The sequence below is a fragment of the Rhinolophus sinicus genome, chromosome 2, assembly GCF_057876585.1.
Source record: "Rhinolophus sinicus isolate RSI-liver-muscle chromosome 2, RSI-T2T, whole genome shotgun sequence".
Lineage (NCBI taxonomy): Eukaryota > Metazoa > Chordata > Mammalia > Chiroptera > Rhinolophidae > Rhinolophus > Rhinolophus sinicus.
Genome location: NC_142502.1, coordinates 144,634,637 through 144,706,725, shown reverse-complemented (window position 1 = coordinate 144,706,725; position 72,089 = coordinate 144,634,637). Strand labels below are relative to the sequence as shown.

At 44.0% G+C, this 72,089-nt stretch overlaps 3 pseudogenes; 2 read left to right on the top strand and 1 right to left on the bottom strand.

The window, feature by feature from the left end:
* The first annotated feature begins 1,117 nt into the window (after positions 1-1,117).
* On the top strand, positions 1,118-3,683 carry LOC109437597 (large ribosomal subunit protein uL23 pseudogene; annotated as a pseudogene).
* Positions 3,684-48,787: 45,104 nt separating this feature from the next.
* On the top strand, positions 48,788-49,431 carry LOC148758931 (large ribosomal subunit protein uL6 pseudogene; annotated as a pseudogene).
* Positions 49,432-55,688: 6,257 nt separating this feature from the next.
* On the bottom strand, positions 55,689-56,264 carry LOC148758930 (large ribosomal subunit protein uL6 pseudogene; annotated as a pseudogene).
* Between the last annotated feature and the right edge of the window lie 15,825 nt (positions 56,265-72,089).

Sequence of the window (72,089 nt, the reverse complement as noted above, 5' to 3'; positions counted from 1 at the left end):
GGCAACTTAGCACAGTGCTGAAGCATACAAGGCCAGCAGTCAACATGCCTAGGTTCAAATCTTGACTCCACATTTATTAGACATGTAACCTAGGAAAGTTCTCTTGTCTCTCTGGGCCTTGGTTTCCTAATCTGTAAAAGTGGGAGTTGCAAATTTTTAAAAGTTAATCCATATTAAGTCCTTAGGCGGTGTCTGGCACATCATAAGTGCCCCAAAATATCAACTATTATGCCATGAGGTGACTGCTGGCTGCTCACCATGATCTCAGGAAAACCACCTGTCCCATCTTCCACAGCTGCCCAAAGCACCCTCCCACCACTGCTGACACTGTCAGCCCCCAGCTGCCAGTTCTGCTGGTGGCACCTGGTGTTTACAGAGCTCCACTGACATGCCAGTGAAATGGTCCTGTCGGTTTTTACCAGTTCCTTCACTGAAGCCCATCTCTCTAGAGCTGGGACAGGTTAGCGCTTACAAAAAGGACTCTCAAGTTAGATAAACTTGAGGTTTGCTCCCAGGGCTTCTTCCTGAGTGATTTAGACAAGCGAATTCATCTCTCTGCGTTTCAGTTTCCTTGTCTGTAAAATAGGAGTGATAGCAGTGCCTCCCACAGAGCATAGAAAGCATCACATGAAGAACTTAAGAGGCTGCGTTTAAAACACTGGCGCTCACTGAACTCAGAACCCATGTTGTCCCTGACATTGCCCCCTCCTATAAGTGCTGAGGAATTGCTATGGATGAATACTTTTCCCCCAAAATACCCTTCTCAGAGCCCTTCCTCCCTCAGTCCACCAAGATGGGCCAGGATCCTGGGGAACCAGCTGAGCTCTCCAGCAGGTGTTAGTTTAATCTCTGGTCCCTCTCCTCTCCTTCCTGAGGACTGTCGTTATGTATCATTTGCAAACTAATACCTCTAATACTTAACATAGGACTTAGCATGGTAGGTGCTCCATAAATGTTTGATGAAAGAATGAATGAATGAGGACGTAGGAGAGGAAGACCTGTCCTCTACCCTCCTAGGTTTGATAGCTGGGTCTATGAAATAGACTGACTACAGGCAGATTAACAGGAGAAAATGTACACAGATTTATTGATTTTTAATATTACATGGATAGGGACACCACAGGGGGGGAAAAGTGAGTACCTGAAATAGAGATGAGATTTGAGAGCTTATATACCATCTTAAGAGGGGAAGGGTAGGGGGGAAGATGTAGACAATTTAGGGGAGAGTAGATAATTTTAGGAAAGATGAATGGGCCCTTAGAGGAATAGATGGAGATATGCTAGAGTGTGACAAAGTTTGCCTGGGTGTGGTATAGACTTCTACTCTCCTCTCTGTAGTAAGAGTCAAACTTCCCCGGTTGATGAAACTCCTGGGAAGAAGGGAGGGGATTTATGACAATTGAGTTCCTTTGGGAGGATCTGTCTTTGGGCCGATAAGGGGAGTTCAGAGAAAGCCGCTCTCTGCATTTGCTGTTTTCCAAGTGCTTTCATCTCGAAATAACCGATGTACCAAAGCAACCTGTTTTGGGGTGGCATGTCCTGAACTCCTCCAAGGACTTCACTTCATTCTGATAGCTTTTCTTTTCCTTGGGTGAAACCAACTTCTTTTGGATGACTTCAGAACCCAGTCAAGTCACTGAGGCAGAAGGGAAAATGTTCCCAAGAACTGGGAATAAGTAGGTGGTATCTTCAACCTGGCTGCCAGTTGCAATCCCCAGGGAAGCCCGGGCTCAAGCCCAGGAGTTGGAGATGCTTCGCCTTGGAGCAGCCTTGGTGTCCAGAACTGGAAGGTAGCCCTGATCTGTGCACATGCATCATTTTCACCACATCTCTCCCAGAATTGAATCTTCCAGAGTTGAAAGTAAAGAAGCCCAGATTCCGTTGATGGTTCCCATAGAATTCAGACCACAGTGGAAAATGAGTGAGGCTGGGCAGGGATTAACAAGCCCACTTCCATAACTAAGTGTGTGTTGGTGTGTACTTAAACACACTTGGGGGGAAAAAAGCCACTTATCACAACTTGATGCTTTAAGGGCCTCATGAAATGAGTAAATATTCACAAACATGTGTGCCATGCAGAGTAAACGTGAAAGCCAGAGACAAAATCAGAGGATGAGGATGGCTGGTTGCACAACAGATTTCAGGGGCCCACGGACTAGCCCTAGGGAGCCACCGTCCAGGAGTCCTGTTGAAAAAATCTGTGAGCCAGTCAGACAGGTGGCCATTCAAACTAGTAGCCTGAGGAGGGGGTGGATGGAGAGGGAGGAGAAGCCCCTTCTGTGATGATGGGACTGAAATACCCCCTACAAAATTGGAGAAGGTGGCGGGGGGGACTCCTGGTAGGAAGAAAGCTGAGTTCATACATCTTTTTTTCTTTTTTGGTTTGCTTGTTTGTTTGTTTTGCCTGCTGCACCTTCAGCTTGGCTCTTTTGAGAGACGGATGTATAGCCATCCACAAACACATTGACCCATGCCCATATTAGAAAGATGGCAGAAACCCTTTCCACAAAGATGGCGCCGAAAGCGAAGAAGGAAGCCTCTGCCCCTCCCAAAGCCAAAGCCAAACCAAAGGCTTTGAGGGCAAAGAAAGCAGTGCTGAAAGGCGTCCACAGCCACACACATAAAAAGAAGGTCTGCAAGTCACTGACCTTCCGAAGGACCAAGACGCTGCTGCTCTGAAGGCAGCCTAGATGTCCGTGGAAGCGCGCCCCCAGGAGAAACAAGCTTGACCACTGTGCCATCAGCAACTTCCCCGGATGACCAAGTCGGCCATGAAGAAGAAAGAAGACAATAATACACATGTGTTCATTGTGGACGGCAAAGCCAACAAGCATCAGATCACACAGGCTGGGAAGAAGCTCTATGACATTGACGTGGCCAAGGTCAACACCCAGATCAGGCCTGATGGAGAGAAGAAGGCATATGTTCAACTGGCTCCTGCTTTGGATGTTGCCAACAACATTGGGATCATCTACATGGAATCCAGCTGGCTAATTCCAAATACAAACCTTTTTTTTTACTGTATTAAAAAAAAAAAAAAGAAAGAAAAATGGCAGGAAAGTGTGGAGCAGATGAGGAGGTGCTTGAGGGCATGTGTGTGTAAAGCAGTGCTCAGGCAGGAGCCAGGTTGTTGTTTAAGAAGATGGGGAGCTTCTTGGGGTGTATAATTCTGGGATTGGGGAGGAAGATTGTCACCTTCCTTGAGTGAGATTTGCAAACCCTGGAATTTAAATGTAGACCCCCAGGAAGGAGTCAGATTTTTCAAAGGATAAGGGAAGTAAGGTGAAGGTTGCACCAGATTCTGAGTTGGGCCCTAGAATCTCTCTGTGACACACAGGCTGCAATAACCCTTAAGTCAAAGGGTTTTTGTTGTAGAACTTGGTCTTGGTCTAGGGCCATCCCAGCTCTATCTAATCTCTTGGTACTATGCTGTAGGGATTGGGCCTGGGGAATTCAAAATGTCAGATATGTGCCCTCGAGTGATTCCAAGGTGCCGAAGGACCTTTGTAGAGCTGGTAGACAGGGAGGCCAGAAGCTCCCAAACCTGGGGATTTGAGAGTGGACCCAGAGCTTTGACAGCTGGCCTCCCTGGTGAATCGGAGGTGGGCCCAGAAATCAGTATTCTTATGCCATTCCTCAGATGATTATGATAGTCATGCAAGTTAGGTGTTCTTGGAGGGAATTAACTGGGGAGGAACTTTCCTGATCTGTTGCTAGGCTCTGGAAGTCTATATATAATGCCTCTTTATTCAGTCTGGGGCATTCTGCACAGACCCCCCCAGAGCAGGCCTCAGGACATGGAGATGCTGGGGCCATTGTGATGCCCCCCTCCCCCTGCCCCAGCTTCAATGAGATATAATTGACATGTCACATTGTGTACGTTTAAAGTGTACAATGTGCTGATTTGATACACTTATATATTGCAAAATGATTACCACCATAGCGTCTTCCATAGTGGCTGCACAGATCATCATCTCACTAACACTGAGGCTCCTTTTTCTCCACATCCTTGCCAACACTTGTTATCTCTTGTCTTTTTGATGATAGCTATTTAACAGGTGTGAGGTGAGTGAGGCCATTGTTTTGAAATATTTTTGAACTGATAAGAACCCACAAAATGGGTTCAAAGTCAGCTCAGTATCTGAATCAGAAAATAAGACCCTCCCCAAGGAGAATCAACTTTCTCATGGGCTTTTGGTGTCCAGAGAGTCTGGCTGCCATTCTGCCAGCTCCAATTCAGAACACCAGGCAGTGAAAAGCCAGCTGTGATAGAGTTCTAACACTCACAGGATGTGAATGCACACACAGTACGTGTGTCTACACCCACTGAGGCCCTGCTTTCTGGTTCCTCTGGCCACAGAGACCACATCTTTGCCAGTGGGTGAACGTCAAGGCAACCTGGCCCTTAGTCTTCACCAAAGGCGAGCTTCCAAAAAGTCTTCAATTCGTATCCAAAAGTAACACTGTACACAATTTATACTCTATTGAAGATGAAAATGGGCAGGGGGTCCACAAGGTCAAAAGTATTCATAATAAGGTGTTATTTGACTTTTTTAACTCTCATTTTCTCATGAATGTACAAAAAAGCTACCTGCTTTGGGAAAACTCAGCAAAGTAAGTCCAGAAGTAGATATGAGACTCCTAAAAAAATTTGCAGGAATGTAAAATGGTGCCACATTTCTCACTAACATTTTTTGCTTTGGAAAATATAGTTTTTAAAAAATTATGTTAACTTTTCTTATTATAATTTTATGTGAGTAAATTATTTTATTTTTAAATTTCAGTTTTAATTTCTAGTATGGTAAGTGTTGGGAGGTAGAACCTATGTAAATAAAAAGCTCCTTGGGTTCCTCAATAATGTTCAAGAGTATAAAGGAGTCCTGAGATCAAGAAGTTTGAAAACTGCTGCCTTATTTCTTCCCCAAATCCTAGATTGTCCCTTAGGCTCCACCCCAAAGTTTTCAAGTGTACAAGCTCCCCCTCCCCACAAAGGTTGGGTTCCACCTTGGTGACGATCTCACATCTCTCCTTTCCAGAACAGCTGCCTTAAAGTTCCCCACAGCCCTACACATCCCCCATCCGGGCCCTCCCTGCCTGCCTTCCAGAGCGAGAATGCATTCCTTTGACTAGGCTCAGCAAACCTAGGATGGGGGCAAGGGACTCACGTGCAGTCCGGGAAGCAAGAGATGAAAACACAGTCACTGCCCTCAAGGAACTTCTGATTTTGGAGGAGATACGGATAGGTAAGCAGCTGCCCCTGAGATACCTGTCGTTGTTTACCAGCAAATACCCTGGGTGGAGAGCTGGTGTTGAGCCAGTTTTCCTGCCACCCTAGATCCCAGATCCCAGGCCCCGCGCGCCCCCTTGTGGCTGTGACTCGTCAGCTCAGCCTTTTTCCTCGAGTTGCAGGACGCGCACTAGGGTTAAGATCTCAAGTCTGGGGACCCCCGCTCTGAGGCCCCACCGCTGTGAAGATCTATTTCGGTCCTCGGCGACCTTCTACCTGTCCCTCTGCGTACGTTTACCCCTCGATGACTAATTCCAGCCCGCTTCTGCCTCTGCGCCTGCCCTTTACGGGTGCTAGCACCAACCTCATTAGTAGGTGACAGAGAAGAGTGTGTAGGGGTAGAAATAATATGTGGTGCGGATTGCACCCCAGTCCAAGGAGCTGGATGCCAAAGTTTTGCTTCTTATTGATATGCCCAATAGCAAATAATCTGACATCGAAAGCAGCCCTGGACCCTGGTGGTTGATGGATATTCTATGCTGGGGGTCAAGTTTCCTCAGGAGGGGGAGTGTGAGTCTGGACCATCTGCATCTCATTAGCTTAGGCTGTATTCCTTGCTCTTCCCGAGTGCGTGGTTGTACTTTCTGCATCTAACATGGGGATCAATACTCCCAAGATCTTCAACAGTCCTTCTAGGGCTTTCTTCCAGGGACGTAGGTCTGCCTATTGCAAACAGGACCGGAGTAGTCTGCTATAAAATCCCAAGACTCCTCAAATTGAGCATGCAGGGGAGCACTTGGACTCTGGTCTGCTCAACACAAAACAAAGTAAGCCCCAAATCGAAGAATGAAACACCAGTGTCTGTCTTTTAATCAAACCTTAGAAAATCAGAAGGAGAATATCCTCCAACTGAGAGCGGTATTGGGGTTGGGAGTTTAGAGACAGCAAGACATCCTGGGGGTCCTGCCTAAGGGTTTCTCCTGCAGTTCTGACCCAGAGTCCAGTGACAGGAACCTCACTGCTCCGTAAGCAAACTCAGCCATCTTAACCAGTGATTTCCATGGCAACTATCAAAGAGTGGCCCCCTTTTCCTTCCTACAGGTGTTCCTCCCCCCCTCCCCCCACCAGTCACTTTCAGACGTGACCTAGAACTGGATTCCATACAAATACATTTGCATAGGTATCATTTCCCCCTTTCAATCCATGTTTTAAGAAAGTACACACTGTTTAATTTACACAAATACCCTTTAAAAATAAACCAGTAATGTCAGCTACGTGGGGCTTTATTTTATTATTCTTTTTACTTTTGTGTATGCTCAAATTCTTCCATGTAAAATATTTTTGATTAAGAAGTTTTTAAACTTTTTCAAAATAAAATTAAACAAAAAAGAAACATTAAAAACATTCCTTCTTTCAACATTTCTGAAGAAAATCTGGTCTCTGCGAAGAATGATAAGAGGTTATGACATAACTACCATTTTCTACAAAAGGAAATCATAGATTCTAAGCCTTAATCCTCATTTGGGTTATGGTGAAGATGAAATAGCCCAAGACTTTAATTTTGAAGCACAAGAAGAATACAAACAAATCTTTAGCATATAATGTGGTAAAATGTAGATTGGGAGGGGGGGAATGTAACACTGAATTATCTTGTCTTTCTTGCACAACCCCCTTCCCATCTTTTCTCCATGCAGTCCCCTCACCCTTCACAACCTTTCAAACTTCCACAATGAGAAACCCAGCATGTGTGAACACCTGTTGCTCTGGTACTGAGGCAGGGGTAGGGTAAACTCTAGTGCTTGGGCCAATTCTGGCTCGGACCAGTTTTTATACAACCAGTCAGCTAAGAATGGTTTTTACATTGTTAAAGGGCTGTAAAACAAGAACACACAAAGAAGACTGTGGCACAGAGACTAGATGTCCACCCTCTGGCCATGTCTGATCTATGAACCATCTCAGCCATAGGCTGTCTGGAGCCCTGGTGAGTGGTGGCTTTTCTTCCATCCAGGCAGCAGTGACAAGAGGTGCAGCCTGGAAGTTGCCATGCCGACGGGGAATTCAGTTCTTAAAATAGTTGGCTGTGCTCAGGCATTTTTGGGGTGGGTGGATTTTGAGAGAGGGGGTTAGGGAAAGGGGTGGGGAGAGATGATAAACTAATGAGTCAGACCCAACTGGTGACAGCTGTTTCGTCATCTCTCTGGCAGCGTAAGGTGGGAAGGGGACAAATCTCTAAACCAACGTCTGAAAGAAGCGTTTTCCATTCTCAGGGTAGGGATATTATCCTGGTCACCAGCATCTGCCTTATCGTCATCATGGGACCAAAATGAAAGAGAATCACTAAAAATGCGTCTTGTATCCACAGAGACCAATCAATCAACATTCATTTTTTTGAGAATCTCCTGTCACCCCTTTGTGGTGCCTTCAATGCTTGGAAAGATGAACTAACTCCATTTTGGTTTTTTATTGTGGTAAAATATGTATAGCGTAAAATTTACCATTCTCACCATTTCTTAACTGCACAGTTCAGTGGCATTAAGTACATTCACATTGTGCAACTATCACTCCTATCCATCTTCAGAGCTTCTTTATCATCTCATATTCTGAAATTCTCCATTCCATGCTCCTCCCCCCAAATCCTGGCAACTTCTATTCTGCTTTCTGTGTCTATGATTTTGGCTATTCTAGGAATCTTATATAAGTGGAATCCTACAGTATTTGTTCTTTTGTGTCTGGTTTATTTCACTTAGCATATCTTCAGGTTCATCCATATTGAAGCATGTGTCGGAATTTCATTCCTTCTTAAGATCGACTAATATTCCTGTGTGTGTATTTGTGTGTGTGTGTGTGTTGTATGTGTGTTGTCGTTGTTGCCGTTGTTGTTATTGCTGTTGTTTATCCATTCATCCACTGGTGGACATTTGGATTGTTTCCACATTTTGGCTACTTTGAATAATGTTGCTACGAACTTTGGTGTAGAAAAAGCTGTTTTGAGTCCCTGCTTTTAATTCTTTTGGTGGCTAAGCCCATTTTCAGAAAGGAAACAATATGCAGATTGAGATCCCACCCAGAGTGCAGAAGATGCTACAGTAGCATATTATTATAATTTCTATCCCATCATTCAGACTCCATGTCCTATGAGGCCAGCAAGCCCCTTGTCTCCTGTTCTGCTCCCTCCTCCATGCTCCAGCCCTCTGCTTTTACTGCCCATTGCCATGAGGTCAAGGCCTAGGAACCTCTGGTCCCAGATCCTTCATCAAGGGCAGTTGGGAGCTTTAAGGTTAATGCTTAGCACTTTCATATTTTTCAGAGTTGAGCATCATTCAAGCACAACCTTCTGGGTTTAATACCAATTGTATCTTTTAGCATGATTTCAATGTTTTTGTACTAAAGGACCGATTTCCCATCAGGGACAGGGAAGGGAAGGACTCCATGGATGGCATATCACTAGGAATTTTTTGGTTGGGGATGGGCACGTGGCCTCAGCTGGTTCACTCAGGATGAGAGGAAGGAATTTTATTTCATGGCCAGGCAAGATTTTTTTTCCTTTGAAAGTGTTCCACTTGATGCTGACCAAAAGGAAGCTGGGCTGTGGATAAAGCTGACAGCTAGGGAGGAAGTCAGAGCAAGAGAATAGCAGAATATGATGGAGCCCTGATCATGCACTACCTGAAGCTTACCCTACTCCAGTTACCGTTAGGGAGCTAATAAATTGCCTTGTATTTTAAGCCTATTTTGGTGGGCCTTTCTGACCCCAGGGCCAAAAATACCTAACAGACTCAGTCTGCATGGTGTTAGATTTTTTTTTAACCCCAAGAACAGTGGAAAGGCATTGCGAGGTATAAGCAGAAAGAATCCAGGGAGAGAGTGACACAATCAGATCTGCATTCAAAGTATCACTTTGGTTGCAGGGTGACAATAAGTTAGTGGAGCTCTGGGGTGGTTGCAATTAGGGGCTACTTGCCTAGTTCTGGTGGGAGATTATGGAGAAGGAGAGAAGGGAACAGATCTGGGAGATTTTAAGGAAGTTAGCTAAGTTTGACAGAAGTTAGTAGGGTTGACAAGCATTGGTGGTTTGGAAAGGGGAGGTAGGTGTCAAGGCTGACCTCTAGGCTTGTGGCTTGCTCAGGAATGGGGGGCAACCCACCAGGACAGGGCTGTTGTTGAGGGAAAAAGATTGAACACTAACAGTGGCCGGTTCTTGGAGGGACTAGACTTTAGTGGAAGAAACAACAGTCAATATTAGCTCAATGCTATCTGTGAACCAAGTGTGGGTCAAAGTGCTTGACCTGAATAAACCCATTAACATAATGACCTCAGTCTCTAGAACAGATGAGTTCTAGGCCTATGATGCTGCCAGCAGGGAGAAAGAGAGCCACACAGAAAGGAAGGCATGGGTGAACCTGCTCAGAGGGAAGGGCCCGCCTATACTGGTCACTTGGGAAGAAGACAGAAGAGAAAGCCACCTCTGTGTGCTCCAACTCCTCGGAAAGCACCACTGCCAAAGTCTGCAGCCTGGAGTCAGATCGCATCAGTACAGACAGGGATATGTTAATAATTCTTCATCATGGCTTCTCTTGGTCAACACACAGTGCTAACACGTCCTCAGCAAAGTGCTGCCAGTAATACAGAGAGGAGCTTCCTAGCACACTGTCCTTGCATATCCATCAGTAGAGGGTACTCCATGGGGTTAATTCAGCACTAAGCCTATGGAGAAAGAGGATGGGGAGGACAGCTCTGTGTGTGTGTGTGTGTGTGTGTGTGTGTGTGTGTGTCTTCATCATCACCACCACCATCACCATCTTCCTCATCAATATCATCACAGCAGTTTCAATTCACTAAGAGAATGGACGGAGTGAGACACTTCATACTTACCCTACTGTTTTATGTTGTAACCCAAATGTCAAATGGGGGCTGCTTTTCCCTTGAGATCTATATGAAATCACATTGATACCTACCCCAAACACAGACGCATAGGTTCCAAAGTCAATGGGTATGCACAGTCCTGCCCCATTTCTACTAATTTTGGGGAGCAGGGAAGAGGTTTCATTTCTCATGGATGTTTCTGCTTCATGGGTTCCTACTTCTAAGAATGGTTTCATTTTTTTCTGCCAAGTCGTGGCTGGTAGAAAACTCAGTCCTTGATTGGTTTCTGCAAACACACCCCCTCACATAGCTAGCCCTGGCGAGGTGGACTCTGCTCGGACATGAGGGTGACAGCAGGCTCACACTGCCATGTTCTGCCACGTTGTCTGATTGCATCGCTTTTCCTCCTCCCAACTCTGTGCTCGATCACCTCCCTTAGGGGTTACTTGGGGAGCTCCAATTTTTCTCCTTTTATGGTGGAGAAAATTTCGGCTTCCCAGCTCTTTCCCCCAAACTCTCACATCTGACTCAGAAAAACAAGTTGCTCTGTTGGGCAATCTGCCCTCCTGACAAGCCAGGTGGGTTATAAACAGCCCATATTACACCCTTGCCATCCTAAGAATACAGGTACTTATCTTGTCTCCCACTCCTGGATTACAAATTCCTTGAAGGCAGGAACCATGTTGTTCTCTGAAAGGTCCACTGCCCTTAGCACAATGCCTGGCACATGTGAGCATTTGTGAAACTGGTCAAAATTCCTGCTTGTTCCGAAGCAGCCCAGCCACAAGCCATAAGCCAGATAAATCCAAAGTATCTTCAGGAGAACGAGAGACTTAAGAGACACTCATTCACTGATGACTCCTTTGCATAGGAAAGACTTGCCATGATTTAATTTAGCAAATATTTGTTGAGCGTTTTCTGGGTGCAGCACTGGGGCATACAAAGATGAGATCGTCACTCTGTCCCTGGAGGTCCCACCTCTGAGAGGACAACACACACACATACTGGTGATTGCCAAGCCCTGGACCAAAGCGGGTATGACTGAGTATGGACAAAGGGATCTCAGAAGGAATGGACTCTGTTTTGGGGTGGGAAGGTGGGCTGAAAGGGCTTTACAGAGAGTATGACATTATGTGGACATTTGAGGCAAAAGTGGGGAGGTGTGGAAGTGCCTATCCCCCTCTGAGGTGGGGAGTGGTCAGCACAGGAAGTGTGCCTGGAGCAGGGCTGGAGGGAAGGGACAGTCTGTGTAGGACTTGCCGTGCCTTGCCCAGGAGTTGTTACTTTCCTGTAGGTAATGGCTAGGCACCCAGCATGTGTTGTAGCTTCATTCCTTGTGTGCATTCATCCTCCATTCATGCCAGGGAAGAGCAGGGGGCAGGATGGGTGAAAATCTTTAAGATGTTTGTTTCCCTCAGTCAGCCCCTCCAGCCCACTGACATTCTGGCTCCCTGGAGTCTCAGAGGGAAGAAGAGAGTGAATTGAAAATGAGAAAAGGTTTGTGTGAAGGACGAAAAAGCAGCTGGAAGTACAATACTCATTTGGATATTGGAATGAATAAATGAGATAAAAATCCTAAATAAATATCTTGCATGGTACTAATTGCGTTTTAAAAGCTGCCACTAGAGAACAGATAACACGATGCTGTATTTCATTAGAGGCTTCCTTAATTCTATAGTATTTGCCAGCAAGCCCTATTAAAGCAGTCTGTAATTAAAGACCAGTTCTGGGTCCTGTAATTTAGAGCATTATCAAAATATGGCAAGTGACTGGCGGTAAGGACATGGAAACAAACACCACTTTCATGAGGTCCTTGTAGATCACACAGAACGTGAATTTTAAAAGCTCAGGCTTTGTAGCACCCCTGCCAGAGGGATCTGTCCACATCAGTGTTTCCCATTTGATGGGCAACCAGTTATTTTTTCTATTATCCCAGAGGAGTGTGGATGAAGAAGTAAATTAGGTAGTTTTTCTTAATGATTTTTTTATTGTGATATAATGCTCATAACATAAAATTACCACTTTAAAGTGTACGATCCAGTGGTTCTTTTTTAGCATAGTCACAATGTTGTACCACCACACTACTATCTAATTCCAGATCATTTTCATCAACCCAAAAAGAAACCCCGTACCTATTATGCGTAGCAGTCAGTCTCCATTCCCACCTACCCAGCCCCTCACCCAGCCCCTGGCAACCACTAATTTCTGTTCTGCCTCTACAGATAGGCCTATTCTGGACATTTCATATAAATGGAATGATACAGTATGTGGTCATTTGTGACTGTCTTCTTTTACTCAAAATATTTTCAAGTTTCATTCATGTTGTAGCATGTGCCAGTACTTCATTCCTTTTATGGCTGAATAATATTCTGTTGTCTGGATACACCACATTTGTTTATCCACTCATCTGCTAATGAACATTTGGGTTGGTTTCCGCTTTTTAACTGTGATGGATAATGCTGCTATGAACATTCACGTACAAGTTTTTGTGTGAACATATGTTTTCAGTTCTCTCAGACACATACCTAGGAGTGGAATGGCTGGGTCCTGTGACAACTCTGTGTTGAAGCCTTAGAGAAACTGCTCGACAGTTCTCCACAGGAGGGGCACCACTTGATATTCCCGGAAGCCATGTGTGGAGGTTCGAAATTCTCCACAGCCTCACCAACACTTGTTGTTGTCCATTGCTTTTTATTACAGCTATCCTAAGGGTGAGAAGTGGTATCTCACGGTGGCTCAAGCTTTCCTTTAACCATACAAATAGCCATCCTTTGCCTTTGCTCCTTGTGGTAAACCGCGCAGATTGTCTCGCATTCGGCAAGCGGGACACAGTCTGTGACTCTGCTTCTCACACGGCCCCCATCAGAAACTGGCCTGGAGGCCTCCTCCTGACCCAGGACACTACAGTGGGTGGTTAGCGGGCATCAAGTGGATGGAGTCCTAATCCTGCTTCTGCCACTTATTAGCTAGGGAGACCCCGGGAACGTTATTAAACCTTCCTAAGCCTCATCTCTAAAATGGAAATCACTTAAATGAGTGCTGCCGTCTTTCAAGGACTCTAAAATCCATCTCTCTCACATCTTACCATCTCTGAAGTCAGGGTGTCTTCCAATGTACATTGGGCAGGCTGCAGTGGTGACATAGTTGTCAATCCCTGGGCATCCACATCCAACCTGGCCACCTGGGTGTCAGGTGCCCAAGGGGAAACCCTGGAGACAAAAGTGGAGCCTCTTTTTAGCCATGTTGCATCCCCAATGCTCTTGGCACACAGGACAACATTTTGGAGAGAAAACCAGGGCCTCCATGACTCTGAGCCATAGGGTGATCAGAAGAGTGGACCCCATGTGAGAGGAAGTTTGGGGATACCATAACCAATGTATTTCATTTGTATCTATACACAAGAGTGATGTATGGCAAACACCTCTCAGTCCACCTAAAAGAGCTCTTTCAGTATAAAATAAAAATTCTAAGTACTAAGAGATCCTCATGTCAATTAATTGACTTTTTTTCTTTTTTAGGAGAGCATAAAATTATGACCTGTGTTACAATCAGTGATGAAATAAAATACAGGTACCTCTTTCCATGATGAGAGGCTGTGTGGAGTGAGGACCAGAAGGGACAATGTGTGTGAAACACTCACCACAGGGCCTGGCAGAGAGCAGTCATGTTATCAATGTTGATAGTTAAGAATGTTCTCAAGAGTAATGCACCTACTGACTAGTATTATGACACGTATAACTATGGCCCAGGTTACTATGAATGGCCTCTCTTCTGACCCTTCACTGACTGACGGTGAAGTGGTTGGAAGCTGTGAGGAGACCTCGGCTGAAAGGAAGTGGGAGGTGAATCTCCAGATTCCATGGCTACACTGTGACCTAGTCCTGGCAACTGAGGGCAAGCCCTCAGCTTGGGGGAATCGCTGAGGAACACCCCGAGTGCCCATGAGCACGAGTCATTTTCCCACCTGCCAGCCAGAGGTCCCCAGCGTCTGGAGACAAGGGCACAGCCTTGGGTTTTGCCCTTTCTCCCTGTGGACAGGGACCCTGTCAGCCTGTAGGTGGGAAAGGAGGGCGAAAATTCACCTTTTCCAGGCAGCCAGGTAGATGCAAGAAAATGTGATGCCCTCCAGTTGTTTATGCATCATGTTAGCTTACAATGCCAGACATACAAACACACACACATACACACCCACACACACACACACCCTACAAAATCTTTTTATCTCACTATGATATAAATTCCTTGATGTTACAATTAGTGCTATCTCTGTGGCCCTGGGTGCCTAGCACCATACTGGCACACTTTAGGCACTCACAATTGCTGTCTGCCCACTTATTCCTTTATTCTTTTACTCAGCATTTATTGAGAAGCCATGCTTACTGCTAGCGATAGAGTGGGAAATGAAATGGATGTGCCTCTTGTCTTCCAGGATCTTGCTGTCGGCAGGGGTGGTGCAAGAGAAACTTCTGTGGAGCTCACACCCCTCCAAATTCAAAGCCCTGTGGGGCCAGGCAGGTAACACGAACGAGTCCACTGGGCAAGTATAAGACAGCAGGAGTGCTGGCCCCTGAGGACGCCCCTCGAAAGGCAGCAGCAGCTATTCTATTGCCTTCTGAGACTCCAAGCCCACTGTTGCTACGTTGCCCACTTGCTCAAAAAGAGTAAGAAATCTGATACACCCCCAAGAAAACGTATCTGTGGACCAGTTCAGTCCAAGGGTCGCCGTCTGGGGCCTCTGTGCTGTTGTTGCCTCTCTCTGTCCCTGGTATTCTCCTGTAGAAAGAGGGGCTGCCAGTAATAGAGAGCCACGTGCTGCTTCTTTAGGAATTAATTAGCCAGGGCTTTGGAGAAGCTTTATACAAAGAACTTAGCATTATTAAAACACTCCTTTGGCTCAAAGAATAAATATTTTAAAAATCCCAACCCTAAGTGCTTAATCTGCTGAAATGTGCAACAAATAAAAAGCGCACTCTGAAAAGGGCTTGCTTCCTGTTTCAGAAGAGCCCCCAATCTGATTACAGAGAAGTGGCTTTTCCTGCCAGGGGTATGACAAGAAGCCACAAGCAAAGCAACTCACAGTTTCAGAGGAACTTGCCAGCAAGTTGCATGAACTGCAATTTCATTGCTATGAAAATGAGTCCCTCAGTTGGAGACCTCTTGACAGCTGCCGGGGCGATTCCCCGTCAGGGGCTGTCCCTTGCACCTGCTCTGGCACTGCGGGGATCATAAGGCCCAGGAGGCAGGCTGTATGTGAAGCTGAAGGAGTTCTGGGAAACCACACACAACACAGCAGGCAGTCCAGGAGAGAGCCTACCTGAAATCCCTTCCCTCCATGTTCTATGTCCTGTTTTGAGGACAGACCCAGGGTGGTACTGTATACAGGTATGATGTATGACTCCCTGGGGGTACAAATACAGTCACACTTCTTATCTTCACTATTAATAACTCCCATTATCTATTTATTAGCAAGAAATGTAATCTTTTACCTCTTGAGACATCTCTGTAAACTTGCTAAGAACCCTAAATTCTTAGTCCAAAAAGGTCACATTGTGTTTCAAGCCCGCTCACCCGCACTGTTATTTCAGTTGCTGCCACAAGATGTCGCTGCTGAAGGCTGGTTTGGCGCAGGCCAGCACACTCTTGCCCTATACAGTACTTTGGTGATGCCTCTGCTGGTACAGGTCCTTGCCAGCCCACAGTAGTGCCACATGCCAGGCTTTCAGGTGGGAATTTTTTTTCATTAATACACATATGGATCCCCATAGCCTGGCACTGCCAAGGTGGCTACCTCTGGATTGCCTATATGCACTTGTATGGAGTTCCCAATCCCAGAGTCCCCATCACCTCTTGCAAACTTCCCCATTTTGGCTTCAGAGTGTCCTTTCCTGCCATCAGACTTTGCTCAATGACATCTTCACACATTTTTGTAAGCTTGAATCTCAGAGAGAGAGAGAACTAGAGGTAAGGGGGTCTTACCCTCTTTAAGACTTTGACATGGTTCTGGAAATGTGTCTCTTCCAACTCTGTATATCAAAGGGTCTGAGTGAGGGACCACCTTGCTAATGAAGCAAAAAGTCTTGCTAATCCTTTTACTTGTCAAAGATGGAGATCTTATACCCAGGGCAGGGGGCCTGTTTGTTCTCTCTCTCTCTCTCTCTCTCTCTATTTTTTTCTATACATATACAGATATATATATATATATATATATATATATATATATATATATATATAATATATTATGTAAATTTATATATAATGTTTATTTTATATATAGAGAGAACAAACAAAATATATACAAATTTATATTATATATTTATATATAATATATATTTATATATAATATATATTTATATATAATATACATTATATATAATAAATTATATTATATATATATATAGAGAGAGAGAGTGTATATGGCAAATAGCAGCTCCTCTCATAAGAAAAAGGATTAATACAAAATGACTGTCTCCTGACCGTACAAAGAAGCAGTTGGTAACTTCTCCTTAAACATTAATTCAGACCTTGCCTTACTATGTTCCCTGTTCCAAGTTGTTGAAGACAAGAAGAGATAACTGAGACTCAAGGAAGATAAAGAAATTGCCCAAGCTGGTACAGGGAATGGGAGAAGAGCCAAGATGAGGCGCAGATCTGTCTGGCTCTAACGTCTGGGCATTTCCTACCATCTACTTCCTTTTCTAGGTTCTGTAGAAAGAAGAAGGAAGACCACCAGAAGTTGAGGTGGTCAGGAAAGACTTAAAAGAGAAGTGGGATCTTGACCTGAGCACAGAAATAGGGGTTAGGATCCTCCCAGGAGAGGGGGAAGCCCCTGCATGGATTATATTTCAGAGGCAGGGACAGACCCGACAGCTGGAGAGCACAGCTTCCCAAGGAAGTACCTAGTGATGGGGCAGCCATATAAGTTCCAGAGGTTTCTGTGGCCAATCCTTATATATGTTATACCCTATTCCTGAGTTAAAATCGTCCCAGAATATTACTTACTTGTCCCCGTCTCCATTCCAGCTATGTGTTTTCATGTGACTTGGTTTTAACCAATGAGATACAAGTAGAAGTGTCTTGTAGAAACCTCTGGGAAGTCCTTTAAAACAGAACAAGTTCTCCTTTAACCCTTCTTCCTCCCTTCCTCTATCCTGATGCCTGGGAGATGTATGTGATGGCTGGTCCTCTAGCCATCATCTGAGACTGTGAGGACAAGGGCTACATTTTAGAAATGATGTAATAGTGAACCTGTGCCCCTGTAATGATGGGGAGCGGCCGTATCATCCTAGACTGCTAATTTGTGAACTTCATTTAGGTACGAGGCAGAAACTTCTGTATATTGTGTTTACATCATGGTTGCTTTGGGTTTTCTATCACATGCAGCTGAATTCTGTGCCTAATTGCTGTAGCCTGCCTCGCTTACTGGGGAATGCTTGAATGCCAGGCCAAAGAGTCCAGACTTTATCCTATGGGCCCCTGGGGAGCAGGAAAGTATCATGACAAAAGCTGTGTTTTAGAGATGTTCATTTGGCCACTAAGTACAACGTCCATTAGTGTGAAGAAAGTCCAGGGCTGTAGGCCAGCTGGAAGACTTTTATTGTAGCACAGTGGTTGGAATGGTGAGGGAATAGAAGGTGTGCCTAACCTGCTTTCTCATCTGGTCACTCTGAGGTATCAGGTCAACCACCAGGAGTTCTGTTTCTATAAAGTCTCCATAGCTTTCTAGAAGGGCAACAAAGCTTGGGGCCTGACAGCCAGGTCCTGACACACAAGGGTGAGCCCTCCTGGACTAAGAGAAAGCAGTGGGCAGTGGTTAAGAACAGAGTTTCGGAGTCTGATCCACCCTGGTTCAAATTCTGGCCTTCTCCCTTAGTAGCTGTATGAATTTGGACAAGTGATTTTATCATTTGGGGCTTCAGTTTTCTCATCTATAAAATAAGGAAGAACAAAAATACCTGTTTCATAGGACAGAGAACTAAGCTATGGGAAAAGCTTAACGTGGTGTGTGACCATGACTAATTCATAGACGAAACGGCCACACTTACATATTTTATTTGGGTTTCAGTTATCCTGATGTTCTTATACAATTGGACCTATTATAATTTCATAACTACAGACAATGAATACATTTGACTTGAAACTTTTGATAAATTGCACAAGGCCACCAACCTATTTCATATTCTTATTTTCAATGATCAAATCATAGAAAAAAATATTTTTATTCTCCAATCCTCTCCAGGGATGGCCTTGTGTGGTACTTGACGGAGTGAGTTAAATTGTCAATGTCTGCTTTTTAGCTCTTGTGCTTTTAGACAACACACAGACAGCTATGGAAAGGATGGACAGCCTCTCTCCCACCTCTTAACACATATATAAACTCTGAGAGCTTTACTTTCTTGTTTCTCTGTCCAGAGAGAAGGACCTCATCCTGTTTCACTGATTAAATAGAAGTGATTAAGAAGGAACTACCTCAACTTTCTGCTACCAAGTCTCCTGCATCGACCCCATCTGCCCTTCCCCTTGTCTGAGTGAAGTGGTGTGACTGTTGCCACCAAGACCAGGTCCCTCCAACAGGGCTCTGGATTCCCTTGCCTCCTGCCTTCTCAGGACCCTTGCACTAAACCATTATCCTGGATCTCTCTGTTTTCAACCTCTCTTTCTCCTGGCTTCTTCTAGTTGACCTTGGAATATGTTCAAAATTCATTAAATACAAAAAGTGAAGAAACTTCTCTCCAGCTGTATTAATTAGGAAGTACGTTTGACTGCTATCGTGACCCAAAATCATGGAAGCTTGATAGATGAAAGTTTACTGTCACGTCAGTGTCCAGGTCTAAGCAGCCCAAGGCTGGCAGGGTGGCACCACCCTGGCACCAGGTATCAGGGACCTCAGCCTCTTCAGTCTACCATTCCCAGGGTGTGACCCTGTCTGCATAGCCTGTGATAACACACATTCCTGCCAACAGAATGGGGAAAAAGCAACAGGGAGGATGGAGAACACTTCCTCATAGGGTATGACTTCCACTCACATCCCAGTGGGCCAGAACTTAGGGACATAGCCACTTGTCTCTGCAAGGAAGACTGGGAAATGGAGCCATTATTCTGGTATGAGCTAAACACAGAGGCTGTATTATTATAGAAGAAGGGAAGGTGGATACTGGGGTACAATGAGCACCTTCTACCACCCCATGTGACATGTCCTTCAAGTATAGCCTCTATTTTCTCTTTCTTAGTCTAATGTGCCAAAGGAGCTGTCCATACTAATTATCTCTATTTCCTTCTTGTGTTTATTGTTCAAATGGATGAGAGCTTGCAAAAGTGTTCTGGAGAAACAAGGGGAGAACACTACACAAGCTCATTCCTTGAAGGTAGGCCATATTAGGGATGGGGTAGGTAGGCTACTTGAGAAGACCATGTGTTGGAAGGTGAGATCAGGGGAGCCATGAGAGGCACAATTGTCCAGGAATACTCGTGTGCTGAGCCAAAGAGCAGACTCGAAAGCACGAGCAGGAGGAAAACCAGGTTGGAGGCTGAGCGAGATGGCTCTTGTGTCACACTGAAGAATGGAGGCAAGAGCACGATGGAGGGAAGGCAATGAGTTTGGCCGTCGAGAGTGGTGGGGAGGAGGGTTGGGTGGGCCAGACGGGAGGCAGTGAGGGCACACTTTTCCAGTTCCTGATCTTCTGATTCTTTGGGGATATGGGTGATTGGGGCTTCTTTTCACGTGGTACCAGCTGTGCTTTCCCAGAATGGGGTAGATCCTTAGAGAAGTTATACAGAATAGGACAAAATTCTTATGTACAGTGATTCCTGTCTGCTTATATGTGTTCATACTTAAGGTGTTCTCAAGGTAACACATTCTCAAAGAGTTGCAGGTAAAATTTGTGAAATCTGTGAAAACATAGCATTCGGTATCAATGCAAAGCACATGCTAAGATTAATCTGGTAGGAGATGTATTATAGAATTACACACTTGGAACCTGTGTAATTTTACCACCCATTGTCACCCCAATAAATTTAATTAAAAAAAAAAAGATTAATCTGCATAATTTCTGGAGTCACACTGCCTGGGATCAAATCTTGGCTCCTATACTAATTAGCTCTGTAACTTTGGGTAAGTGACTTAACTCCTCTGTTTCTAATTTATAAAGTGGGGATAATAATCATATGTTTAGTTTCAGGAAGGATGGTTGAAAACAGAAAACCAATCCAAACTGGCGTCAACAGTTAAAGGGAATTTATAGGCTTTCGTAACTCAAACAATCTAGTGGTAGAATGTCCTCCCTGGGTGTGGTTGATCAGGGTTCTGGCTCAGTTTCTCCAAGATTTTCTTTAGTTTTGATCATGGTGGCAAATTATGTAAGGGTTCAGATTCACCTTTGCACACTATATCTTCCAGGGAAGAATGTTTGCACCCCAGAGTTCCTGGCAGAAGCTTTAAGACTTACTGTAGCTGGATGGAAGTGAGGATGGAGGGGCGCTCATGACCGTGGGCAAGGCTGATGGGCTTAGTCTAGGTCCTGTGTGGTAGCCCTGGAGTTAGGTAAGGAATAGCCTTCCCTAGAACCTGCTGTACATTTCAAAGTCAGAGGCTGTTGGGAAGGAGGAAGAGAAAATGCAAAGATGAGAAGCAAGCTGGAGGAATCTGTTATATCCATGTGTATTGATTTGATCCAGGGCTCTTCCCCCTAGCAATTAGGGCTTTCTGGGGGTCCTGAGATATCCTAAAAAAGGCAAAGACAGAGCCAGTTTGTTGTAACTAGGGGAATTTTAACATATTCATAAAGAAAAAGGACATTACCGGTGACCGCAATGCCATGTCCATACTCATCTCCAGGAAGGACAGTGTGACCTAGGTTAGCATCAGTTGTGTGACCCTGTCTCCAAGGTTACTGTATGACTTTTCATGGGGCGCAGACACTTTAGCCTTCCAGTCCCCTTCCTCCATAAAAATATATTAAAACTTATATTTCATTACTAAGTTTACATAAAGGCAACTATTAATTATATATGAAAACACTTTGTCCAACTTAAAAGTTCATTTTCCCCTCCTAATTTAAAAAAGAAATTAAAGCATGTTTATGGACCCCTAAAAGTGTCCTGAGCCCCGGGCACTTACCTACCAGGCAGTGTACCTCTTGTGCCTAACAGATGAAGTTGGCCCGTCTTTACCCCACTGCACACACGATAGGAGAAAAACTTTTGATAGCCAACTTTCCCAGAATTTTGTCTTCTTTATGTCACCCACATCAGCTCTTTTGGAGTTCATTGTGCCATCTTGCTTTTGAAAACTCCAAGTTATCTAATGTTTCCATGGCAGTATGGGGAATCCAGGTTTCTACCAGGGCCGTAACATTTTGAAGGCAAGATGGAGGCCTGGGGGAGATGTCCTAAAACTAATTAGCTGGACTTACCTATGGGAGGAAAGGAAAGTGTTCTGTGCAGTGTCCAGGCATTGAAGCTGTTCTGGCTTAAGGCAACTGTAACCCCCTGCCAGTGAATAAGGAGTGGGGAAGAACCCTAAATGGTCCCAACTGCCTGCATGCTTTCCTCCCTTCTGTTTTCATGTTAAGCCTCTATAACCTTGAGTATGTTCATCCTTTAAAAAAACGTAATCATTCCGGGTATGTTAGGTTATGCTGTGGTAACAAACAATACCCAAATCAATACTTAAAACAACAAATTTTGTAAAACAACTTATTTTGTATTCATTCTACATGCCTATCTTGGTGCGGTTGGGGGATGTCCACGGTCCTCATTCAGGGTTCCAAGCTGATGGAATAACCGCCATATGGAATGGTGACAGCAGCAGTGGCAGGAAGAAGGGAAATGTGACAAATTGTGAATTGGCTCATAGAGTCTGCCACTTGGAAGTGACCCATATCACTTCAACTCTCTTTCCTTTGGCTTCCAAAACTCATTAAAAGGGTAAGGAAATACAATTCTACCAAGTTTCCAGAAGGGGGAGAATGAGAAGATGGGTGGCCAGAGCCTTAGTGATTACGACAATACTTTTAATCCTTTTTTTCCCCCATTGAATTCTCATAAAACCTGTACGTAGTAACTAAGCTCCATTTTAAGGTTGAGGAGACAGGCTGGGGCACTGATATCACTGGGGACAGGAAATGGCATCCACCTGCCAAGCTGTTGGTGCTATCTCCAAGAAGCAGCTGACTCCTGGAGAAGGGGAAGGTGATCTGCTCTCTGGCCTCCAAGGGAAAGTTACCAGAAGTGCCTTGGCTTGCTGGGTGGAGGAGACACAGAGGCTGGGGTTATAATAGGTTATAATAGGTTATAGTAGGGCTGAGGGCTCCCAGGGAAGGTTTCTCCTGATAGGTTCTATGGGACATGGGGACTTTCAAGAGTGAAGGAAATGTGACCTCACTGTACTAAGCAGGACATGTCATGATGTGTGGCACTATAAGTGATGTTGTGATGTGTGGCACTGTATGTGATGGGAAACTTTGTGGACAAGGTTGGGAAGTATAGATAATGACATTGCATCATGTCCGTAATATAAGCTAAGTGAAAAAAGTAGGATACAAAAAATATGACTATAGACTACAATTTTAAAAGAATGTGTGTGTGTGTGTGTGTGTGTGTGTGTGTGTGTGTGTATCAGGTATGCATCTAGCTTGCAAACTATATGAGCAAGAAGTATTTAATTCTTTTATTTCCTTGTAATCAACTTAATTCTGCCTCCGGGTGCTCACTCCTCATGGGGATTTACTGTAGGTGATTCTTAGCACCCCCTGCCACAACAGTTGCGTTGTGGTCCCTGTTCCTTAGCAGCAAACCACCAGTTGCTGCTGTGATTCTTGGTCGTATATAAGCACAGTCCCCACTGCCTTTTCCCTCCGCCACTCGGTCCCTGTGGGTTTTAGTGCCTGGCCGGGCGCAGGAATCCTGGAGCACCTGGAGACTTGCTTCCTTAGATGCACCCTCTGAAGCCTCTCCTCTGAAGTTTTGCCACCTCCCTTCTCTCATCCTTGCCTTTCCTTTCTCCCTTCCTCCCTAATTCTCTCTCTGCCACCTCAAGACCTCTCTTTCTCTCCTAACCTCTTTCAGAATACATAATCTCTTTAATGGGTTTAAGTTTTCATTGACAAGCATTCTCAAAGCCAGCCTGAGCCTCCCACAAGAGGGACCCTGCTCTATCCAGCAGGGAAGACCCTAGCTGCAGGGGACTTTAAATTAATCGAAGTTAACTAAAATTAAAATTTAGTTTCTCAGTTGCAGTAGCCACATTTCAAGTGCTCATGGCCAATGCATCGGGCAGCATAGAGTTAGAACGCGTCCATCACCACAGAAAGTTCTCTTGGGCAGCACTGCTCTCAGGTCTTGTCTCTCAATGTAGTTCAAGAACGAGCATCCCGGGAACCCTCAGAAATGCAGGATCTTGGGTCCCTCCCCAGATCGGCTGAATCAAAATCTGCATATTAACAAGACCCCGGGTTGCTGCTTCCACGTGTGAGTTTGAGAAGCACCACTTTAAGGGGCATTGCCCACGGAGCAAGTGGCTAGAAGGGCAGTGGGGCTTAGTTGTGGGGCCTCTGTGTAGACCCTAGGCTCTTTTCAGTTGTGTGACCTTATCTACTGCACAGAAAAATCTGAGGCTATAACAAAATACAGCAATGATCACGGTGCCTAACACATAGTAAATGCTCTTTAAATGGCCGTTTTGTCATGTATGGATTTGATGAGGTGTAATGTAAGATCCCTTTCCATCCCAAGCCCAGGGCAGATTTCAGGACCAAGATCGTCTCTTCCCCTCGCTGCCACAGGGTGGCGCTGGGGTACCAACGTCCTTTCCTCTCCAACAGGCTTGTAGCTGGCTGCGCCGCAGGAAGCCAGAATTTTCCTTGAGACTTCCAGGTCTCTGTTTCGGATTACCAAGCACGACCGGGCAGCCTGGACACCAATCCAAGCATTCATCCGACAGATAATGGGAAAACAGGCCTCAGCTTTGTGCTCAGTTGGAATGCAAAAGTAAGGTCAGCACAAAGTGTTGAATGAGGACTGTGTGGGCTCCTGGGGCAAAGCGAGGGGGAAGGAAGACGATGATTTGTGAATCGGCTTCTGCATGACCTGGGCTTCTCACCGCACAGATTCAAGCTATGGCTCTCAGCCAGCCAAGCGTGGGGGTAAGGAGGTGGTGAGAGGAAGAGGGAGGGAGGGAGAAAGAAGGATTATGCGATCCGGGGCAGGATGGTGGGGGATTTTTTTTAAGGAGTCCATTTGTAAAGATTCTCAAACTTTAGCCTCCATCACAGTTACGTATTAAATCACAGATTTAGTCTGTTAAAACACACGTTGCTGGGCTCCACCTCCAGAGTTTCCAGTTCAGTGGGGTGGCCTGATAATTTGCGTTTCTCACAGGTTCCCAAGTGATGCTGAGGCTCTGACCCAGGAGTGCCCTTTGAGCACGTCTGCTTTACACTTCTGAAAAGTTCACATGGAATCCCCTCCTGGGGAGCCTCCTTAGGTGGCTGCTAACCCGTTTTGCCCACAGCCTCCCCTTCCTCCCCACTGCAGCTGGGGTCCCCTCTCAACTCTTTCCAGTTCAGCAGCAACAAACAGCTGACACTTGCTGTGAAATCTTGGCTAGCTGGCCCTATGTTGATTTTGTTCTCAAAGCCTTTCAAGTGGACACTGCCTCTGTGATCTTCCTGTAATGCCCAGTTACAAAACCTGGTGGCTTCCCTGATAACTGTCAGAGACGTTTGTCCTTCTGGAAAGAACCCTGGATGCGTGGGCCACTAGGGTCAGCCTTGTGTTTATCCAGAAACCCCAAGGTCTCAGGGGTCAGCATCTTTCATCAGGTTATTTAACAGCCACACAGATAATGGCTAAGGGGCGTGGTCAAGGACTCGTGCCTCATTTCTACCTTCCTTGCCTGTTAACAAATATTGATGATGGCCTGCTACGTGCAAGTGAGGAGCAAAACCATACAGTGTTTACGGTCCAGTGCGGCTTGTTGGCTAAGTCAAGGGTAAAGGAAGTAAGATAACCTTAGCTGAGCCCAGCACCATTCTTGCAATATTTAAACTAGGTCATTTCTTTCAGCCTCGTACACAGTTTAACTCTTGTGGTAGCTGAACTGTCTGGTAGTCCTGGCAGCTCAGAGAGGGCAGCAGGGCAGGAGGTTCAGGAAAGAAAACCAGACTCATGAGCCACCGGAGTCAGCCTTGTGTTTATCTTGGAACCCAATGTCTTAGAGCTCAGAAGTAAACATATGAGGCATGGTTGGTAGCCCAGCTGGGAGCCTGCCGCTGGGTTCCCACCCCTACTCACTACTAACCAGCTGTGTGGCCTTCGGACAAGTCACTTACCTCTCTGTGCTATTTTCCCTTGTCATTTTCCAATCATTGGGAAAATAAGACCATAGTCTCAGAATGTTTTGAAATGTGACTTTTGCAGTTTACTAAAAATTCTGCAGGCAGAAGTAAGGGGAGAAGCCACCAACCCAAAGTGATAACTACTTTTTCTCAGTTTTTAAGCTAGTATTTTATGGGTTCTCATTTACATAAGACATTCCCCTCAAATCCCCCCACATACACCACTATCCCTCACACCCACTTTTCCAGAAATGGTGTTAGGATTCACAGAGGAGGGAAGTCTTATACTTACAAGTAAACAAACTTTTATTATATGTTTGAAAAACAATTCAAGTAGGTATTTTGAAAGCAGGTGGAGTAATAGTAAACAAGGTCAAATATATTCTTGAAAATAGATTCTATATAAAACGAGGAGAATCTCAGTAAATAAGGTAAAGCAAACATCTGAAAGAGTTCAGAGATACCGTACAAATCCAATTTTAAAAATGGGGTCATGATCATTAGAGAAATGCAAATTGAAACAACCATGGCATACCGCTACATACCTATGAGGCTAAAATCCAAAACACTAACAACAGCAAATGCTGGCAAGGGTGTGCAGCCACAGGAACCCATTCATTGCTGGTGGGAAAGCAAAAGGGTATGGCCGCTTTGGTAGCCAGTTTTGTGGTTTCTTACAAATATAAGAGTGTTCTTACCATAGGAGCCTATGATTACCCTTCCTTGGTATCAAATGAATTGAAAACATATGTCCACATAAAAACTGCATACAGATGTTTATAGCAGCTTGATTCATAATTGCCAAAACTTGGAAGCACCTAACATGCCCTTTAGATAAATGACTAAATGGTGGTACATCCAGACAATGGACTATTATTCATTTCTAAAAAGACTTCAGCTCTCAAGCCCTGAAAAGACATGGAGGATCCTTAAATGCCGATTACCAGGTGAAAGGAGACAACCTGAAAATGCTACATACTTAATGCTTCCAGCTATATGACATTCTGGAAAAGGTAAAACTATGGAGATAGTAAAAGGATCAGTGGTTGCCAGGGGTTGGGGAAAAGAAGGAATACATAGGTGGAACACGGAGGATTTTTAGGGCAGTGAGATTACTCTGATATTATAATGGTGGATACATGTCATTATACATTTGTTCACATGCAACGATTGCACAACACAAAGAGTGACCCCTAATGTAAACTGTAGACTTTGTGTCAATATAGGTTCATAGATTGTGACGAATGTACCACTGTGGTGGGGGATGTTGCTAGTGGGTTAGGCCGTGTATGTGGGGGGAGGCGACAAGGGTCGTACATGGGAACTCTTTGTACCTTCTGCTCAATTTTACTGTAAGCCAAACACTGCTCTGAAAAACTAAAGTCTATTTATAAAGGGGGGATCATGGTATTCATTCAGAGTTTTTAACATTTTGAATATCTGACATAAATTTCTTTTAATTATGGGGGGCTTACTTATTTCCATCATTACCATGTCTTGAAATACTCCTTTAAAATACTATTTTAATGCCCATATACAATGATAGTGTATAAATGCATCATGATTTATTTAGTTACTTTCCAAATTTTGGATATTTAGTTTATTTCCTGTGTATGTGTGTGTTTGTGTTACTATTATAAACAATACTGGATATATGACTAATACTTTCTGAGGGCTCCCTATGTGCCAGGCACTGTTGTAGGTACTTTGCAAATATTAAAAAATATTAAATCCAGATAACAGCCCTAAAATGTTTTATAATGCCTGTGTCTGTTGATGGGGATATGGAAACCCACAGAGGTTGAATGGCAGAGCCCAGATTTGAACCGTAGAGTCTGGCTCCAGCACCTGTGCTCCAATCCAGTGTGCCAGGTTTAAAAATTCATGGCTGGTTATTCCTTCTCTTCTGAAAGAGGAATTCCCAGATGAAAAGGACATGACATCCTTCTCGGGGCACTTAATATATGTGTTCAAGCCACTCTCCTGACAGTGACCCTTTCACCCTCCTTCTGCAGAGTTGAGGGAGCAGTTCATCCCAGCATGGCCCACACTGAATATTATGTTTGGTCATATTTTCTAATCTGATAGATTGAGAAATGAGATTTCATCATGATTTGAATTTTCATGTCTTTGATTTCTAGGGCACCTAAGCATTTTTCTTAGGTTTGCTAGTCATTTGTATTTTTTTATTTCAGCAAATAAGCTGATGTGTCATTTGTCTTTATTTTCCATTAAGATTTTAATGTTTTTCTTAGCGAGTTGAATAATTCTATATACATTGACTAGTAAACCTTTGCCTGTTTTATTCATTGCAACTATTTTTCTCAGTTTATGGACAGTTTCATTTTATTCAAGGCATTGTTTCATGTTCAGTCATTTTTCATTTTTGTGTGGTAAGATCTACTGACTTCCCCCACCCCCACCCGTGCTTTCTTTATTCCATTATTCCTTAGAAAGTGTTGGGCCAAAGAGGATCAGTTTTCCCCTGGAGTCAGGGCTAGTGAAGCAGGTCCCATCACGTCTTCCTTCTCTGGCTCCACAGGTCTCCAAAACTCCACACTAAACTAACACACAAATATCCCCCAGAAGTCGCATGGCAGCCTATGCTCTGGCGATGATGGTGAGCTCAAGTCCCCCTTGTAACGCAGGTGTTTGTGAGTTGAGAGCTACCTGTGTTCTAGAAGGGTTTTAACACACTTGAAACAAAATGGCGTTTCCATCCCCGAGGACCTGAATAGGCGTGAAGGCCAACTACAGCTCTATCCACAAGAGAAGCTGGGAGAGACGGCCTGACCTCAGCAGTGGTCTTTGTATCCCACCAGGTGATCTTTGCCTCACACTCATGTTAGACGGGATTTCTCAAACCCAGGAAAAGAATTCAGAGGCTGGGCAGCCAAAAATTCAACAAGTGTCCCTTAGAGCAGAAGACCAGCCAATCAGTTCACTGACCAGAGGCAGAGAGTGTTCAAGGGACAACAGGGGACTCCAAGCCAGAGTGACAGGGTTTCCAGGTGGCAGCAGTGGGGGATCTCAGAGAAAGCTTTATGCCAGTGATTCCTAATCAGCGACAATTTGGGCAATATCTAAGGACGTTTTAGGTTGTCACAACTCAGGGGAGGGGTGCCACTGGCATCGAGTGGATAGAGACCAGGGATGCTGCTAAACACCCTGCCACACACAGAACCCCCACCCCGATGAAGAATGATCTGAACCAAAATGTCAACAGCGCTGAGGTTGTGAAACCTGCTTTATCCAGATGTCCTCACAGGTCACGTCAGCTCACCAGGCACGTCTGCTCACAGAGGACTACAGCCTGGGCACTTGGCCAGAACTCAGGGGCAGACTGCTGCTGCCAGGGCAGGAGAAAGGAACAGTGATTGGAACGCACAAGGTGGGCCCCGCATCCTAAGCAACTAGAGCTGCTGGGCAGGTTATGATGACTGAGACGCAGGAATGAGACTGGATAGGGATTTGCCTGCTAATAACTAAATGCAGGTTGCTGGCACAGGCAGATGCTAGAGACAGGGCAGGATGGCCCAAAAGGTTGGGGTTGCCTGGGACCGGAGGGGAGGGGTCTGTGACCTCAGCTCTGGAAAGAAGAGAGACAAAGAGTAAGGACGCAGGTGGGACTGCTGATTTCCAGTCAGACATTAAAATCAACCACAATTCAGCCCTTGAGTCATGTCTCAGTTAGATTGGAATTTCCTTAAATACATCATGGAGTAGGGGGTGGTAACCAGGGGAGCAACTTGAGATCTCCAGAGGGACAGGAGTTTGTATAATCGGGAAACAAGACAAATATCTATTTGTTTTCATAACACAACAGCCAGAAGTTACAGCACAGTCTAATCTTGATTGGTGGGTTATTGTTGAAAAACGATGGAGAAGCTGATTAATAGATAATTTCTCCAAGTTCTCTCTGGTTTCCGATAGCTTACATTTGCAAAATGCTTTTTCAAAACACTTTCAGTGTTCTTAGCAATTTTTCGCATCTCAGCACCCCTGTGAGGTGGGTACTAGCATTCCCATTTGACAGGCAAAGAAACCGAGGCATGGAAAGGCCAGGCGGCTCACCCACAGCCACAGGGCTAGCTCGTGACTGCTGTCTGCCACAAGGGCCCCCTTGCTCTTCTTCCAGAGGGAACATTGAGCTCAGTGCCAAAGGGCTTTTGAGAACACTCAGGCAATGTGACCTGGGCACTTTTCCTTTTTGGTTGTTTCACTTTGTGGTGAGCACACTCTCCTCCTCCTGGCTGCCCTCTCCCACTTGGGTTTGGCATCCTTTCCCCTTTGGGGAAAAACAATCTCTTAGCAGCCATCTACTTACCATTTGTCTCACGTGGCCGAGAGCTGCTTAGCAGCTGCTGCTCTTTGTGAAAAGCTGAATTAAATCAAAGGAGGAGTTTGGCTTAGCTAGGAAGATTCAAGTATGGAGAGAAAGTCCCAGGAATTGGCTTCCATTTAAGGAAATGTAGACTGTCCTAATCTACATTTTACTAAATTGCTGCTAATTGCTATTGGGAACATTTGTTTCAGTTTTTTTCTTTTTGAGATATATTTCTTTTAATCCTAGGTTTATTGTTAAAGCAATGTATAATTATTGTTTGGAATTATTAATAAACCATTTAAGACTGTTCAAGGGGCGACTATTTTTTAGCATTGGAAAATATTTATATATGTCTGTAATGCAATGTCTCTGGTCCTGCTCCCCGCATAAGAACGCAGGATATGGTGAGGCCAAAAAGGAACAACGACGAAGCCATAGATAAGGGAGTCACACCACTATATTCTCAATGGCAGCTGGTCGAGACACAAAAGCAAACATCCGCCAGTACCCCAATGAGGGGTCTTCCTGCACCCCAGTCTCACTGTCGGCCGGTAGAGACACAGGAAGCAAAGATCCGCCACTTCCACTACATGGTGGTACGTTCCCAAGCAAACAGTCAAGCGGTCCATCAAATCAGGGATGGAATGTAATTCCCCGTAGTCCACAGTCATTCGCCAGGGCTGTGCGTTGGCCTAACAATGTGTGCCCTCTCTGCAGGGCAAGGGCTCCAAGTCCTCCCCAACCTAGGGGTGAGGACGAGCTTGACCTCTCCCACATCCTCCACTGAGGACTCAGCAAGCGTTTCCTCCTGGGCCTACAAGTCCTACCTGGACTGCCTCAGCAAGCACTTCCTAGCCCACACAGCCGCAATGACCTTTGCTTTCTCTGGCCTATGCTGGTTGGAGAACCATCCACATCTCCCCACCCCTCCACGGGGTCCAGCTCTCCGGCAGCTGCACAGCTTTTTCTATACTGGTTGGAGAACCATTCACATCTCCCCACCCCTCCACAGGGGTCCAACTCCTGGAACAATGGCCACCGGGTACCACACACCGTGTGGGGGCTACATGTCCTCCTGTCCAGAGTCAGACACCATTCCTACCTGGCCGGAATCCCGCTTGTCGCGCCAGGTGTCCGAGTGGGTGGTGGCCCTGGTGCAAGACGTCCACAACTCCAGGAGCCTACAACAGCAACAGACCACCAAAAGGAAGGTGACGCCTTCTATGGCCAAGAGGGTGGTGTGCCATCCGGAGGCTCGAGTCTCCCAGGCAGACCGCGCCTCCCATTCCCAGCACCGCTCCTCACGGGCCTCCCGAAGCTGAGCTTTCACGTGTATAAACTGCTCCATTACCTCTTTGGGGATTCTGGCCGGTGCTGTTCCCTTCTCGCTGCACCATGTGTCATGCAGGATCTCTGGTCCCCTCCGTGCACAAGAACACAGGATAGGGTGAGGACGAAAACGTAACACCAACAGAGCCATAGATAGGGGAGTCATACCACTATATTCTCGATGGTGGCTGGTCAAGACACAAAAGCAAACATCCGCCAGTACCCCAATGAGGGGTCCTCCTGCACCCCAGTCTCACTGGCGGCCGGGCGAGACACAGGAAGTAGGATAAACACAATCTGTAATCCACAACCGCTTGCTAATAGTACTTGCTAGCTGCAAACCGCCCTCCGCTTCTCTGCCAACCAACCCCCCTACCGTAGCCACGGCAGTTACATTAGTGGCCAATGGCGAACCGGTAACAGCTGATGGCCACCCAGCCACAGCGGATAGCCAACTGATTACAGCTGACGGCCATCTAACAACCGAGCCAGCACCTTTCAACATGAAGCCGAGAGCTTGGAAACTGCTCTCTGGGACTCTGTCCCCACAATGTCTTAGGGGTTTATTATTCTGGATACAATTATAAATGAAATAAAACTACTATAAATAAGATTAAAGTTACAAGAAATATATTCTAAACAGTAATTGTATATTTATTCATAGTCTAGTTATTTCACTAGTTCAGAATGTTTAACCAATAGGGTGACCTTTACTTCACATCCAGGTCAGCTGGGTTCCCTTTTTTGCCAAGCTGAGACTCATCATCTGCAAAAGTCGTTTTTTAATAGTTGTGTCGAGGCATAATTAATGTATAATAAACTACATATATTTAAAGTGTGCAATTTGATAAGTTTTAGTATATGTATACACCCATGAAACCACCAGCACAATCAACATAATATATCCATCACCCAAAAAAGTTTTCTCAAGCCCATTCATAATTTATCACTACTGTCCCTCTCCACCTCCCTTCTCATTTTCCAAGCAATAACTGATTTGCCTTCTGTCACCATAAATTTGTTTGTATTTTCTAGAATTTTATATAAATGTAATTATAGAGATGTATTATTCTTTTCTGGCTTCTTTCACTCGACATAATAACTCTGTGAATTGTCCATGTTGCTATGTTTTTATTTCTGAGAAGTATATCCATGGCTTGGACATATCCCAATTTGTTTACCCATCCATGTCTCTGTCAAGGGACATTAGCGTTGTTTTCAGTTTTGGGCTGTTATAGCTAAAACGGTTCTGAATATCTGCGTACACATCTTTGTGTGGACATATGCCTTCTTTACTTTTGGCTAAATACCTAGGAGTTGAATGGCTTGGTCTTATGGTAGGTGTATATTTGATATTTTAAGAACTTGCCATAAAATGAAAAAGAAAAGAAAAAAGGAACTGCGAAACTCTTTTTCCAAACATTTTACATTCCCGTGAATAGTATGAGAGTTCTAGTTCCTCCACATCCTTGCCCAAACTTGGTAAGACTTTTTTAAAGACATTCTAAAATGTGTATAGTGGTATATCATTGTAGTTTTTATTTGCATTTCCCTGATGACTAATGATGTTGAGCATCTTCTCAGGAGCTTATTTGTGCCTTCCTTGATGAAATGTTTGTTTAAATCTTTGCAAAACAGCATTTTGATTGATTTGTCGACAAGCATCGTGCCATGACCTACTGGTTGAGACACTGACTCAACTCCTCTAAGTGTGCAATCAAAATCCTAGCATCGGTAACAACTAACACCGCATGCCAAGCCCTGTGCGAAGTGTTTTATGTGTGTTAAGTCATCTAATCCTCACAACTTGCCCAAGGTCACACAGCCAGGGCAGTAGTCGAGCTAGGACTCAAAAAGTTGTGTGGGAACGTGGAAGAGAGGAACGTAAAGAAGCCTTGGTGGGCAGCATTGAGAGTTCACCTAAGGTTTCCCTACACCCTTATGTAGAAGGGGGATAGATTGTGGGATGGACCCAGAACTCAAGTTTCGCCAAGTGCGCAGGACCGGTGACTGAGTTGGTTGGAGTGATTGATGAAGCGTTCTTGTCTGGCTAGAGAAGGGGATGAAGACAGAAGGGAGAGGAGCAACGAAAGTATTGGAGGGCTCTGAAAGGGCAAGAGAGTGCTGAAAATATGGGTGATTTAGGATAAAATGGGATGTAGGAATTTGGAAACTCAGACGTGGTGAGGTTCCTGGTGCTGATGGGGTACAGGGCACAAGGACATTGGCTGATAGGAATCAGAAAGTGGAGGGAGGCATCACTGGATGGCTTGAATCTCAAAAGAGATATTCATTTATTTTTATTTTCTTCTAGAGAAAAACAGTGAAATTTAGATATATTTAGACTATTTTCTGTTTTTTATTCATGTTATTTTTACTCAATGAAATCTGTCATCCTTTCCTCTGGTTTTGGGTGATGCTTTAGGGAGATCAGCTATTCCTGTTTGCCTGGGACTATCCCACATCCTGGGAAACCTCTCAGTCCTGGGCAAACAAAGACAGCTGGTCACCCCGGAAGCCGTGGATTCTCTCTGTTACTACGTTGATTACAAATAGCCTCCCAGCCAGTTCTCTCCTTTCATTCTTATCTCGCTCCTCTACTACTGAATTCATTCCGAAACCCAGCTCTGATTGGCCCACTCCTTATTATCTACAACACAATAGAACAAACCTCACAGCTGGTAGGAAACTGTGTCTACAATCCTAATTCCCATCACTCCCTTTAGGTACCCAACATTCTGGCCGAATTGTCTTAAACATAATTCCCCAAACACTCCTCACCCCAGACTTTCCTTTCACAGGCATCTATTCAAGGTCTTTTCCTTCCCTGAATTGTCTCTCCCTTCCTAGCCTATCTACATCCCATTCTTCCTTTTAGCTCCTTCTTTGATGCAACCTGGTCCAGGAAGACTTAAGTGATCTGAAGTCTTCCTCCTTAGGTATTCACAGCACTCTGAGGCTCCTCTATTAATTATAACAAGATAGCAAGTGATAGAAGATCTGACACCAACTGGCTCAAACAAACGATGAAGCAAAAAGTAGTCATGGGTAGATCCACGTTTGGGCGTGGTTGGATTATAGGGACTGAACAAAGCCATCTAGATTCTGTATCTCTTCTTCCATCCCTCACCTCCAGGTGACCTCTCTCCTCAGACAGGCTCTCCTCTCATGACTGTAAGACAGCATCAGCAGCTTCTTGGGCTTCGTCCTTCCAAGGAGTGGGGAAGGAGTGGGCATCATTGTCCCAACACCCTAGGAGAAGTCCTGAGAGGCCCTCTGATTGGACCATCTTATCCCCTCCTTATACCAGAAGGACATGCAGGGCCATGTGGCTACCCAGCTGGTGTTTGTGCACTGCCCACCTCTAGGAGGTGCCATTCACATAGGCTGCGCTACTAGCTCTGGGACTGAAGAAGTCCCTTCACATTGCTGGGTCTCAATTTATTCATCAGTCAGGCAAGATTGGCAGATCCCTGAGGTCCCTCCCAGTCCTACAGAGCCACCATTCCATTGTCCTGTGACTCTCTCAGTTGAAATAGTGTTTTATTGGCTTGGCTACATTTCAGTGAAGAGCTCATGCAAAGCTTAAGTTCTTTTTGGTCTGTGGTCATCCTCTTCCAAAAAAAAAAAAAAATTAAGTGGGTATGAGGTCTTTTTTTTAAAAGAGGAAGCAGAGAAGCCCAAAGAAATTTAGATGTAAAAATAGTACATTGTGAAAATTCTCAGTTCCGTATGACCACTGGTCGTATTCTATTTTGGGCAACAAGCGACAATGTGGCCACAATTTGCTGGGTGTTCATTATATGCTTGGTGACAAATGGTCTATGTGTATTATCTGATCTGGTTTCTCCTAGTGACCTCCATGGAACAGCTCATACTCTACTTGTTCTTTCTTCCCATTTTATAAATGAAATAAAAATTAAAGTCTGGAGATGGTGTGGAAGTTGCCCAAGGCTGCACATTCATTGAATGGCAGAATCTGAATTCAAAGCCACGTTTGCTGGGCTCCAAAGTTATGCTCTGAATCAATATACCGAGTAACCCATTTGTCAGATTCTGTGCTGGAACTCATAGATTCTCAGCCAGGGCTCTTATCCCTGGGGAGGAATACAGTCATGTGTGCAAGAGAAAGGTTCAAGTTTATAACAATTTTATGTTTGGAAAATGCATATTTATAATAAAAATACAGAAAATAAAATTCAGTAAAATATTCTTGGCAAATGGGGATACACAGGTGAAAGGTTCTTTTCAATGTATCAGAATATTGGGTGGGACATGACCTTGAGATTTTTTTTTTAATTGGGAAATATGGGGAACAGTATGTTTTTCCAGGACCCATCAGCTCCAAGTCAAGTCGTTGTTTTCAATGTAGTTGTGGAGAGTGCAGCTTACCGGCCCATGTAGGAATCGAACCGGCAACCTTGGTGTTATGAGCACTACACTCTAACCAACTGAACCAACCGGCCGCCCCAAGATTTTTATGTTGATCTAAACAAGACATAGATTTTTCAAAAGTTAAGAAACACAGATCTATACAATCATTGCCATGTTTTATTTCCATCATAGCATGTGCTTTCCTTCAGCCTCTATTTCGCTGCGCAGGGCTGTGTGTGCTTTACCAGCCTCTCACAGGGCGGTCTGGTTGACAAGGAGAGCTGGCTGGAGATTGCAGGGGAGCCGGGCCTCTGGCGGCAGTAGTGCATAGACTGTGACTCAGACAACCTCTCCTCCCAGCCTGGCTTACCTGGGTCTTTGTTCAACCCTGGTTGAACACAATGTGTGAAGCACACAATGCAAAAATGATCAAAGGCACCTTCCTCTGGGTCACTGCAGGGAACAAAAACTTTTCATCTGAAAACATCACAGTAAGGAAGGAACACGATGCAAGTCAATGGATGACTGTTCCGTGATAAAGAGGAACAAAGGTCGTCTAAGTTCCCAGTATGGGGCCCCATCTCTTGATGGTGAGAGAATCATGAATAATGTTCTTGTATTCCAGCTCACCGGTCAGTGGGTGGTTCACTGACCTAGTTATTTGCAGGCCTAGATTTTTCTGCATAAAAATGGAGCCCTCATTCTGACCATGGTTTGAACTGGTGCTTGCTACCCACAAATCCTACCTGATTCTGTCTAAGAACTTGGTTGAGCCATTGCGGTCCATAAACCACCTTTAGTACTCCTCCTGGCACATGTAGGATTGTACATCCCTGCCCCTTAAAGTGGGGTGTGGCTACATCACTTGTGTTGGTGAGTGAAAGTGAACAGAACTAAGGTGTGTCAATGCCAGACAGGAGCTTCAAGAGCCAGTGCACGATTCACAATCTGTCTCACTCTGGCAAAGCAACTGGAAACATCTGACGCGGCAGAGCTCCCTCTGTCAGCCTGGGTCTCTGAGTGACTGTTATGAGCAGAGTCCCCCTGCTGACACCTGATGGACATGAGGCATGAGAGAGAAATGAACATTTGTTCCTTTAAGCCACTGTGATATTGGGGTTGTTTGTTACCACAACATAATCTAGTGAATCCTGACTGATACAAACTCCTACTCACTCCAAGACTGGTACCACCACACTCCTCAGTAATTAGTTATACACTGTTTTCCTTCAATTTGCCATTATTTCCGGCATTTCAGGCTTGGTCCTACAACTGAATTGCCCACTTTTTTGAAACCAAGCCTTACATCTTATACTTCTACATCTTTCCCGATAGTTGAGTGTGACGGTTAATTGCACTGCCTTTAGAGTCAAGTAGAACTGGGTCCAAATCCCACATCTATTCAGTGTAACCATATATATATATATATGGTTCTAGCTGCAGGATATTTATATATATATATATATATATATATATATGATATAATCTGACTGAGCCTCAGTTTCCTTATCTCTAAAATGGGGATTACAAGGTCTACCTCCTAGAATGGCTGGAAGATTGGAAACTATTGTATCTCTGGCACTTAGCAAGGAGCCTGGCACACAGCAAGAGCTCAGTGGCTTAACTGTGACAGTGCTGAACACACAGGAGGTGCTGAAATGCTGCCTGACCGGCCTCTTCATTAGCAAGGTCTTCTAACTTTGGGCCAGGAGCCATAGCAACTTCTAAGTCCTCCCTTACAACTGACAAATCCTCAAATATTTGGAGACAGCTCTCATGCACACCCTTAGTTGTATTTTTTAAAAAATATAACAGCATCAATCAAAGCCACAGTGAGTTACCATATCACATCTACGAGGATGGCTATTATCAAAGTCAGGAATTACAAGTGTTGGTGAGGATGTGGAGAAATTGGAATGCTCATACACTGCTGTGAGGATGTAAAATCATACAGTAGCTTTGGCAAACAGTCAGGCAGTTCCTCAAAAAGTTATTATATGACCCAACAATTCAACTCCCAAGTATATTCATGGCAGAATTATTTATAACAGCCAAGAAATAGAAACAACTCAAATGTCCATCAACTGATGAATAGATAAATGAAATGTGATATATCTACACACTGGAATAAAAAAGAATGAAGTACTGACACATGCTACAACATGGATAAACTTTGAAGACATGCCAAGTGAAAGAAGCCAGGTACAAAATTGTACGATTCCACTTATATGAAATTTCTAGAATACACAGGTCATAGAGTCAGAAAGTAGATTGCCAGGGGCTAGCAGCTTGTGGTGGGAGGTTAGGGGGTAATTGCTAAAGGGTAGGGGGTTTCTTTATGGGGTGAGAAAAATGTTCTGTGAAATTAGTGGTGATGGTTGGAGAACATTACGCATATACGAAAAGCTACTAAACTGTATACTAAAAAAGTGAATTGTATGGTATGAGAATGTTATCTCAATTAAAAAAATAACATCGTCATCATCAAAGCACAGGTGGGCACCTCTCTGCATGGGAGGCTTTTCTAGCTGCAGGATATTTAGATATTCATGTGGCACGTGTGGTCAGAAGCTTATAGCAAAAGGTAGCAATGAATTCTGCAGATGTGTGATGGGGTAAGCAGCACTTCTCTAGAAGAACTTGCCTGTCAGAAAGGGCTGCTGGGAGCCTCTCAGAAAAGCTCTGCAGGAAGCAGCCCGGTCCTGACCTCTCCAGGCACCTGAGAGGTGGATTCCGTGGCCCCTCAACTGAAAGTCTATGCAAACATACTCGTGGTTCAGCCAGAAGGTTCTGAAGCCAGGTTCTTATGTGGGCTAAAGAGGAAGGCAGGTGGGCTGTTGGAAGTGGGAGGATGGCAGGAAGGGCAAAGCCAAACTAGACGACACATTAGCCACACTGAGGTTGACTCTGAAAGTCAATGGTGGCCACTCTATGAATAAGCCAGTCAGTGTTCAGTGGTCAACTCACCCCGCTCTGCACATTTCACGGCACCATACCCTGGGGTGGCAGACAATGCCAGCTGCCAGCAGTTCTCAAAATATGCTTCCTGGTCACCAGCCTCAACTGGGAAAATGGTGGGAGAGGGGAAAGGACAAACCTGAGATGTAATCATCCCTCCAGGTAACTCTGAGGCAACTAAAGTTTGAAAACCACCGACTTACACACCATCTGTTCTCACCTTTCTCACTAACAGAACCCTGGTTTTGCTTGGGGTGTCAGATGCGTGGACCGTTTTGCAGGTGGAGTCACCATGTCACACAGTTCTGCTGAGGGAGATGCAAATTAGAGTCACTGAGCAGGGTTTCTGAGAAAGCTCTGCGGGCCTGTGGCTTTTATCTATTGTTCTTCTTCCTCTTCCTCCCTGGACTGTGGACAAAATGCTGGAGGGCGTGCAGCCATCTTCGGAGGGTGAGCATGAGGGCCACGTGCTCCGGGAGGGAGAGCAGGAAGACTGAAGGAGCCAGGGCCACTGAGAACATGAGGGGGTCACTGCTGCTGCCCTCACCTGCCTACCTCTAGTCTAGACTTGTGATGCTGGGGAATTTAAACTAGTTTGTGTGAGCCACTATTTTCCAGGTGTCTGTAATTTGCAACTGAACCCAATCTCAAACTGGTGTACCTGGGGCCAGGGAGTTCTGAAAACACCTCGGTGGGAGAAGTGTGAGACTCCTCTCTTGCTGAAACCAAGCATGTGGGCTCTGGTATAGGTGAGGTGCTAAGGTTAAGAGCTAGATTTCCGGTTTCACGTTCCCAATACCCACAGTGGGCAAGGTGAAGACCTAGGAGAGCTGATGGTCTAGGTCCCATCCAAGTCTGAAGGATTGACCACCAGGGGAGCTGATGGTGTAAGTTCTAGTCTGAAAGCCAACAGCCATGAGACCCAAGAAGAGCCAATGGTTCAGTTGGAGTCCAAAGGCAAGGAAAGACAACTGTCCCAGCTCAATCGATCAGACAGCAGGAGCTCCCTCTTACTCATAGGAGGGTCAGCTTTTTTGGTCTATTCAGGCCTTCAACTGATGGGATGAGACCCACCAGTATTAGGGAGAACAATCTGCTTTACTCAGTCAACTGATTCAAATGTCAATTTCATTTAAAAAGCCCGTCACAGACACACCTAAAATAATGGTTGACCAAACGTCTGGGCACCCCATGGCCCGGTCAAGTTGACACACAAAATTGATTATCACAGTACCTCATGGGCTAGCAATGGGCTGGAAGTGGAAGGGAACGGCCCTACCATTCCCCCACCAAAAACCTGGTTCTCATCCTTGATCTTTCTGTGAGCACACAGAACCATCACTCCCACTGTATAATCAGTTGCTAAGTCCTGTTCATTCTCTCTGTCCTCCTTGTTCTAACTCCAATGCTACCAGCCTGTGACAGTTGGGAACACTGATTTCCCAACCTGTGACAGTTGGAAACACTGATTTCCCATCCTCATACTTCTAAGACTAACACCCAGGTCCTCCCCCACCCCATTTACTGCCCTGTTGGATGACAGGTGCCCACGTTTCTGTCAGGTGGAGCTAAACAGTGAAAAGACCATAGGATGTGCTGGAGATTCAGCCTCTTCTTTCCCTGAGTCTGTAGAGGAGACCCAAACGGATGCTTGGGTGGGCTGTCTCAAGACCCAGACTGGAGGGAACAGTTGGGCAGAGAGAGCTAGGAAACCCATCTGGCCCTCAGAACCAAGGCACATTCTCCAACATCTTCATCAGGAATGAAGGTGATATCTGACTTCCTCTAGGAGGCTTCCTGTGTCTATTTCTCGAAGTGCTTCAGAGTGAGGCGGGAGGAAAAAAAGAGCGCTATGCTTTGACCCCCTTAATCAACTTCCAGGAATACTGCTCTAGACTTCTATCCAGTTTTGATTTTTTTTTCCTATTCTGTGGCCAAAGTGATCCCCTGTCACGCAAATCTAGTCATTTACTCTCCCTGCACCAAACCATACTATGGTATCCTGCTACCCTCAGGATAAAGGCCAACTCTTTGATAGGGCCTGGAGGGCCCTTCGTCACCTGAACCCCTGCGTGCCTCTCCAGACTCGCCTCTCCCTTCTTCCTCTCTTGCCCTCTCTGCTTGTTGGGCAGTCAGGAATTGTGCCACTGAGCTCTCCTGCTGCAGGGAGCAGAGCTGACTGACAGACAGCCTCAGCTGCTGCTGTTCCAAGGTGTCACTGTGTTCACACCAAGGCCACACTCCCAGCCAAGGACTGAGCACAGCAGGTTCTAGATCAGACCTATTCCTCCCTGTCGCGGCCTCCTCTGAGGGATAACTTTCGCTCAGGGACTCCCCATCAGCCTGGCTAAAACTTTTTAAAACTGTACCGCAGTCTGAAACTCTTTCTCCAATCCTCCTTCCTTCCCCGGCTCCTTTCACATATATGAGACCTGCATCACCATTCAAAATCTCCCTCTGCCTCCTCCTCTTCCTTCCCCTTTATGCTTCACAGGAATGTTCTCCCAAGGAATCTCTTGCACGTCTAATCCCTTCTTGGCTCCTGCTTCTGAGAAGATCCAAACTAACCCACTCGCCGCAGTGCGTTACTTCCTGTAATTCTGTTCTCTTCCCCCAGCCTTTGCACGTGCTGGTCCCTCCATCTGGAAGATCTTCTCTTCTCTCCCTGACCCTTTCCTTGGCCAACCCTTAGTCATCTTTTGGGATCCAGCTGAGAGGTCACTTCATTCATCAGAGACATTTTTCAGTGGCTCACTGCGGCCCAGGCATTGTTCTATGCCCAGGGGACATAGTAAGGAATAAAGAATGGGTCGATCAAGTTCCTGCTCTCATCAACTGCATTTTATAGTAGGTAAATGGTCAATGAACGTGTTTTCCCAAACAGATCTACAGTACAATGGTGGAGAGTGTAAGGACCATAAAGAAAACAAAGCAGGGTGTGGTTTGGAATAAGGAAGAATGTGGGCCAGGAGGGGTTGTTTCAGACAGAAAGATGGGGAGGGGAAGGCTTCTGGGGAGGAGGTGACATTTGAGCCGGGTCCTGAATAACAAGAGGGAGTGAATCATGCAGATAACTGGGGGAAGATATTTCCAGCCAGGGGAGAGCATTCCAGACAGCAGGAAGGAGGCGGTGGGAGCTGACAACCCCAATTCTGGGGTAGTGTCCCTCCTACATATGAGCTCCTGCCTCACCTCCTGCATCTCTAGAAGAGTGCCCGCATACTAGTTAATGCATCTGGGTACTGCCTCCCTGCCAGACAGTAACTCTGAGGGCTGGGCCCTGCTTGACAGGCTAACAGGCTAGCATTCTATGCCCTGAGCCTGGCACAGCGTCAGGCACCCGATAGTACTGACAGCAGATGCGTGATTATAGTAATAGCTGTCCTTTAAAGGGGCACTTGCCTGGCTCTGTGCTAAAGGTTTTACTCGTATTTTCTCACTGAATATTCCTAAGAGCAAAGTAAGTAGCATTATCAGCCCCGGTATAGAGGGCCACAATAGGCCCCTTTATGCTTTCTCTGTAGGCACAGACAGATGAAGTCTCTCACAGCTGAAAACGTATAAAAAGTGTATAAAGAGGAGTTAGGCTTTGATCCCAGCCAGGCCCAGCACTTAGCCATCGCACCCGACAGCCCCTCCCATTCCTAACTTGAGGCCGTGTCTGAAAAGCATGCCAGGGGTTCAGCTCAGAGGCAGGGTGGGCTCCCCAGCTCGGTGTGATTTCCAAGGTGGGGTTCTAACAAGAGGCTCCTAAAACACAGGCTCAACGGACCTTCAGGAGCTCCACCCCATCCCAAGGAGACCAAGCTGGAGGGCTGGGATGATTTTGAAGCTGCCTTACTGTTTGCCCTTTCCTGTTCCTTAGTCCAAGCTTCAACTTGACAGTGAGGATTGCAAAAGCCGAGGCCTGGCACCACCTGACTGAGGACACTTGTTGCTATGAAGACAGTCATGTAAAGGGAGGCTGTGGTTCACGACCTGGCACTGCCCACACCCGGTTGGAGCTCTGCCACCATGACATCAGCGTCCTGGCCACACTGGTGAGCCTGGCGGCATTTGCTTGCTCTTTGCCTTAACATTACCGTTCTGCTTGCTGCCATGCCAACTGGCGGCCACGTGCCTACCACTCCCTGCCACTTTGGCAATTTCTCTGGTGCTTCTGGCTGTCCTAGGCACTAGGCCATGGTAGCAAAGACCCTGAGTCATTGCAGCAAGATAGGCTGCATCCAGCCCCACTGTTTTACAGAAGTGGAAACTGAGTCCCAGAGAGATGGTGTGACTTGCCCAAGGTCCCAAGGCTAGTTGGTAGCAGAGCCTAAGCAAGGCCCCCGTCAGTGATGTCTTCTTTCTTGTCTGGCTGCTGCCTCGTATCCAGTGACCCTCCAAGCTGCTTTCCACTCCAGACCTGGGAGACATCTCTCCGTCCTTGCCCAAGGCCCCACACTCATCCCTCCCACCATCGTTGCTCACGTCCAACAGCAGCCGCAACCTCCCCAAGGCCTCTCAGCCTCCACTCTGGTCCCCTCCACTCCATTCTCCACCCTGAAGCCAGAGTGACCTTTCCAAAAACCAAGTCAGGTTAGGCCACTGCCCTATTAAAAAGCCCTGAAAACTTCCTCTCATCCCATGGATGAATCCTTAGCATGGCATCTGGTCCTCTCTAGCGAGTCCAACCTACCTCAGCAGATTCATGCCCAGTGCATCCCTTATGCACACCTAACCCCCCAGCCACACAGCTTACCTGACTCAAAGCTGCAGTGAGAATTAAATACTACCCGACCGTGCCCAGCACCAGGGGCACAGGAACAGCTCAGCAAACACGAGCTGCCCTTGTCGGCTGGGCCGCCCTCACCAGCCTGGCTTCTAGAGCCCACCTGTGCTGGTTGATGGTTGAGCTCTGCTCTGCTCTCCAAGCGAGGACACATGCCCTTAACTGTGACCCTGGTCAGGCCCTCAATTCCAGGTCATAACCCCCAGGAAGACAAGGGGTAAAAGAAAGAACACCTGGTTTGTCCAATATTTCTCGGATTTTTTTTGGTGGTGGGAGGGGAAGGGGATTGAGGTAGTACATATGGGGCGGTCACACAGTTCATTATTATTTCTCATCCCCTGAGAGCAAGGGAGCCATTGTTCCCTTGGGACCCTATAGCCACAGCTGCAGGTCTCAACTCAGGACTGGGGAAGGACGCCAGGAATATTTCACCCCATGGCGTGACGGGGATAATCAGCAGTAGGTGCTGTTTGTGTTCTAACTACTTATTACCACATGTAGATACTTGTAGCTTCACAGGCGAAAGCACAACGGGCCTAGTTTTATGAATGCGTGGCACTGTATTATATCCAGAAGCGAGCAGTGAGCAGCCCCACAGCTGCAGGGCACAGCCTCTGTGAGCCTTCACGATGAGGGAAGATTCCAGCCTCCACAAAGAACTGGCAGCTGTTGGTGCATTAGGTGGTTCACCCATTCATCCATCTTCCTCCTTCCTTCCTTCGTTCCTTCCTCCCTTCCTCTCTCCCTTCCTCCCTCCCTCCCTTCTTTCCTTCCTTGCTTCCTTCTTTCCTTCCTTCCTTCCTTCTTCCCTCCCTTACCTCCCTCCCTTCCTTCCTTCCTTCCTTCCTTCCTTCCTTTTTTCCTTCCTTCCATCCATCTGTTTATCTGGAGGACATTGATTTTGCTTCTTTTCCTTGTTTATTGCCAAATAAGACATTGTAGAATACTATGGACTAAATGTTTGTGTCCCCCTCAAAAATCCATATGTTGAAGCCCTAATCCCTGATGTGATGGTATTTGCAGGTGGGCCTTTGGGAAGTGATTAGGTTTACATGAGGTCATGAGGGTGGAGCCCCCATGGTGGGATTAGTGCCCTTATCAGAAGAGGATACAGTGGGATGGTAACTGTCTGCAAACCAGGAGAACTCTCACCAGACACAGATTTTCCTGGCACTTTGATTTGGATTTAAATATTTGTTGTTTAAGCCACCCAGTCTATGGTATGTTATTGCAGCCCAAAGTGACAAGACAAAGAATAAGGAAAGCAAACTACCTCTCAAACTCATTTGGGTCCTCCCTTTCTTCTTTCCTCTTTCCTTCCCTCCTTTTTTCTACCTAGAAGATGTATAGGGAGTTGAAATAAGATAAGTTACAAATAAGGTAAACTTAGTCCTTTTTTTAAATCCTTTATGTAAATGAATTTTAACTATGTTTAGTTAATGAGTTTATGAAATACTTCAAACATATGGAAAATTATGAAGAATAACATAATAGTCATCCAAATACCCATCACCCTCTCCAATGATCATTAACCTTTTGCCATATTTTCTTTGAGGATTTTGTTTGTCTGTTTTGTGTTTTTTTGAAGAAATAAGACATCACAGATCCAGTTGAAGCCGCCTCTCTCGGCCTTACCCCATCTCCCTTCTCTAACCGCTCCCCCAGCTGGTGTGTAGTGTTTGGGCAGGTTTGGGCTTTTACTACCTAGTTATAGCCCCATAAACAATACATAGTATTTTCTTTTTGTAGTTTTGGATTTTATATACATCATATCATACTGTATGCATCCTTTTGCAACTTGCTTTTTAAATTTATTGGATTTTTTTTAATTGTGTGTGTGATAAGTGCGGGTTATAACAAGTCAAGCAACACAGACGTGGGTAAAGAAAAAGTTACTCATCTCTATGTGCCCCCTCCAATCTCACCGCTCGGGATAACCACTGCTAACAGTGAAAAACATCTTTCTGCACCTTTCCTTCTGCTGGCACAAACACATACAAGAACTGCCATCAAAGCTCCAATGCTGAGGGAAGGACCAGCAAAGGCTCAGAACAGGCTGGAGAAGCAAACAGGCATTGCCTTTCTGGTGCTGTAGAGTGAGAGGAAGGGCAGTCAGAGGAAGGGCTGCAGAGGGAGGTGCGCAATTTCCCTGAATGTTAGGCCACAGCCTGCAGGTTTCACCACCCACACTCTTCTCACCACAGGTGCTGTGGTCTGAAGGGTGTTCACGGTCAATTGAGGAGCAGTGTTCTTTCTATTAAATGTCCTTGGGCTGGGACATGAGGAAGGTCTGCCACTGTCCATCTGGGTGACCATGGCAAGCCATGTAACCTCTGTAATGAAGGGACCACAAGACCTCTGCAGGCCTTTCCAATGGACGATTATCACTCAGATTGTTCTAGCCAAAAGCTGACCCACTGGTGAGTGTGAGTTGTGGGAGAGACCTTCGAGAGGCCAGGCTGGCTTTAGCTGTGACCAAGAAGGGGTTCACAGATGACATGTTTTCTGACCACTCAATAAATCTGGAATGAGGACATAGTATGTCAAGAAACTTTCCAAGTGTTTTTTGTTTTTTCCCCCCCAACCTTTTAAAAGTGAATAAGACCAGACATGTTATGCTCAGCGTTGGACTGGAATTTTTATTTTCCTAGCCAAAAAAAAAAAAAGAGCCAATAATTAGAGCTTAAATGTCTTCTTAATTTTTTTCAAAATGAGTTTCATGTTACTGCAAAGCTGTAAAAGGATCTCAATGTGAAGCTTGTTGGAGCTCCGTCTTGGAGCTCGACTCTGCCACCCCTGAGGCTACAACAGCGTGGAGAGAAGTACAAACCTTGTTAGGGTGTAGAAATTGAGATTTGAGATGACCCGAAAGACCCCTCCAGTTGTTAAATTCTATAGTTCTCTTGTGTTTTCTTTTTCTTATTTATTTATTCAACATTTTTTGAATGCCTGCTCTATGTCAGTCATTGTTCTAAGAGCTGGGGGTATCAGTGAAAAATCAGATAAACCCCTGCCTCATGGAGTTAATCCTTACAGTCTGAAAACACAAAGACTTCTACTCTTTAGCAATATTCCACTAACTCATTCATTCCTCTTTCAGAGTGAATTGGTTCCCACAACACCCTCATGCCAATAGATAGGACAGGTGTTCCTCGCCCCCTTTTCCAAATGGGCAGACCAAGAACGAATAAATAGGAAAGAGGAGCATCAGCACAAATGTTGCAGCCTTTAAGGAAACAGAGATGGAGAGGCCCAGATCTCCCTTCCTGGAACCTCTATCCAGCTCCTCTCACAGGCTGGGAAAACTTGAATGTGCGCATCTTCTGATTTAATACCAAGAAGAAACCTTAGTTTCCAGACGTGACTCAAGCAGCAGGGGATGAATTCTGAAAAATGATACTGGGGTAAGAGAGGTAAGGATTCCTGATTCCCTGGGCAAATAAATGCCCCCTACCTTGCTGCACTTCTCCAAAGCGTTTGGATCCCCATTTGACATCCTAAAAGCTGGAATTGGCTCTCTCTCTTCATTCTTTTCTCTCTCCTTATCCCTGGCCTCGTATTGGCCCCCAGGACACCAACCTGCAGCCTCATCCCGGCTAATGTACTGCCATTTCCTCAGGTCCTACAGAGGGCCCAGTGGCCGTTCAGGCCCTTCCATCAATGCCATCCAATAGTGAGCTTGGAACTCCATAAACTGCCCAGTTGGGCTTATATGGGGCACTTAATAACTTACCCATGGCCCTGGTTCCCTCAGCTCCAGGCTTCTAGCCAAGTTCTCCACATAGTTTTCATTAGCAATGAAACGGCTTTTAGTCTTGCCACAGAATGCCAGGGGCTTTTCTCTCTTTTCCTTGTAGGGCTGGGTAGTCCCTTTCAGGCTATTGTTCTCTCCCAGCACAGTCCACCCATCAGAAGGTGTCTGGTCCTAAATGTGGACCTGCTAGGTGAGAAGGTGGCTCCCAACAAACTCCCCAGGCCACCTCAAGTAGGGGGCACAGCCATAATGGGTTCCCTGAATCTAATCTGTTCCTAAAAAATATACTGGAGATTTTAGGATAGGAGTTGTCAACAGTTAAATAGTTAAAATGGGGGAACTGATAATGCATTTGCAACCTAACAAAAACCCCAACCAATATCCTTTCAATCACTAAAATTCAAACACTTACAAACAATCCACCAGGGAGTTCTAACTAATATAAATCTGTGGTTCCCGAAGCGTCATCCTGGACCAAAAAGCATCAGTATCTTGTGGGAACTTATAGTTGCCAATTCTCAGATCCCATCCTAAACCTATTGAATCAGAAACTCTGGGATGGGGTCCAAGAATCTGAGTTTTAGCAAGATCTGCATGGGACTCTCATGCATGCTGAGGTCTAGGAACCACTGAGAAAGCATTCAACAATTACTAATTATTTAACATTTAATGAACTCATTGGTGAGTACCTTTGTATGCAAAACATAATAATAATACTGGATTGGATTATTGGATATGAATTGCACTTTCCTTCTCCATCACAACAATGTAATATAAAGAAATAATGAACTTATTTGTTAAAGATCCAAAATTAATGCATAGAACACACAGAAGTAAGTTGCACACATAGTAGACGGGAGATGTACATGGCTATCTTTATGTCTCTGATATTTTTACCTCTGGCTTTATCACTTCTGAACTTTTTTTCTTCTAAGTTATGGGGGTTTTTTTAGGCCTCATAGGCTCAACTCCTCAACTCAGAGGCTTTTCAACTTTCTTATGAGACAGCTTCACAGTCGGTATGAACACTATAAGCATAAGAGGTGCTTCTACCAGGCAGGGGAAGAGCTGAGCTGTGTCGTGGCTCACCCTCCACCTCTGGGGCCCTTCCCAATAACGGTGCGTTTTCTGGGGAGTCCAGAAAACTTATAGAATGATTTTTGATGCACATGTGAATTTTGAGTAAAACTGCTGCCAAGTCTTTATAGTAAACATTTGGACAGTGAGAGTTCAGATGGTGATGGATATCTGATGATGGAGAGAAACAGTGGGTCTCCCTTTTCGAGGAAAACATCTCCATTGGATAGATGGGTGCTGGCCTCAATCCTGGACTTGCCCATGTCCAGCAGGCTCACTTCAGGAGCTAACACCACACCCTGGAAGGATTAGAGATGTTCCAACTCACTTGTTCACAAAATTCTCCGGGCAGTGGTGCTACCCTGGCCTCATCTCTGAAGCAGACATCACAACGACTTCCTCCACAGGTCCACCACAAAATGTTGGGCAAAGGTTTTATCTTTTATCTTCACTTGGGTACTTCAGTGAAGAACCCGGAGCAGAAAGAAATTAATGCGCTGAATCACGACGGAGGCCGGTAGTGTCTGCGTGGGAGCTGGGGGACTGACATGATTAAGATGGGAGATGCTGAGCTCTGTGCACTTACACTTTAGCGGAGTTGCAACAGAAATTCTGAAAACTCAAGTCTCTTGTCTCCTGGGGGAGGGTGTCCTCACCATGTCACGCCTCTCATCCATTATGTGTTAAAACAAACAATACCTATGGTTTCATACTTAGTCTTAAAAATCATTACAAAGAATGCATTGCCTCTCTTTGCCTTCATCCTACTGCGAGGATGAAGACCATTCTCAGCAATCAGATGGTGGATGTCCCAGAAAACATGGACATCACTCTGAAGAGACGCACCGTTATTGGGAAGGGCCCCAGAGGCACCCTGCGGAGGGATTGCAATCACATCCATGTAGAACTCAGTCTCCTTCGAAAGAAAAGAAGAGGCTCTGGGTTGACCAATGGTGGGGAAATAGAAAGGAACTGGCTCCTGTTCACACTCCATGTAGTCCCATACAGAACATGATCAAGGGTGTTACATTGGGCTTCCGTTACAAGATGAGGTCTGTGTGTGCTCACTTCCCCATCAATGTCATTATTCAGGAGAATGGTTCTCTTGTTGAAATCCGAAATTTCTTGGGTGAAAATACATCCGCGGGGTTTGGATGAAGTCAGATGTTGCTTGGTCAGCATCTCAACCCAGAAAGATGAGTTAATTCTTGAAGGAAATGACATTGAACTTGTATGAAATTCAGCTGCTTTGGTTCTACAACAGTTAAAAACAAGAATATCAGAAAATTTGGGGATGGCTTCTATGTTTCTGAAAAAGGAACAGTTCAGCAGGCTGATAAACTAGATCTACGTAAGTTGTCCAGCTATGGAAACGCCAAGATGTCCAGTGATTCCTTAGACTTATTTGTGATATTTTAAAGATGGAGTCAAAGTCATGTATTGGAAAAAAACAACAACGCATTGCTTCTTTGTCAAAAACAAACAAAAAAAACCTCTCATGGTCACTCCTTCCCATAGCAATTTGCATAGTGAGGGTGTCCTCGCCCTAACACTGCTGCTGTCTGGTGACATCTGGGGGTGAGGTACCCTGTGGGGGTCTTCCCATTCCAAGTGTATGGTCTGTGATCTGGGTGGGTGCCTCCCTGTCTTTTCTGTGGTGGGAAAACTGTGAGGAGCTGTGCAAATGAGTGACTTTGGCAGCTTCTCCGGATGGCAAAATCAACGGTGTCCAGTTTTCAAGGCTCATCAGAGAACAACCCACTTTTCCGCCTACCCCCAACCCCATGCCTATGTCCTGGAAGCAGGAGCTTCTCTTGCCTCATGGGACAACGGATAGGCCTTTGTTTTCTAAAGCTCAGCCTCAGGTCACAGAGGGGTGAGGTGAGACTAAAGATTAAAAGGTAGATTTGAACTTCCCAGAGGGAGACAAGCCCTCTGGAGATGGAGGACGCTGGGAACGAGAGGGTGCCACAGTAGTGAGGCCTGCATGTACCCCCTTTAGAGTGGGAGTACATTCTAAGACCTGTGGGAAGTTCCTTGTGACCCCCAAAAGTCATGCAGTATTTCTCTGGACACACTCAGGGCAGCAAGTGGTGGGACCAGCTTGGCAGCCACACCCTGCAGCAAAATAATGTGCTGAAATAATATTTAAATACTCCCAGAGATGTAAAAAGTATCATATCCCTTGCCTTTTGAGCATAATTTTGAAGATGTATTTCCACTACATGGGGTGGTTCATTTCATGTGGCAACTTGGCTGAGCCAGTGCCCAGATATGTAGCCAAACATTATTCTGGATGTTTCTGTAAGGGTATTGTTGGATGAGATTAACATTGCAATCTGCGGCTTTTGAGTAAAGCCAATTGTCCTCCATAACATAGGTGGGCCTCATCTAATCAGTTGAAGGCCTGAATAAGACAAACGACTGATCTTCCCTGAGCAAGAGAGAATTCTGCCAGCAGATGGCCTTCAGACTTGAACTGCAACATTGGCTTTTCCCTGGGTCTTCACCCTGACAGACTTCAGACTTGAACTGCAGATTTTGGACTTGCCTCTCTGTATAATCTCATGAGCCAATTCTTTAAAATAAGTTTCTCTCTATATACACACACATCCTGTTGGTTCTGTTACTCTGGAGAACCCTGATTAACATACCATGTCATACATGTTTTTGCTTTTGTTTTTTCGTTTTGTTCTTTTCCTTCACAGTTAAACACAAAAGTCAACGACCATAAATAAACCACATATCCAAATCAAGGTTAACACTATGTAGCCTTCAGCATGCCTAACAGTTTCCATCTTTCCTGAACTGAATCGAGTTTGAGCTATTTATTTTTTTATCACCAGGGTGAGCGTTTTCATTTTTCCGTTTCACATTTGTTTTATAAAACAACCACTGCAAACATAATAAAATATTGAAATAATTGTCCCCAAACTGCCATGCTAACGAAAATGATGAAACTGCAGAACAGAGCAATTGTCTGGCAAACAACTTCACTGTGTGATAGCTGGAAATGTTCATTTTGTCAGCTGAGGCCCGAGACTCTGAATTTGGCATATAACCCTCAGTTTGGGAGTTACAGTTAGAATGCAAACAGGCACTTTCGCTTGTTTTCAAGCCCAACCATTAAAGTTGAGAACAACCTAAGCTACTTGTATGTAGCAGTGAAATATAACAAGTACACAGCTAACCCTAAAGCCAAATTTGACAAGTGACTGAAAGGGAGGCAAAGAAGTACAGGGAGAGGTTGGAGTAAGGACAGACACGTCTGCATTCAGGGGATGGGGTACAGGCATGGCATTTGTTCTGGGCCTTGAAGGATGGGGACACTTTTGATGCATAGAGATTAATGGGGGTTTTAGGAAATCAAAGAAATAATACCCTTTTATTTTCTCCCTCCTGAGTTTTGAACTATTTGAGATGCAGACACAGAAATCTGGCAGATGGAAATGAAAAGATTACTTTTATTATCTACAAAGCTGTTAAGATAACATAGCTGAGGTCTGTGGCCAGGTGGGTTTATGAAGGGTTAGCCTCTGAATTAGACACACTCCCCAGGCTGAGGCCCAGTTGGATGAATGCATTATACTGAGATGTTTACAAAAACACAGGTCTATCCCGAAAGAGGAAGGGGTTGGGGCCCGCATACCCAGATCTCTCTCTCAGAGTTACCTACCAGATGTCACTTCTGAGAGGAAGATTGAGGGAAAGAAAGGAGAAAGGCCAGGAGTGTGGCTCTAGGTCGATGCTACCACAGGAAATGTGAGGAGTGGTGAACAAGTGTCCTCATAACGGTAGCCAGCTACGTGTTCTCTCAGCTCATTGGGTTTCTCTATCAAGTCTGCCATCAACTAGGGATGTGGCAATCCCCCACAGGAAAGAAGAAGCGTCAAACTAAGTAGATGCTCTTGCTCCCACCTTCTGATCCTAACTGGTCCTCTGATCATTATATAACAAGAGGGAAAATTCCTGCTTCAGCCCTCGCAGTTTGCCTGGAGTGGGGGGGTGAGGGGTGGGGGTGGATCCCAGGTGGTGAGCAGCTTTGTGTCCATTTGCCAGTTCAGTGTAGACATTTTGGAAAGAAGAGCTGCTGAACCAAAGTGAAGAGATCTGAAAGTGGGGAAGGGAGTAGAGTTGCTGCAGTCAGTTTTACTCTAATCCTGTGACACCTAAACTCCTGCCTCTTGGAGAGCCTGGCCTTGTCACCTGGAGTACCTCATGGGAAGTGAGGCAACTTGCCAAGTCATCAACTCCCAGATTGACATTCTACTGCTCATTGCCCAGCAATTACCAACGATAGAGTCCCCAACATATAGGCAGTGACCAGTGAGCCCTGGACAACAGCAAGATGCGGCCACCAGCCAGGGGAGAAGACTGGGAAATAGGGGCAGAGGGAATGCAGTGCTAACCAGCCCTAGCAGTCCCCTTTGGCGTGAGGCTGGATTTGGCCCATGTGCTGTAGTTTGCTGGTTTTCGTAAGCTCAGATACATTCTGCATCATTAGCAGGAGTGGTTAAGAGTTTAAATCTGGAATCACATGGATTAGATTTGAACCCTGGCTCCACCATCTATTAGCTGTGTGATTTGAACAAGTTAATAAACCTTTCCAAGACTCAGTTTCCTCACCAGTAATATGATGATCTTAAAGGTCTTGATCACCCAGGATTACTAGGAAAATTAAGTCACATAAAACTTCGTGCCTTGTACATTGTAAGGTCCTAGTGAAAGGTACTCATTATTATTAATAGCTTTGATGTGTGGTTCATGTTGGGAAAATGGCTAAGGGTTTGCTATTTTAGGGGACTCCATGTCAACATGAAATAATGCATGTGATATAATTAATATATAACAAAGAAAAATAAGTTATGATGGACCTTTATTCAAATTTTCTTAAATAATTATGGATAATAATTAGATAATAGTTGAAAAAAAATGTTTAATGGTTTGGTAGAACTTTCTCAGAGCAGCTAAGAACCAAATTATCAACAATGGAAATCAGAAATTTATTGACTAAAAATGCCATCAGTCTTTTGTAACTGTTAAGCAAAGAAATACAAAGCTTGGTCAACATAACACTCCACTTGGAGTCACATCCCACCATCAGCGAAGTCTGATATTATTAATGCTAACACTTTACATAAAAGGAACCAAATATGAAGATGTCTTTCCATTCCTGCACGAAGCCCTCACTACTGGGCAGGCTTCCATGCACCCGGGCCAGGCACAGCTTCCCGAAGGCCCACAGGGGACAGTGCTGGGGCTGACGGAAGATTGACTAAGCCTTGAACCCCAAACGAGAATGAACCCACCAACGTGCTAAACCACAAACCCAACCCCAATGCCACCATGCCTCCTTTGCCTCTCATTTGGAGAAGGGATATGATGTGAGGGATGTAATTTGGATAATCAAATTTACTCTTTGTAAAGCTCTAATGCTTAAAAAGAAAATACAGTGCTTTTGAATGCAAATTTTTTCTCAAATGTCTTGCCTATTGTTTTGCCATCTTATATGCCATAAGGAAGCTATTCGATCCCTTCTTGATGTAAATTGTCAAGGAAAATCACCCAGCCTAAGAGAAAGCTTATGAGAGTTTATTTGAGCCAGACTGACGACAATTGCCGGGAAGCAAAAATCTCAACGGATGGAGAAAATGCTCCGCAAAATGGCGGTTTGCAGCTTATTTTATGCATAGACTCAAAGGAGGAAGGTTACATGAAATCCACTTGTGATAGATTAAGGGGGTGGGAGAAAGCAAGGGGGAAATCTCTGGGACTGGATAAAAGTAAATTGAAGAGACAGGTACTTCTTTTACATAGGTTGGTGCAGGATAGTTAAGAGTATGGCTGTAAAAGCACATAGAGCTGGTCATCAGGGGACAACATAATAATGAGGAATTTTGCCCACGAGCTGCATGATAACCTTGAATGTCCAGGCCATGAGAGCAAGAGGTGAGATTATTAAGAGTATTTTCCCTACAAATGGCGCCCGAATTCTGTTAGTTCAGATGGCCTTTTCCTTTGTTTATGCTTACCATTTCACTGTTTCCTCATTTGTTGACACCCACCAGTTATTTTCTGCTTCCGTTAAGCAACCTAACCAATACCCTGGCTTTCACTCCCCCCCATTCACATATTTCGTTAGATGGTGACATCCTGTTTTATTCTTCTCCACTGAAGAGGTATTTCCAGGATCATGACAGACCCCTGGATCCTGAGGTAGAAGTGAGGTTTGAGCCCAACCCCAGCCCCATGATGACAGCTGTGCAATAAGTGTGATAGCCGGTTAGTATTTGCCTTTCTGTTTGTTGAGATTTGACATGAAAGGATGTCGGAGGCTCCTCATCTTGAGTTGATATCACATTCTTTCCCTGTATTAGTTTCCTATTGCTGCTGTAACAAATTACCACAAATTTCGTGGCTTAAAATAACACTGATATGTTATCCTACAGTTCTGAAGGTCAGAGTCCAAAATGGGTCTCACTGGACTAAAACCAATGTGTCAGCAGGACTGCTTTCCTTTTGGAGGCTCTAGGGGAGAATCCATTTTCTTACCTTTCGCACCTTCTAAAAGCGCCCACATTTCTTGGCTGGTGACCCCTTTCTAGCTTCAAAGCTAGGAATGACCTGTAGGGTCCTCTCAGGTAACACCACTCTGACACTGAGGCTTCTGCCTCTCTCCTCCACATGGAAGTACCCTTGTGATCAATTGGTCCCACAAGGATAATCCAGGGTACTCTTTCAATTTTAAGGTGAGCTGATTAGCAACCTAATTCCCTCTGCTACAATTACCCTGTCACGGAAGTTAAAGTAGTCAAACGTTATGGGGATTTGGACTCAGACATATTTGGGGGCCGTTATTCAGTTTATCACAGTCCCCTTTTTGATGATAAGCATCTTAAAAAGTGAAAAAATTTTTTTTAATTTAGAAAACACTAGAAACTACAGTGATGGCAAAGTGGCGGGGAACAATAACGCAACCCATACTTGACCCCAGACACACTCGTTCTTTAGGCATCTGGGAAATAGTTTTGATTTCCCTCACACACATTTGCCCACCATCTTTCAGAATGAACTTAAAACAACAAGGTGCCTGTAAACTATTATACAAGTATACTTTCTCATTTGCTGTTTTTATCTGATTTAGTTCAACTTAGGAAACCAGACAGTTTATTTTGGAATTGCATCAAAAATGAGAATAACAAATATTTACACAATGCTCAGTCAGTGCCAGAAGCTGTTCTAAGTGCTTTCATGGATTGTTTCCAGACCTCCCAACACCTTTAGAGGGGAGGTTTATTAGGCCCATTTTAAAGACAAAGAAACTGAGGCTTAGAGACATGGCCTTTGATGGCGTCACTGAACTTTTGAGCTAAGCCCCAGACTACCCCCATCACCAGACTTCCTGTTATAAGAGGGAATAATAAAGACCAATTTTATTATTAAAATCTTAAAACCAATTTTCAATGGGTTTTCTATTACTTATGGTGAAAATGATACTAAATAATTCATTATTCAACTTCCCAAAAGAAAAATATGCTGAAAATTTTCTGACACAGAAATGTTCTTATCACAAATTTTTTCCCCAATATACTACTTTTTTGCATCTTTAAAATATCACAAATAAGCCTGAGGAATCACTCAACATCTTGGCAATTCGGTAGCTGGACAACTTAGATCTAGTTAATCAGCCTGCTGAACTGTTCCTTTTTCAGAAACATAGACACCATACAAAATTTTCTGATATCCTTGTTTTTAACTGTTGTGGCTTGTTGAATCAAAGCAGCTGAATTTGATACAAGTTCAATGTCATTTCCTTCAAGAATTAACTCATCTTTCTGGGTTGAGATGCTGACCAAGCAACACCTGACCTCGTCCAAACCCCGCGGATGTATCTTCACCCAAGAAATTTCGGATTTCAACAAGAGAACCATTCTCCTGAATAATGACATTGATGGGGAAGTGAGCACACACAGACCTGATCTTGTAACGGAAGCCCAAGGTAACACCCTTGATCATGTTCTGTACGGGACTACATGGAGTGCGAACAGGAGCCAGTTCCTTTCTATTTCCCCACCATTGGTCAACCCGGAGCCTCTTCTTTTCTTTCCAAGGGGACTGAGTTCTACATGGATGTGATTGCAGTCCCTCCGCAGGGTGCCTCTGGGGCCCTTCCCAATAACGGTGCGTCTCTTCAGAGTGATGTCCACGTTTTCTGGGACGTCCACCGTCTGATTGCTGAGAATGGTCTTCATCTTCGCAGTAGATGCAGCAAAAAAAAAAAAAAAAAAAAAAAGGCACAACAATGGTTTTGATCTAATCATTCACTCAAATATTCGTTCATTCTTCTACCAAAGTTAAGTTTAACCTAGATTCCAGCAAACTCATTTCAAGTTTGAAAGACTGGAAACATTCATTTGGAGTGCAATGCAGGACTGGAGAACCTCTGTAGTGACATCAGCAAATTCTCCTTCAAACTTGGACCCCGGGAGGACAGAACAAATGAGAAAGTGACACGTGGAATGAAAATGGCAGACACATAATTCCATTAACAGGGGCTGATGAGCAAGTTAAAACATGATACAGTGCCTTGGGATTTTGTTTATTTATTTTAATGGATTCTGCTGGCTACTCATAGGTCATTTTATTGTAAAATCTTAGAAGCAAAGAAAAAAAAATGAGTTGAGACTAGAATGCTTATATAACTCTTCTTTTAAAACCAACAAGGTATAATATTACTGACAAAAGTAGTGGGTTAGGTTAATTAAAAAGTTAGCGAAATGATGCATTGAAGGAATTCTAAATAGCTCTCAAATTAATAATACAATTGTTTGCATATTAATATGGAAAGATATGCAAGATGTACAGAGGGTTCCCAAAAATGTATACACATTTTAAGCAAGGAAAACTGTATTAAAATTGTAATACTCAATTTATAATGGTAACAAAAGATGACTACAAGTCACGTTTGACTTCTGCAATTACAAGAGGTGCTCAGAATGGTTACCATCAGCGTCCAGACACTTCTGATTACGGCGAACCACTGCTTGAGCAATGTTGACCAAAGTGTCCACTTGTATATATATTTTTGGCACCCTGGTTTTAAGTGAAGAAAAAGTTGCAGAAGTATCCATAATGTAGGGTGACTAATATTATGGGTTTTCCAAGGACTAAAGGGGTTCCTGGCGTGTAGGACTTTCAGTTTTCAGACCTGGAAAGCCCCATGCGAATGAGGACAAGATAATCAACCCAGATAATGAGATTCCATTTCTATAATAATAATAAAAATATTGGGGTGCCAAAAAATGTATACACATTACTCGTATTTATCTTTTGTTGTTGATATATACTGAGTATTACCATTTTAATACAGTTTTTTCCTTTCTTAAAATGTGTGTATATGTTTTGGCACCCTCTGTATATAGTCTATCAGTTATGATGTATTCAGTGGAAAAATACAGAAAACCCTGGCCTGTTTGACTTAAACAATGAGGGTATTTACCATGATGCCCTTACAAGAAGTCCATATTCATGTCACCTTGGTCCTCTGGCTCACTCCCTCATGGACACATGGTGGGTGTGGTTCTGGGCATCCGGTTCAGATAAGGCAACATCAGTGGGGGAAAAGCGGCTGCCTTTGCCTGGTGAGGGAGGAATCTTTCCTAGAAACCCCCAGCGACTTCTTCTCAAGTCTCAATGGCCAGAATTTCAACACGTGCCTTTCTTGATTGAAAGGCTTAAATAATAGCTTGAATTTCTTCAACAAAATAGGGTTGTTTAGAAGAAAACAAGAGTGGATGTTGCATAGGCAGTTAACTACATCTTTTATATGCACATTTTTGCATATTAAAAATATATATGCATTCTAAAACTCTGCAAGAATATAAACAATGCTAATAGTTATCTATGAGATAATTATGCTAGCTAAGACAAATGTTTGTGGGGGTTTTTTGGTTTTTTTTGCAATGAGCTTGTATTCTCATAACAGGTATTATTTTTACATTTAAAAATGCAGTCCAGAATTGAGTACAAGAAAGAAGGATTAATTTCACTCAAGATGTGGACCAGTGTCAGTAGAAGGAGTAAAAGAAGTCTTTGTGACTACGGCAGGGAGAATGCCAAAACAATGAAGCAGATACTAAAACGATCCAGATTGACAAGTGCACCTTATTGTTTTCAAAAGATTTACACCATCGATGTGTTACTATTTATCCATTTGAAATTTTGAAATGAAAATTTGTAGTCCTAAGTATATATAAATAGGTTATTAAATTAAAAATTTTTAATCTAAGAGAGGATATGATTTAAAGAAATATTGAAGCAAGTTTTGGGTTTTCTTAATGTAAAATATATCTGTCATTTGGAATTGGTTATTTCCATGACAGAGGCCAGAATTTCTTAAACTGTGCTCTGAAGAAATTTAATATGTTCCATGAAAATAACTGATGTTGATGCTATTTTTTCTATCAAAATTTATTCCAGAAAAACATATATGTAAAAAACTCAACTAAAGAAATATTATTTTAATTATATAATAATCTGCCTTCAGCAGAACAGCTGGAGCGATTCCTGAAGGACATTTGCTGTCTGCTTTGAGGCAGGGGCAACAATTACCACCTGGTTTGCTAGCGCTTAGTGGCAGATACTGAAATCGCCTACAAAACATCCACTCTCCTTGCCTTCCTTACCAGCAGAATCCTGATTTTGTTGAGCGTGCCCATGGCCCAGCTACAAGACTTGACTTTTCTCAGCTCCTTTGCAGCTAGTAGTGGCCATGTAACAGAGTTTGGGTCAGTGAGATGTAAGGAGATGTGTACTGAATGGGCTTCCAGAAAGATGTTTTCCTGGTGTAAGGGAAAGATTCAGCTGCCTTGCACCTTTTGCCTTTTGTTTTTGTCTTCCTTTTTCCTGCCTAGGACAGATCTGACATCTGGAGCTGCAGCAGCCACCTTGTGACCATGAGGTCAAAAAGTCATGCTAAGGATGGTGATCCAAGGAGCCAGATGAAGTTGGGTTCTTTTTTTTTTGAAGTTGGGTTCTTGATGACATCATAGAGTCACTGCACCAGCCCTGGTCTGCTCACTTCCAAATTTCTTTTTATAGGCAAAAAAACCCCCTATTTAGTTAAGCCATTATTGTCAGATTCCTATTACATACAGCTAAGTGCAATCCTATTTTACGCCCATGTACCTCATCTATTGATTGATTGTCATAAATGCCACATACCTTGTCACATAATTTCAACATATGTTCATGATATTAAGCAATGTGTATTCCATATTAAACAATTATACAACACTAACATGTTTACCTTTGATCTATGGCCAAAATAAGAAAGCTTTAAATGAAAAAGAGGGTCTTGGCGTTTTAAATGGTATCTAGACCAAACACAAATTTAGAATACTTTAAAGTGAAGATGAGCAAGCTGAGCTTTAACTTTCTAAAAGAAAAAAGTAATATAGGTGTGTATTACCCAAGATGAAACAATGAACACTATTTGGAGTACCCTAATCTAAGGGGACTCAACTATCACAAGTCCTTTGCCCCTTTGTTCCAATGTGTCTGGGCACGGTGAGATTTTCATAGCACACTGCACTGAAAGGACAGACTGGAGGCTGTGCCTCATATACCTCTCAGCCACAGCAAGGCTGTTTCCAATAGAGAGACAGGTGATTTTTAAAAGACATAAAGTGATTAAAACACAAATATATAAAAGACACAAAATATCGATTAAGGGTGTATATTATCTATATGACTTATCACTGCTGATGTTGACCTTGGCTCCTATGCAGATTTTACCATTCCTCATATACTGCCCAAGGCAATCCTTCTGCCTTTCATGTCAAGACAGGGATCTGATTTCAGTTCATAAGAGTCAGTGTCCCCACTTAGCTTGGACTTCAGCAGTCTAAACACGGCGATGATTCAAAAGAGAGATGTGTGACCTTCCCACTGGCCCTGAGCGTGGGAGGAGGGTACAGAGTAGACAGGAGTCAGGATGACCTGCCCACTCCTACAACATGCCAAACCGGTGGGGAAGCCTTGCCAAGGGACAGGGTCAGCTGCCAAGCAGGGCCAACTGCCCGGTCCTCTTCCTGTTCGCTGGAGACGATCTTTCATGGTGCAGCTTGGATTTTCCAACACCCTCTCTGCAAGCGCCTTCCTTGTGGGTGGTGACTCACCCCCAGTACAGGAAAGCTGGGCCAGAATACAAGGTAAAAGAAATAGAAAACAAGTTCACCAGAAAATATCTAACCTCCTCCGCTGTTCCACTGCAAGGTTTTGCTGGATTCTTCCTTGCAATATTCAAATAATCATTCAAATTCTTTTTCCTTGGGTGGAATTAGGATTTGGAGTGTTGTTCGCCCCCCCCCCCCGCTGCCACTACCCCTTCATTCTGACACATGAACTCATTCAAATAACTGAACTAGACCACATAAAATAATAACAAATATGTTATATAATTATTATTTTAGTTAACATTTATTAAGCATTCTACCATGTATCAGGAGCTGTGCTCATTATTTTATGTACATAGCTCATTCAATTCTCAGCAACATGATCAGGTTGTTAGCTCCATTTTTGGAAGATAAAATGAGGCACAGGAAGGTTAAGTAACTTTCCCAAGATCACACAGCAAATAAGTGGCCAGGAAAGATATAAACACAGGTTGACTCCTCTCTCCATATGCTGTACCATTCAACAAACCACAACTCTAGACTGCTACACAGTTCAACAAAACACTATATCGTATAGCGACTCCAACAAACCACTATTCCACGCTGCCACACAATTGAGCAAGCCACTGTACCATACAGCTACTCACCAATACACCACCACATCATACTGCTACTGTTCAACAAGTGCCTGTGCTATACAGCCGTGTCTGCAATGCTCCTGGCAACTGGCAAGGTGCTGGGCATAGGAAGATGAATCAAACAGGGTCCTAGCCAGAAGGATCTCACTGTTGGAGCACGTATTCCCAGAAGTTCCCACAGACCCAGGAGCAGACTCGGGGGTTACGGGGACAGTTGACTGTCTAAAGGAGATCTAAAGTTGGGATAAAGAACTTCAGCATGTAGTGACATTGAAACCAAAACAAATGGCATGGAACATGACCTTGACCCCAAATAACTAACAATATTCAAAACGCTGAATAATTAGTTCTTTCCCAACCCATCAGAAAAGACGTCGCCCATCAAGATAGAGGATAGGCCAATCAGAACAGTGGCAGCTAGAACAACTGGGAGGGACTGGACATTGACCCTGAGACAGCCCCCGGAGATAGAGCAGTAAGCGCTGGAGGGGTCCCTGCATCACACAGTGTCACATAGGTGCCCCTCCACCATGATGACAAGCAACAGGGGAGGATGGTTGGGTTTTCAGCATCATAGGAGTTATTGTATGTGGAAAAGAACACTAGATATTACTCGTGTTTTTATTAATATTGTACCAGCTTATAAACCTAGAAATCTAATTTTTTTCTAAAGCCTCTAAGTTCAACAGAAAGGTTTTATTTATTTATAAGTCTAGTAATTTTTGTGTTAAAATGACAACACTCACTTTCGCTTTCTGTTTGATTTATTCTCAACAAGCTTATACATCTGACAGATTAATTTCTCCCAAAACGTTGAACACATTTTCAAATTTGATTAATTAAATTCCTTTAGAGATTTCAAACCAGTCACAAACATAACATATCTGATTCTTCCAAGAACTTCAAACACCAAACAGAAGACGTATGAATCTAAAAAGTGAAATCTTCCCAGTCACTCAACTGCCTCTTACAAATCAAAAGCAGATTTACAAATTCAGTAAATAAATCAGATTAACTTAATCACTGAAAGCATCATAAAGAACAAACCATATACAAGTAGCACAAAAATTTTTAAACTTGCTATTTGTACTTACTTAAGCACAACTTACTTACTTATACTAAGGTATCAGCGCTGTTGATTCATTGCTTCATCCTGGAGTTACAAATTACTTATATAACCAAGGGGAACAGAATTGTCACCTCAGCTCATGATATCAACTGAGGTCATGGGCTGTGGATATTGGAGGTCCCCAGGACTTAACAGTTGGACTTTTCATTTTTCTCTGTCTGCACTCACTACGTGGTCATCTCATCCAGTTCCACGATGCCGGTGGCTTTCTATTGTGTATCTCACATGAATGTTGCTCGCCCGCATTTCTGGTTCTTCCCTTTCTAGGAACATAGGAGAATTATACTTCCTTACCCCGTGAGGTTTACTGTGGCCACCGATTTACCTTGGCCAAGGAACTAGGAATGGAAGCCATGGGCCCCTTCAAGGTGAAAGCATTTTGTTGCTAGGGAGAGACTGCAATAGTCCAAGTAGTGGAGCCTCTATTAGTCTGAATCATAGAGTGAAAATGAAGGAAGCAGAGCCCTACACATAAGAAATCAACATCTGTCCTGTTAATCTAGTGAGATCTTGCAACTGTTGCTGTAGCCTAGCCTTGCCCACCTGACTAATATTTATCAGCCCACACCTCTCTCCTGAACTCCAGACACAGATCCTGGATACTGACTCAACAGCTCCACTAGGATATCTAGATAGACATTTTAAACCTAAGAGGTACACAATGGAATTTATCTTCCCTCCGAAAAATCGTGTTGCCCTCAACCTTCCCCACCTCAGTTCAATGTCTGTTCCATCCTTCTAAGCGCGTCGGCCAAAAAATTCAGTGTCATCCTTGTTTATTCTCTTTCTCTCATATCCGGTATCCAATCCATTAGCAAATATCTTTGGCCTCATTTTAAAAATATATTCAAAACTGGACCATTTCTCACCAAAAATCATTTCTCACAACAGATCTCACTGTTTTTATTCTAGTACCCGCCCCACACACAGGCTTATTCTTTACACAGCAGATCATTTTAAACCAGCCAAATCATACCCCAAACTCTACAGCAGCTCTCCATTTCACTCCCGATAAAAGGCAGTCTTTATAACGACCTACAAGGCCCTGCACGATGTGTTTCTCTCGACACGTCTCTGACCGCAGCTCCTATTACTACTCTCCCCTTTACTCATTTCACTCCAGGCACGCTGGCCTCCTTCTACTCCTTGACCCCTTCAGGTGTATTTCCAAGTTAGGCCTTCTGCTGCAGCTATTCTCTCTCTGTTCCTGGAATATTCTTTCCCCAGATAACCTCTTCATCTCCTCCAAGGTTTTGCTCAAATTTCACATTCACAACGAGACCTACCAATTTAAAACTGCGAACTGCCCGCCTCTGGATCTCCTTGTTCTTTTTACCCTGTTCTACTTTTTCCTTTTTCCATAGTGTTTACCACCCTCTCACCTATTGTATAACCTACTTCTTTGTTCAGTTTATTGCATACTGACCTCTCTTAGCTAAAATGTTAGCTTCATGAGGACAGATATTTTTGTGTGTTTTTTTTCTTCACGGTTTTATCCCAGGTGCCTGGAATAGTGCACCTAAATAGGCACCTAATAAATATGTATTGAAATAATTGGATAAATTACTGAATACGTGAATTACTATTTGGAACTGGAACACAGGATCAGAGTTCTCTTTCTAGGCAAATCTTGTCCCAAGCTAGTGTTTGTTGGGCTAAAGCTGCATTTTCACTACCTGGTTTTCACGGGTGGTACTTAGGTGCTAACTAAATTGGACTGTGGATGTTTGCGTTAACATAAGAAGCATTTTCTGCAAATGCTATTTGAAGCTCTTGTCATTCCTTGAATGTGCCGTGTTTTAGTTACTTCTTTTGAGTATCATTATGTACTCATATTTTCCACAGAACGCTTTTTTCCTTTCCATTGCTCAAGTTGTCACAATCTGGCCAATGGGAGTCCCAGAGATCTTTGCAAGTGTTTTTGCTTTTTCACAACAATATTATTTTCTAACCCATTTCTATGTTCTCTGCCCCAAACATAGAGTCATGGAATCCGCTACTCTCCAATGATCCCTGGTTCCTTTAGTAGAAAATAGCATTAGAGGCAGAAATCTGGCCAATGCAGAGATCCATACCCGCTTGTGCCCTAGAAACAGACTTGGACGCAGCATCGCTATCAGACCACGTTATTGACACATGGATGTGGCGTATCTTGAAAAGATTTCATTAGGCAGGAAAACAGAAATCACACTCTGAATTTCACTGGAAGAGATCATTACAAAGGTGTTAGCTAGCTCAGGGGGGAAGCAAAAAAAGGAAAGCTGAGGTAAACCAGAGATTAACAGCGAAGGGTCGAAGGGTCGGGCTACCACTGAGCTGGGAAGCAGAAGGGAAGAGATGTTGTTACTAGAAACCAGGACTTGGGAGGAGGGCTGTGCACAGCGGATGGCCCCCACCTCTCTCCACAGTGCGCGATTGGTCCCGGAGGAGCGGTGCAGTCCCTTTTGTAAAACTGAAAATCTATACCCATGAAACAATAATTCACCATCCCTCCTGCCCCAGCCCCCAGCAACTATATTCTGCTTCTACCAATTTTTCTACTCCAGGTAAATTTGTGGAATCATAGAGTACCTGTCTTTGTGGCTGGCTTATTTCATTTAGCATAGTGTTCTCAAGGTTCATCCATGTTGTGGCACACGTCAGAATTTCCTTCCATCTTAACGCTTTTTAATATTCATACACACACACACACACACACACACACACAGGGTGACAAAAAATGTATACACATTGTAGGAAAAGAAAAAACTGTATTAAAATTGTAATACTCAATGTATACTGATAACAAAAGATGACTACAAGTCATGTGTATACATTTTTTGGCACCCCTGGTGTGTGTGTGTGTGTGTGTGAGTGTGTACACACTCACGCACACACACACACACACATTTTGTTTACAAAAACTGCTGTTCTACAAATAAGTAGTCTCTGTCTGTGCCTCTATTAGTTAAGTCTTCCGAAAGTAACACTGTGTTACTGTGCCCGCCGTAAGAAAAAACCTCGCAGACTTATTAGTCTAATTGGCCGATTAGCGTACTCTGAAATCCACTGCCAAGTTTGTGCCAAGGCTATGCTTCCCACAGGTTGTTCCCAGCCAATGGCTGAATGCAGTGGGGATACTTCAGTAGACCTGCTCCTGGAAGCCTCAAGACTCCCCTAACAGCTGACTTTGGCTTAAGGTTCCCAGTAGCTTTCATGAAACTTTCTTAGACTTCAGGACAGTCTAGGACATTTCTACACAACCTTCCTTCCCTCTCTCCTTTTCTTGGGGTCAGATTTGCAGTGCCTTTTGACAGCTCTCCGAGCTCACAGCTCCCTCCCTATTTTCTGTCACATAGGTATTTCCCAAATAAAATCCTTGTATGTTTTATCTCATCTTGGCATCTGTTTCTTGGAGGACTTGGACTAACACAGTAACTAAGAACCACAAAACCTCCGTAGCACACAACAATAACTTTTGATTGCTCACGTTTCAGGGTGAGGTAAGGGGGTGGTGACTACACAGTTCTGCTGATCTTAGCTGGGTTTGCTCCCATGTCTGGGGCTTATTGGCTGATGGTTGATCTAGGATGACCTCTACTATGGTGACTGAGGACTCAGCTGTGCTCCACGTGTGTCTCATCCTTCAGCAAATTAGCCCAGGTATGTTTTGATGGTAATAGTACAGGGAAAAGAGAAAAGTCCAATGTATAATCCTATTTCAAACCTCTGCTTGCCTCAGGTAAACTATATCCATTGGCTAAAGAAAATCATATGACTGAGCCCAGATTAAGTTGGAGGGTCCTGTAATATGACAAAGGGTTGGGCTACAGGGATAGATCAAGTAAGGATCTATTTTCATAATCAATTACAATGTCCATGTATTTTTTCTTATTAGTGAAGCACCACTCTTTCTCAGTTTTTTAAAAAATTGTAACCTCTCTTAAATTTTTCTATAATCATAACATTGTCGAGTCACTTATTAATAGAAAAGAAGTCTGACATGCTGAGTATTTACCAAAAGACTCTGAGTTATCCACATGAGGCTATTTAAACTGGAAAAAAAAACAACACTTTTATTACATTCACTGTCAAAGCCATTTTTCCGTCCCCACAGTGACCCAGGGCTATGACTGCCCATGACAAAGATTAGATCAGTTACGTAAAACAAATAATCTACATTTTCTTTCTACATCAGAGAGATTTATTGACTTTTCAAACCCCTTCCACACAAAAGTACAGAAATTAGGACATCATTACTTTAAAAATAAACTTGAATGAATTCAAGGTATCTCTATGATAACATCACTTACTTGAAGACCAACATTCTTTCTTAAGCAAGAGGAAAATCTTTTGTGTTACAGGTGGGTAGCCAGCAATTACATCTAAGCCTAGGTCCACCTGGGCTATGGGTACTGTGTATAAGCATCATTTATCATGTGTGTCCTAGTGGAAAATGAGTAAAGAACCACAGTTCTAGCCCATAGTAGTCTCTCTCTGCTCCAAACTTCTGGAATCCATACCTTTCTACTAAGGTTGCTCAATTATGTTGTGTAACAAAATCAAGAATAGAGACTCTCTCCCCCATATTCATTCTCTCTTACAAAATAATTAATGTTTTGTGATTTTGAGAAATTGTTAGCCTTCAGAAAAGTTTCAAGAAGAAAACAGTAAACACCCACCTACTCCTCACCTAGTTTTATCAGCCTTTAACATCTTGCCTCCCCCATGCATCACTCTCTTTATACTTACATACATTTCCCCTTTGCCAACCCATCCGAGAATGGTGTGCAGACACCATGACACTTCATCCCTAAATACTTCTCCATCCTTTCCCAAGAATGAGGTCAATGTCCTATCATCCAGAACACTGTTGCCACGCCTAAAAAACTCAACATTAAGTTGAACATACAGGAGGAAATCCAAGATGGTGGAGTAAACACCATCTCTGCTTCCTTCCGTGAACACATTAAAATTACTACTAAAATAGAACAATCAACCGGGAGAACCGTCTGAAGTCTGGCTGAACAGAAATTTTACAACCAAGGGTATAAAGAAGCCACATTGAGACTGGTAGGAGGGGCAGAGATGCAAACCGGGCTTGTCCCAAACCTCCGTGTGGCAGCTGAAAATAGGGCGGGATACCTCAGCTGCGGAGGTTCCCCCTGGAGAAGCGAAGGACCCCAAACCCATTCCAGACTCCTCAGCCCAGAGTACTGGTGCCAGGAAGAGGAGCCCCCACAACATCTGGCTGTGAAAAACAGTAGGGATTCCATCTGGGTGGGACAGAAGACTGCAGGAAACCCAGACATTCTCTTAAATGGCCCACACACAGACTCATTCGCTCACAGGCACTCACCTTGGGCTCCAGCGGAGGGACAGTGACCAGGGGAGCATCAAAGGCATATGGGGGAGCAGACTGAGGTGTGTGGCTTTGAAGCCAAGGCTGAAGGAAAGGCGCCATTTACCCTGTGTGGGGACCTTCTCCCGTGGAGCTGGGCAGGTGGCAGCCATCTTTAATATGTTGGGCCCGCCCCCTGAATCTGATTGGCCTAATGAACTCTAGGGCTCCACCCTGCTGACTCATTGAGACCCCACTCCACCCAACTCCCCAGCTGGAGGCACTCTCTCTGTGAGCAGCCAGCCCTACCCACATTGCACTCTTTCTTGGAAAACTATCAGAGTCCACAGGTTCCAGTTGGCCAACAACTGGCCTCAGCGTGCTCTGAGACTTTTCCTGAGTAGCTCCAGGCTCAGCACTGGCACCAAACCAGAATCTACATTAACCTGATCAACACAACTCTTCCCACTGTAGTGACTCCCTGAGATCCTGCTTGCATACCACAAGAGGCTTTATCAGCGGATGAACTTTAAGGGAGCTGGCAGGTGGCAGCAGGCTTTGGGGTGTCCTGGTTTGTTTCCAGAGCTCCCCCAGGCCTGGTACTGGTGGCAGCTGTCCTCGGTTTGCAGCGTGGCCTCTCCCGAGTGCCTCCAGGTTTAGCACAGGCAGCGAAAAAGTGCAGATTGCTTTATAGCTCCTGCCAGGTAGTCCCCAGTTGGCCACAGGCAGTGAGTGACCTGGGCCTGCACCAGAGCCCCTCCCAAGAGGCCCCAGAACCAATATACCTGGTTTCTGACCACAGCAGAGCACTGCCCAATTTGCCCCACAATTCATTGCAGCATTGTTTACAATGGCCAAGACGTGGAGGCAGCCTGGATGTCCATCAATGAAAGAATGAGTAAAGAAGAGGTGGTACATATACACAATGGAATATTGCTGAGCCATGGAAGGGAATGGGTTCTTGTCATCTGTGGCGGCATGGATGGGCCTGGAGGCTATTGTACTGAATGGAGTATGTCAAACAGAGGAAGACAGACGCAATATGATTTTGCTTATATGTAGTATCTAAAGGACAAAATAAACAACAAACGAAACAGAAACAAACTCATAGATACAGAGAACATTTTGATTGTTGCCAGATGGGAGGGGGTTTGAGGGTGTGGGTGAAAAAAAGGGGAAGGGATTAAGAAGTACAAATTAGTTGTTACACAGTAGTCATGGGGATGTAGGGTATAGCATAAAGAATACAGTCAATTATATTGTAATAACTATGCAAGTGTCATATGGGTACTAGATTTGGTGGATGATAGCTGGGAGGAGGGTTGGGGGTTGGGTGGAAAAGATGAAGGGATTGAGAAATACAAATTGGTAGTTACAAAATAGTCATGGGGAGGTAAAGCACAGCATAGGGAATATAGTTAATAATATGGTAATAAATATGTATAGTGCCAGGTGGGTGCTTGACTAGTCAGGGGGATCACTTCTTAAATCATATAAATGTCTAACCGTTATGCTGTACCCCTGAAATTAATATAAAATAATATTGAATGTCAACTGTAGTTAAAAAATTAAAAAGGGGAAGGGAAAGGGGAAGGGCAATAGTGGTCTAAATTTCCAGGTTTAAAACAAGTAAGTCATGGGAATGTAACACACAGCAAGAGAAATGTAGTCAATAATACTGTGATAGCGTGGTATGATGTCAGATGGTTGCTGGACTTATCATGGTGATCACTTCTTTAGGTCTATAAATGTTGAACAACCATGGTGTACCCCTGAAACTCATATAATATTGTATGTTAGCTATATTTTTGATAAAAATATATTTTTTAAAAGTTCAACATACAGTCCACATGAAATTTCCCTAATGGTCTCAAAATTACACTTTAGATTTATTTTCATCAGGATTCCATTGCATTTGGTTATTAAATCTCATTAATCTATTACCTGGAAGAATTAAAAATATATAAATGCTTGAGTCCTACCTCAGAGCTACAAAAAATTGTTCCAGTGTTGGAGCCAGCCCTGGAATCTATCCTTTTTAAACTCTTTCCAGATGATTCTGATGGGAGTCAAGTTTGGGGATCACTGAGTTATTCTTGTAATGGTAATTATCTTTTCAGGAGTCCCTGGTTGTTTCCCAAACACACTTCAGTGAATTCTGTGCCAGGCATAATAAATTTGGGGGAGAAGTATAACTCATTATAATTATCCATTTCTTCTCTACCCTATCAGATCCTCTTCCCCTCTAATCCCACCTGCTTCTCACCTCTTAGTGTTGTACTAAGTCAGAAGGATTTGACTGACAGGCTTTGAAGGTCTAGCCCTACACCTTACATTGGACTTTTCTTTAATTCTAAACTCTGTTAATTCAATGCCCTTGTAAATACTTTTTGATTGAATAATCTAGGTGAGAGGGAGGATGTGGGAGGGGAGGATAGGCTTGTTGAAATGCAGGTTCCTAGCCCTCCTCCAGGCTCAAAATATGCATTTTAATCACCCCCACCCCCAAGTAATCCATTCTCCCTTTTTTATATATCATCATATGGGCCTTGCAAAGTGATTTACTTTTACAAAGCAACTCAGTAAACATCAGGTTGTGTCACTGAATGAAATCCCTACTCTTAGAACCCTTTCCCACAAAACACAGATACCAAACTAATATTCCCATCTTTTAACTCATCTCTTTCAATGCTCCTATTTCACCAGTCCTGTCTAAGAAGAAATGACAGTTAACAGAGCTTTAGCTCTTCTCTAAAACCATAGAAACAGACATCTTAGTTCTGTTTCATCCTGCCTTTTATTCCCACTCTGACGAAACTCCCTTTTAGTATTGACTCAAATTGTTTTTCTGAGTCTGTGCCTGACCTTTTGGTTCTAAGGGCATCTTTATGGCCCCTCTTTTTTCTTTTTTTTCCTTTTTGGTGAGTAGAGATGAAACTGAGGGTAGGCCAGAGAGAGGAGTACAGATTGCAAAGTCACCAGCACTTTGCTTCCAGTATGCCTCTGCATACTAAGTCGTCCACCATGGAAGAAAAAGAACTTACATATTACTTTGGATTTTCACCTTGTTTGCTCTGTTTGCTAAGTAATTTCATCTATTCAAAAAGCAAATGTTCTTTTTTAAAAATCACACTGCATTTTCTACAATGCTGTGTTTTGCTGACCTGGGCAGAATTGAACTGAAGTTTAACCTTTTTAATATAATTGTTACTTAAACTATCTGGTGTCTCTCAGTAAAGATAAAGAAGTACTCTAGAACCCAAATTTGCCTGTGATAAAGGATACAATTTTCTTTTTCAGTCCATTCATGGCAGAAAGTAATTCCTTCTGTGTGATTCTAGTAATGCCACTAGCGATTCCAGCGAAATAATGTGGAAAATATTGAACTGTCACCAGATGTGAAGTTAGAACTGGGATAACCTCTTTACTAGCAGAAGATAGCATGTGTGCATAATAAAAATTATCCACCAGAATTGAAAACCCAGAAATAAATCCACATCAATATGGACAGATAATTTTCAACAACGGAGCCAAAACATACAATGGAGAAAAGAAAGCCTCTTCAATAAACGGTGCTGGGAAAATTGAAAAGCCACATGCAAAAGAATGAAACGAGACTGCTGTCACCATATACCAATATTAACTCAAAATGGAGCAAAGACTAAACATAAGACCTGAAACAATAAACTGCATAGAAGAAAACATAGATACTAAACTTATGGACCTTGGGTTCAAAGAAGATTTCATGAATTTGACCTCAAAGGCAAGGGAAGTAAAAGCTAAAATAAATGAATGGGACTATATCAAACTAAAGAGCTCTGCACAGCAAAAGAAACCATCAACAAAACAAAGAGACAACCAACCGAATGGGAGAAGATATTTGCAAAAACGTCATTCAATTAAGGGGCTAACATCCAAAATATATAAGGAACTCATACAACTCAACAACAAAAAGACAAACGATCCAATTAAAAAGTGGTCAGAGGACATGAACAGAAACTTCTCCCAAAAAGACATAAACATATTTTCATATGTCTATGAAAATAGACATATATCTATTTTCAAATAGATATATGAAAAAATGCTTAACTTCACTAGCTTTTAGGGAAATGCAAATCAAAACCACAATGAGATATCACCTCACACTGGTTAGAATGGCTATTATCAATAAGACAAATAACAAGTGTTGGAGGGGCTGTGAAGAAAAAGGAACCCTCATACACTGTTGGTGGGAATGCAGACTGGTGCAGCTGCTATGGAAGGCAGTGTGGAGGTTCCTCAAAAAATTAAGAGTAGAATTACCATATGACCCAGCAATTCCTCTCCTGGGAATCTACCCAGAAAATGTGAAAACATTCATATATATATATATATATATATATATATATATATATATATATATATATATATATATATATATAGTCTGATGTTCATTGCAGCTTTATTTACAGTGGCCAAGACATAGAAATAACAAAAGTGTCCTGCAATAGATGAATGGATAAAGAAGATGTGGTATATATACACAATGGAATACTACTCTGCCACAAGGAAAGATGAAACACTGCCATTTGTGATAACATGGATGGATCTTCAGATTATTATGCTAAGCGAAATAAGTCAGACAGAAAAAGTTGAAAACCATATGACTTAACTCATTTGTGGGATATGAAACTGAAAGCAAGAAAGGAACAAGACAAACAAATAAAGAAACAAAAACTCATACACAGACAACAATTTAGTGGTTACCAGAGGGTAAGGGGAGAGGAGGGATGGTAGAAATGGGTAAAGGGGATCAAATATATGGTGATGGAAAG